General features: G+C 42.3%; 2 protein-coding genes and 1 pseudogene across 8 annotated transcripts; 2 read left to right on the forward strand and 1 right to left on the reverse strand.

The window, feature by feature from the left end:
* Positions 1-13689: 13689 nt before the first annotated feature.
* LOC118364055 (NADH dehydrogenase (ubiquinone) complex I, assembly factor 6-like) lies at positions 13690-25435 on the reverse strand (annotated as a pseudogene).
* Positions 25436-25548: 113 nt separating this feature from the next.
* On the forward strand, positions 25549-48774 carry LOC118364492 (N-acetylglucosamine-1-phosphodiester alpha-N-acetylglucosaminidase-like). Of its 6 annotated transcripts, none has more exons than XM_035746065.2 (12): positions 25559-25849; positions 27791-28002; positions 28210-28477; positions 29588-29727; positions 30195-30303; positions 30930-31058; positions 31247-31452; positions 31576-31623; positions 32048-32176; positions 32841-33019; positions 45230-45308; positions 46032-46205. In XM_035746065.2, the coding sequence occupies exons 1-12, from the start codon at positions 25767-25769 to the stop codon at positions 46061-46063; spliced, it is 1614 nt and encodes a 537-aa protein (XP_035601958.1). In that variant the 5' UTR covers positions 25559-25766; the 3' UTR covers positions 46064-46205. The 6 variants fall into 6 exon arrangements, with proteins under 6 accessions (XP_035601961.1, XP_035601960.1, XP_035601958.1 ...); XM_035746064.2 differs by having other exon boundaries at positions 25584-25849; positions 32888-33019; positions 46032-48774; XM_035746068.2 differs by lacking the exons at positions 45230-45308; positions 46032-46205 and adding an exon at positions 43176-43463 and having other exon boundaries at positions 25549-25849.
* A 7398-nt stretch (positions 48775-56172) lies between these two features.
* LOC118364497 (tumor protein p53-inducible nuclear protein 1-like) lies at positions 56173-68402 on the forward strand. Of its 2 annotated transcripts, XM_035746071.2 has the most exons (5): positions 56186-56430; positions 58582-58609; positions 58763-58899; positions 63901-64372; positions 65534-68402. In XM_035746071.2, exons 3-5 carry the CDS (start codon positions 58773-58775, stop codon positions 65793-65795), a joined length of 861 nt encoding a protein of 286 aa, XP_035601964.1. In that variant the 5' UTR covers positions 56186-56430; positions 58582-58609; positions 58763-58772; the 3' UTR covers positions 65796-68402. The 2 variants fall into 2 exon arrangements, with proteins under 2 accessions (XP_052345587.1, XP_035601964.1); XM_052489627.1 differs by having other exon boundaries at positions 56173-56430; positions 58582-58899.
* Positions 68403-72089: the final 3687 nt, after the last annotated feature.

A 72089-nucleotide genomic window follows, 5' to 3' on the forward strand; every position in this document is an offset into this window, starting at 1 on the left:
TTCCAAAGTTGTGTCAAAATGGCTTAAGGACAACAAAGTCAAGGTATTGGAGTGGCCATCACAAAGCCCTGACCTCAATCCTATAGAACATTTGTGGGCAGAACTGAAAAAGCGTGAGCAAGCAAGGAGGCCTACAAACCTGACTCAGTTACACCAGCTCTGTCAGAAGGAATGGGCCAAAATTCACCCAATTTGTTATTTGAAGCTTGTGGAAGGCTACCCAAAACGTTTGATCCAAGTTAAATAATGTAAAGGCAATGCTACCAAATAGTAATTGAGTGTGTGTAAACTTCTGGCCCACTGGGAATGTGATGAAAGAAATAAAAGCTGAAATAAATCATTTTCACTGCTATTATTCTGACATTTCATATTCTTAAAATAAAGTGGTGATCCAAACTGACCTAAAACAGGGAATTTTTACTAGGATTAAATGTCAGGAATTGTGAAAAACTGAGTTTAAATGTTATTGGCTAAGGTGTATGTAAAATTCCAACTTCAACTGTAAATTAGCAGGTTTGCCATCCCAAAAGTGTGCAAAGCAAACGTCATATGTCAAAAAGACAATTTAAACATAAATATTGTCATCAAGGACATCAGCTAATGGGGTTGAATTTGCCTGCGTAAAAATGTAATCTCTAGTTCTGCCTATAATATTCGATCATGCAGTGCAGTGCACATACAGTCATACTGACTTCAAGCCCTGTCCAGTCATATCGTCCCGGACTGACTGGGTCTGGTCCTCGTCTCCAAGAGTCATCTGAAAAAGTGGGTTTGAGAATAGTAATCTGCCATATTTAATTATTTTATGAGAGGGATTATATATGGAATATTTAAATTGGAGCAAAAGATGCAGCCACTGTGTAGGCCTATGTGCGCCCAATAAAGCATATTGGTGAATTGTATATCTAATCATTTGAAAATCTATTCAAAGTAAGTGAGTTGTTTCTATCATCTGCAATAACGAATCTTATAATAGCGATTGGCCTACTGTATAACAATAGCCTAGAATATTATGTTTTTAGTACATTTTATTGTCTTTTTTCATTTCAAATATTAGGGTTGCAAGACTTCCGTTATGAAATCCACTTTACTAATAATACAATTTGTATGTACTATTCCAGCTGCTGTCATGACTAAATAGACGTCATTGCCTTACTCGTAGTGACAGCTCGACGCGAGACAGCACAGCGCGTGCCCTGTCCTGGAGTCAAATCTGTTTACCACAGCTGTTCTTGCTGTAACATGCAGTTGAAGAGAGGAGGATAGTCATCCTTATTACAGTAACTTCAGTTAATGGTCTGTTTCTCATATAGACCAATCATGCTGCCGGAGGGAACCGAGCCGACAAACTGTACTCTGTGTTGCTGGACTGTGAACAACAAGATTTTGATGGTAGTTTTTATGGTCATCTTGATTTTTGCTATCTTGTTCGGCAACTCGGTGACATTAGCCGTACTGTGCGGGACTAAGCACTTTCATACGCCCCAGGGATATCTGAAAGCGTCGCTAGCGGTGGCTGACTTGGCGGTAGGGATATTTGTGGTGCCAGTCTCCGTTTACGCAGAGGTGTCGCTTATGTTGAACAACTCCGCGCCAGAATGGATCGTGAACAATTCACAAGCAACAACTTTTCACCCGTGCAATTTAATTGGCCCCATTTTCGCTGGCTGCACCTTTGTGTCCATTACGACTATATTTTTCCTTACTATCGAACGGAGCATCGCGGTTTTGAGGCCGTTGCACAAGGAATCAGTCATTACGCGCAAACGGACCACTATCCTCATACTCTTCTCATGGATAGGAAGTTTCTTTCTGGCTGTGTCTCCGATGATTTTCAGCAATGAAATTGCCCTAGAATATAACCTTTGTAGTAGAATGTGCAATTACGCACTGGGCACCATCGACACGTTTCCTTCCCAGGCATGGAACATTCTCCTGCTCTTTCCCGCGTTTGATTTCACACTCCTTGGTGGAACCGTGGTGATAAATATAATTTCATTGTCTAGCATACGCCAGAACTCAAAGCAGAGAAAACATCTGGCTGAAAGCGAAAGCGGCTCCAAACCCACTTTCTCCGATATCAAGGCTGCCAAAACGATAGGGACCTTAACGCTGGCTTTTACGTTATCCTTCACCCCAATTGCTGTCTTTGTCGTGGGAAATGTTATTGGAAACGAATGGTGCAACTTTTCGCTTTTTGCTTTTTGGATACTGACTACGAATAGCTGTTGGAATGTTATAATATACAGTGTGAGAGACCAGAAGTTTAGGCTGCGCGCGCACAAGCTTCTGATTCCTTCCCAAATCAAGAATGTCTCCAAGACCTCAAAAACGGTGGACATTTTGTCTTAATCCCATTTTGACATTTCTGTACATGTCGAAATGACGGACTTATGATAATGACACCAAAGACAATGTAATAACGAAATCAAAGCAGCCTACAGAGAAATGCTAGGCTATAGTATCTATGTGATCGATGCTTTACGCCCACACCTGTTAGGGCAGGGATCATCAACTAGGTTCAGCCCGCAGGCAGATTTTTTGGTCAAGGGGCAGGTACATAATTACAAATAATGTGTCGACTACAAATTTACCGCATGAAGCCCAAATAGATCATATTTGACGATAACAATAATTTCAAACATTGGTTACATGTGTTTACGATCGCATACACAGTATACCAAACATTAGGAAAACCAATGCTTCCCACAGTGTCAAATTGGCTGGATGTCTTTGGGTGGCGGACTATTATTGATTCACAAGGGAAACTGTTAAACGTGAATAACCCAGCAGCATTGCGGTTCTTGACACAAACCGGTGCGCCTGGCAACTACTACCATAACTCGTTCAAAGGCACTTACATTTTTTGTCTTGCCCATTCACCCTCTGAATGGCACACATACACAATCCATGTCTCAAGGTTTAAAAATCCTTATTTAACTAGTCTCCCCTTTATATACACTAATTGAAGTGGATTTAATACAGTGACATCAATAAGCGATCATAGCTTTCACTTAGATTTACCTGGTCTGTCTATGTCATGGAAAGAGATGTTCTTAATGTTTTGTCTACTCAGTGTATATTTCTCCGATTTTTGGAATACTTCAGAACAGACAACGAACATTCAAATCACTTGGAGCTGATTTGCCGTTGTAAAAATAAAAAATAAAATGACATCATAAAAGCATAACACGTTTTCAAATATGATGGTATAGCAGCTGTGTCTTAGGTTATGTCATGTTCAGTGCACACTTAGCCATTATGTGAAATTATTGTTTTTAGTCAGCAATACTTGTCAACGTGTAAACTGTGTGTACTACACTTGCTCAAATATTTGGTATTATTGACACAATGTGTTCGCTGACTATTAAAAATACATGTATTTTTTGTTACAAATACAATTTATGGAGCCTTTTCATATGGGTGGAAGTTGCACTTTCTATTAACACCATAATCACAGACGGGAGCTACACCTCACCTCACTCTGATAGGCTACTTTGGGGTAGAGCGGCGTGTGAGGGCGCAGAGGGTCAATCTCAACATTAACAAGAACATGGCAGCATATTAATTTGTTTTGTGCCGGTTTGTGTGGTTATTAAAATGGTAGCCTGAAAGGAATGAATACGATGATGATGAAGATGTGTAATGCGTCTGTTCTATTATAGGCAGGCCGAAGTGTCCATCATTGTCATTCTGATTACGCACACACCCACTCGTACGCGCACGCACAAACACACAGGGAGAAAATATTCAAACGTTGCCAGTGGTAATCTTGAGCAGAGTTGGAATTTTTCTAAAACGGTCTTAAATTTTGTTTTGGGGATTACGGCTCCGCGGAGCTGCAATCATGAGTTTCTTCTCTGATATCCTATCCTTGCGCTTGCCACTCTTTTTCGTGGCGACTGACCATTCACATGAGAACCATCGCGCAATTTAAAATGCTCTTAATATTAATTTCTCTACCATTTCTCTATGTCTGGGATCTTTTATTTCAGCTCATGAAACATGGGAACAACACTTTACATGTTGCCTTTATATTTTTGGCTACAATGTGGTTTTAGAGAATATGTGCACAACATTTGAGGTACATTTTTGTGTGTATGGAAAATGTCTGGGATCTTTTATTTCAGCTCATGAAACATGGGAACAACACTTTACATGTTGCCTTTATATTTTATGTTACGACGTCGTTTTATCAAATTTGGCAGTAAGTCCAGTCGGCCTCACCTGTGGGATCGTCTGAGACCAGCCATCCAGACAGCTGATGGAACTGAGGAGTATTTCTGTCTGTAATAAAGGCCATTTGTGGGGAAAAAGTCAATCTGATTGGCTGGGCCTGACTCCCAAATGGGTGGGCCTATCCCCTCCCAGGCGCCAGCCATGGCTGCACCCTGCCCAGTCATGTGAAATCTATAGATTAGGGCCTCATTTATTTATTTCCATTGACAGATTTCCTTATTTGAACTGTAACTAGGTCAAATCATTGAAATCGTTGCATGTTGTGTTTATATTTTTGTTCAGTATACTGTATATCCTCTTTCTTCTCAGAATTACATATGTTACTAAGGCATCTGGACCAATGGTGAAGGTGACAAAGAGAGACTGCAATACATGTACATACACATGGTGAGGTTGACATGTGTACGTCACCGCAGAGAGGGGGAGAGAGAGAGAGAGTGACTGCACTGCAATACATGTACATACACATGGTGAGGTTGACATGTGTACGTCACCGCAGAGAGGGGGAGAGAGAGAGAGTGACTGCACTGCAATACATGTACATACACATGGTGAGGTTGACATGTGTACATCACCGGAGAGAGAGAGAGTGACTGCACTGCAATACATGTACATACACATGGTGAGGTTGACATGTGTACGTCACCGCAGAGAGGGGGAGAGAGAGAGAGTGACTGCACTGCAATACATGTACATACACATGGTGAGGTTGACATGTGTACGTCACCGCAGAGAGAGGGAGAGAGAGAGAGAGTGACTGCAATACATGTACAGTGCCTTGCGAAAGTATTCGGCCCCCTTGAACTTTGCGACCTTTTGCCACATTTCAGGCTTCAAACATAAAGATATAAAACTGTATTTTTTTGTGAAGAATCAACAACAAGTGGGACACAATCATGAAGTGGAACAACATTTATTGGATATTTCAAACTTTTTTAACGAATCAAAAACTGAAAAATTGGGCGTGCAAAATTATTCAGCCCCTTTACTTTCAGTGCAGCAAACTCTCTCCAGAAGTTCAGTGAGGATCTCTGAATGATCCAATGTTGACCTAAATGACTAATGATGATAAATACAATCCACCTGTGTGTAATCAAGTCTCCGTATAAATGCACCTGCACTGTGATAGTCTCAGAGGTCCGTTAAAAGCGCAGAGAGCATCATGAAGAACAAGGAACACACCAGGCAGGTCCGAGATACTGTTGTGAAGAAGTTTAAAGCCGGATTTGGATACAGAAATCATTCCCAAGCTTTAAACATCCCAAGGAGCACTGTGCAAGCAATAATATTGAAATGGAAGGAGTATCAGACCACTGCAAATCTACCAAGACCTGGCCGTCCCTCTAAACTTTCATCTCATACAAGGAGAAGACTGATCAGAGATGCAGCCAAGAGGCCCATGATCACTCTGGATGAGCTGCAGAGATCTACAGCTGAGGTGGGAGACTCTGTCCATAGGACAACAATCAGTTGTATATTGCACAAATCTGGCCTTTATGGAAGAGTGGCAAGAAGAAAGCCATTTCTTAAAGATATCCATAAAAAGTGTCGTTTAAAGTTTGCCACAAGTCACCTGGGAGACACACCAAACATGTGGAAGAAGGTGCTCTGGTCAGATGAAACCAAAATTGAACTTTTTGGCAACAATGCAAAACGTTATGTTTGGCGTAAAAGCAACACAGCTCATCACCCTGAACACACCATCCCCACTGTCAAACATGGTGGTGGCAGCATCATGGTTTGGGCCTGCTTTTCTTCAGCAGGGACAGGGAAGATGGTTAAAATTGATGGGAAGATGGATGGAGCCAAATACAGGACCATTCTGGAAGAACCTGATGGAGTCTGCAAAAGACCTGAGACTGGGACGGAGATTTGTCTTCCAACAAGACAATTATCCAAAACATAAAGCAAAATCTACAATGGAATGGTTAAAAAATAAACATATCCAGGTGTTAGAATGGCCAAGTCAAAGTCCAGACCTGAATCCAATCGAGAATCTGTGGAAAGAACTGAAAACTGCTGTTCACAAATGCTCTCCATCCAACCTCACTGAGCTCGAGCTGTTTTGCAAGGAGAAATGGGAACAAAATTTCAGTCTCTCGATGTGCAAAACTGATAGAGACATATCCCAAGCGACTTACAGCTGTAATCGCAGCAAAAGGTGGCGCTACAATGTATCAACTTAAGGGGGCTGAATAATTTTGCACGCCCAATTTTTCAGTTTTTGATTTGTTAAAAAAGTTTGAAATATCCAATAAATGTCGTTCCACTTCATGATTGGTTCCTACTTGTTGTTGAATCTACACAAAAAAATACAGTTTTATATCTTTATGTTTGAAGCCTGAAATGTGGCAAAAGGTCGCAAAGTTCAAGGGGGCCGAATACTTTCACAAAGCACTGTACATACACATGGTGAGGTTGACATGTGTATGTCACCGCAGAGAGAGGGAGAGAGAGAGAGTGACTGCACTGCAATACATGCACACACTCTTTCTTTCTCTCACACACCACACACACACATACACACATTGAAGTTACCGACAGTCCTCTTTAGAAAGACACAATAGTTCTACTGAAATAACCTTTGATTATGGGTCTCTCAGTAGCTAACAGGCAACATGGCGCTGACATACCTCAGACTTCATTTGTGGCATTATTACCTTTGCTGTTTACATGAAAAGGCTCATGTTTACGTCACTTCAATAAATACCTTTTAAACTGTAAAGTGCAAAACGAATGATGGGAATAAGGATCCTTTCTTCAGCTGAGTGAATAAGATTGACCTTAATCTAAGAGAGTCCAAAGGCATTTGTCTTCCCTCTCTCATGTCATTATTTTGTTTTTCACTCTTCCTTCATTATCCATGGCTATAACTAGCTCAACTAACTAGCCTAACCATCATGCTTCATGCTGATACTGGAAAAATAAGAACAAATTGGTTATCAAGAAGTAGCCTTTAAAGTGATTATAGCAGGCCATAGCAAGCTTCTACATTATTCACACAACAGCTAAAAAGGGTAACAGTTCAAAAATAAATGTTGAGCTTTCTGTCAAGCACTTTCACAGCCTATCACATACAGTGTTACAATGGGGTGAAGTCCACAACAGTTATGTGAAAAGTAGGCATACTTGGTGACAAAAATAAATTAGCAGAACGCAGCGCCATTTTCATTACACGCATAACCGCGGAGCAGACGAAAGGAGCTCATCCAGTATTTCCATTTCTTAATTTTCTTAATTTGACACTCCTAAATGACAAAACACTATCAGCTTTAAGAGACTTAGTGTATGTGTCCAGTGCTTATAAAAAAACAATGTACTATATTTCCCCATGTTTCTCTCTGTTTACTAACGTAATTTCCTCTAGATATGAACATCTGAGAAGCAAGATGCCATGACTAAAGGGTGTAAATTGATGTTGCTGTCTTTCTCAGCAAGTAGTAATGAAATATTAATGATATTGATTCGGTTGCCCCCTTTTTGACGTGTTTGATTTAGTATGCGGTCTCCTTCAGCGTTACTTACAGTATATTCAGCAGACGGTTGTTGTGATTGTCATTTCTATCTTGTAGGCTACATCAAGTCCATAATGTTAACCAAGTGTTTCCAAGCAGTAAACCACGCAACAGTAGAACTTCATGAAATACCCGAGTTCTCTGAATAAACCCATACAACCTTGAGGTTCTTATGTAACATCACAGTAATGACATAGAATAATATCTACAAGTTGCTTTAAGAAGTACATCAAATCTATGGCTAAAAGGATTGTAGTGTTTGTTCGGTGCATGTGGGAGGGCCTTTCAGGTGGTTTAAGAGTTAGTCCTTTACAGCTCCTCAGTAAACATCTATTGTGGGGGAACCAGGGAGTATTAAGTACTTCCCAGAGATACATTTTGTAATCTCCATAAAAACCGAACGCCTAAATGAATCGAAACCCGGAACAGTGTGTCCAGCAGGATAAGTCAGAAATATAATTCTTATGCTACATAACACTCTAGGATTCATGTACTCATAAAAATGCTGTTTACAGAAGGAGACCAGATGTATTAAACTGCATTCATTTAAATATGTCTAGGGCCTGAGTATGCAGTTTATTTGGACCTGCTTGAAGCAACAGAAGTCCTGTGACTGGTATGGGTGACATATTCATTATCTCTACCTGTTAGTCATTTCAAAGGATAAAATGTGAATAGTGGATTTGACATGAGAGAAATGATAAACTCAGTTTATTCCATTATCTATTCCCAGTATACTCTTCTCTGATGATTTCTCTGATGATTTCCCCTCTTGTCTCATTATACAACCCCGCTGAGGGAATGTGGCTGTAAAAAAGGGCTTCAATCTGATGGCATGAACCTATCTGGCATGAATCTGGATCAGTCACAAAAATTCCAATTAGCTAACCAGTCTGCCCCCACGCACAGGGCAGGAACCATTGTGCATCTTTTCAAGTTGGTAAGCATCAGGAGCCTCCCTACTCACCCACCACTTCCTTTGAAGAAGTTGAACAGAACAGCAGGAGTTGTTTTCGAGTTACTCCTCCTAACTCCTTGTTCCTCACACTTTTCCTCACACTTTTCATTTCCTATCAGACACATTCTCAACTTCGGTTTCAACAGTCACAATAGATCCTCCAGAATTATTTAACTGTCTGTTGTTTCTGGGTGTGACTGGGCATACAGTGGGGCAAAAAAGTATTTAGTCAGCCACCAATTGTGCAAGTTCTCCCACTTAAAAAGATGAGAGAGGCCTGTAATTTTCATCATAGGTACACTTCAACTATGACAGACAAAATGAGAAAAGAAAATCCAGAAAATCACATTGTAGGATTTTTAATGAATTTATTTGCAAATTATGGTGGAAAATAAGTATTTGGTCACCTACAAACAAGCAAGATTTCTGGCTCTCACAGACCTGTAACTTCTTCTTTAAGAGGCTCCTCTGTCCTCCACTCGTTACCTGTATTAATGGCACCTGTTTGAACTTGTTATCAGTATAAAAGACACCTGTCCACAACCTCAAACAGTCACACTCCAAACTCCACTATGGCCAAGACCAAAGAGCTGTCAAAGGACACCAGAAACAAAATTGTAGACCTGCACCAGGCTGGGAAGACTGAATCTGCAATAGGTAAGCAGCTTGGTTTGAGGAAATCAACTGTGGAAGCAATTATTAGGAACTGGAAGACATACAAGACCACTGATAATCTCCCTCGATCTGGGGCTCCACGCAAGATCTCACCCCGTGTGGTCAAAATGATCACAAGAACCGTGAGCAAAAATCCCAGAAGCACACGGGGGGACCTAGTGAATGACCTGCAGAGAGCTGGAACCAAAGTAACAAAGCCTACCATCAGTAACACACTACGCCGCCAGGGACTCAAATCCTGCAGTGCCAGACGTGTCCCCCTGCTTAAGCCAGTACATGTCCAGGCCCGTCTGAAGTTTGCTAGAGTGCATTTGGATCATCCAGAAGAAGATTGGGAGAATGTCATATGGTCAGATGAAACCAAAATATAACTTTTTGGTAAAAACCCAACTCGTCGTGTTTGGAGGACAAAGAATGCTGAGTTGCATCCAAAGAACACCATACCTACTGTGGAGCATGGGGGTGGAAACATCATGCTTTGGGGCTGTTTTTCTGCAAAGGGACCAGGAAGACTGATCCGTGTAAAGGAAAGAATGAATGGGGCCATATATCGTGAGATTTTGAGTGAAAATCTCCTTCCATCAGCAAGGGCATTGAAGATGAAATGTGGCTGGGTCTTTCAGCATGACAATGATCCCAAACACACCGCCCGGGCAACGAAGAAGTGGCTTCTTAAGAAGCATTTCAAGGTCCTGGAGTGGCCTAGCCAGTCTCCAGATCTCAACCCCATAGAAAATCTTTGGAGGGAGTTGAAAGTCCGTGTTGCCCAGCAAAAGCCCCAAAACATCACTGCTCTAGAGGAGATCTGCATGGAGGAATGGGCCAAATTACCATCAACAGTGTGTGAAAACCTTGTGAAGACTTACAGAAAACATTTGACCTCTGTCATTGCCAACAAAGGGTATATAACAAAGTATTGAGATAAACTTTTGTTATTGACCAAATACTTATTTTCCACCATAATTTGCAAATAAATTCATTAAAAATCCTACAATTTGATTTTCTGGATTTTTTTCTTCTCATTTTGTCTGTCATAGTTGAAGTGTACCTATGAAAATTACAGGCCTCATCGTTTTAAGTGGGAGAACTTGCACAATTGGTGGCTGACTAAATACTTTTTTGCCCCACTGTATGTTCATATACAGAGGTGTCATGCCCATAGGGGGCACAGATTTGTCCTGTTTAAAAAAAATGTAAGTATTGTTTTTCTGTAATACTACTGGCATTTTATGAAGTTGGCTTAAGATAGCCCACTATCTGCCAACCTCATAACTAGCTACCAAAAAGCCATTTCATGCTATCAATCAAGTTACAGTAGCTAGCTTGTCCAACTACAGGTAACTGCCAAAAATAAAGGAAACACTAACATAAAATGTTTTAATAAGGTGTTGGGCCACCACAAGCCAGAACAGCTTAAATGCACCTTGGCATAGATTCTAAGTGTCTGGAACTCTATTGGAGGGACGCGACACCATTCTACCACGAGAAATTTCATCATTTGGTGTTTTGTTGATTGTGGTGGAAAACGCTGTCTCAGGCACCACTCCAGAATCTCCCATAAGTTTTCAATTGGGTTGAGATCTGGTGACTGAGACCGCCATGACATATGGTTTACATCGTTTTCATGCTCATCAAACCATTCAGTGACCACTTGTGCCCTGTGGATGGGGGCATTGTGATCCTATTGGGGCAGAGCCATGGTAGCCAAAATAATAGTGAAAATAATGGCCTGCCCAGCATTTTTATACATTTTTATAAATGTTAATTACTTAATTAACTTAGGAACCACACATGTGGAAGCACCGGCTTTCAATATATTTTGTATTTCTCATTTCCTCAAGTGTTTCCATTATTTTGGCAGTTACCTGTATTTTAGCTGGCAAGGTTGGTAGACTTTAGAAAAGCAAGCAACTACTAAATGTACTGGATAAGACTCATTCTTTTCAATCTTTTACCCAGATTTTAGCAGAGATGCAGGGAAGCATATTAAGTTTCTTTAAAAAAAAGAAACACCAGTCAGGAGGATAGACAGCTCAAGAGGTAAATAGCAAATGTTGGTCACACCAGATACTGACTGATTTTCTGATCCATGCCCCTACGTTTTTTAAAGGTATCTGTGACCAATCAATGCATATCTGTATTCCCAGTCATCTAATGACCTAATGAATTTATTTTCATTAGGTCGTAATCTAATTTAGATTAACTGTAACACAGTAAAATCTTTGAAATTGTTCCATGTTGCATTTATATTTTTGTTTGGTACAGAATGGATCAAGTGCTGGGATGGACCTATATTTCCTGCAATATGGAATTAGTAGGCTTTTGACTACAGGGAACCTTGTCAAGTCACAGGGTTCAGCACACAATTTAAATTTAATCTCAATATGTTGTGCATCACAGCAATTTATTTAGCTTGACAATCCCATTAAATGCAATTCTGCATTTAGACACTAAATGGTTATATAAAAGTAAAATTGGCATCATGTTGATGCAATTAAGTTGTACATCTAAACCACAGGTCAACATCTCTTGGATTAGTGTGCCTATAGTACTTAGAATAACAATCAACATCTTTACCATTGACACAATTTATCAGTCTTGGAAGGATGAGCAGTTTTCCACAGCAACAGATCATAATACGACCTATTAATGATGCTTGATCATTAGCATTCTAGTTGGGGGCTTGATGACTCATACCTGGTTCATGCTCTCCTCCTTTGAAGTATAACAGGACCAGATGCTTTGTACCAGCAGCAGTGCCACTACACCAATCGTTCTAGATTCACACAGTTCAGTTAGCCTTGAACCACCCCGCTGACATTCTAGCAATACTTAGTAAGACAAGAAAAGTGGCATCTACTGGAAGAAACATATTTCCTAAGCATATTATAGGTCACCCTTCAGACTGCAAGTCACTTTAAAACAAAGTCATCATTCCTACATTATTAAACAAACTGTTTTCAAGAGGCATCGGCACAATGCAGGAAGTCAAATGGCGAGGTGACAATCAAGTTGGTTTAATTCTGATCCACTGGGCACACACTGGTTGAATAAATGTGTGTATAAAACAAAATGACACTGAACCAATGTGGAATAGAACACTTTGGATGATACCAGTGTTCTCTCTCTGAAAGAGACAGTAGTAGTAGTAGTACTACAGAGAACTGACTGGCCATCACACACCATATTTGGCCATCACATGCTGGCATCTTGGTTCAAAAGAAAAGGTGCATTTGATTTGAGTTCTGCCTGTTTGCATGTTATTTTATTTTGGCCGTCACAGGCTTGGCGACGAAAAATCGATAAATTGCGACAATGCTCGCTCATCTTGGGTGAAGGTATAAACCAACATATCAAACATCCTTTGATCCTAGGTCTCTTCTAGCCTTTCTCCCTCTCACTGTCTCTCCCTTTGGAAGTACAAGGCCCTTCTCATCAAAACATGGCACTTGTCCAGGACTTCACTGGATTGCTTCCAGTGAATGATACCAACTTAATTTTATCAGTAGTCCATTGACTGCATCAAGATTTCCATGGTAGGATGAAACATCGATATAACGAATGGCCACAGGGATTTGCATACATGAGAAACAACCTTAAGGGGACAGAAGTAGCACAGAGGGTTGCTTGGGAACATAGAACCCAATGAATCCCTGGAATGCAACAGCACTCTGCATCCTTGAGACCAGCCAGAAAAATGTGATGGTAGGACTTTCCCTTCTGTTAAGGGCAGAAGAGCTAGGGTAGCCTAGTCTGAAGAGGTCATCATCAGGGTCTGGAACACACTGACTGTAATGATTCACAACAGGGAGGACAATACATAATTTATCATAAATAAAACTACCCTGGGTGAACGACCTGGCCCTCTCTGTGACGTTCTTTAAGGTGAAGCCTTAGAGTTTCCTGCTTTTGAAGAATAAAACCTAAACGTATATAAACTGTTCAAAATGGCCCTTTTCTTTTCAACTCCTTTACCTGGCATCTGGTCCAGATCAAAACAATCAACTGGAGGCAGAAATTCTCTGGTAAACTAAGCACTACGCTAATTACACACTTGCATCCTACTTTGGCTATAAACGGTTGTCAGGAGCAACAGTACCATATAATTTCGTGCTGGTAAAAAGCTATGTTGTGAATGTATATAGCCTGTTCCACAAATATGACAGTGATAATTACACTTAAGTCATGTAAAAAGCTCTAGATTTTATTTAAATGTCATCATAATTCACAATGACATACACTACTGTTATTATGGTTGTCACATCTTTATTTAAGCTTTAAAAAGGAGAGAAAACACAGACCAACATGGCTACACGATTTATTACTGAAAATACTCAATATATCAGGGCATCAGTTCAGTCTCCAGTACTGTAGTTATTGCTTTACAATAATCTCTGTCTGTGGTCCTCAGCTGTCTAGTCTACAACAGGGAATAACACAGGTGAACTGGTTTAGATGGCAGAGGCATGTTTTAGATCAGAATCCTTTTCTGGGGAGTGCTGACATCATAGATGGAGGAGTCTCTTGAAATCCACTGTTGTAGATAGGTCTACTTAGAAACCAACATACGAGAGCGGGACTTTGGGAAACCGGATGTTTAAACCTGGTATAAATTACAATAGGGCAAACGATAAGGTCCCACCATACAGGTCAATAGGTCTTCTTCCAGGAGCGAATATAAAGCTGGATGGGGATCAGTGGGTTTCTTTTCTGTAGGCTGGGATGGAACACATCAAAGTCTACCCGCCGCACCCTTTGAAGGTAGTCCTCCAGCACCACCTAGAACAGCAGCCAGAGAGAGGGAAACAGCATCCACAGCATCAACACACTGTGTCAGTCCTTATTCTCTACATGTGGTAGCTAGTGTGAGCATTATCTGAGCTCAGGAAAGTGCCCTAGACGCATTGTGACCATCCACCCTTCAAAACATAAAAACACACGATGCGGGGCATTTGTCTACCTCAAATTCTTCCCCGTGGCGTCATTCTCAAGGCTCTGGTTAATATGCTCTGCCCTTCCTTTATTGCCCTCTTTCATGCCCCTTCTCTGTGGGAATCAGACTGCTTTTGAGAGTGCCAGTGGTAAGAGCCCATAATGCAGTCCCTTGGTGGTCTGTCTGGTGCGATTAAATTGGTGCATTAAAAAGGTCTGTCTGGCCAACTGATGGGGAGCGTGCTGTGATGGGAGGGAGGGATAGGCTAGACATCCATGTCAGGATATTGGGAGATGGTTGAGGAGGAGAAAGGATCGTTCAACAGATGCTGCTCCTCCTTACCTAGGTTCAGATGAACCTGATTGGAGGATTAATGAAAAAAATAAATAATAATCCAATGATAAGAGAACGAAGTGAAACTAACACACAGACCTGGTCTCTTCCCTGGTGCCAAGACTAAAGAAGCCCCATAGATCAGTTCACGAGTCTTGTCTTTGGTCAACGCTTTACAAAATATGACCCTTTTCATGATGTTACGTCAGTCACAGTGACCACAACCTAACCCAATAAATGCTAATCATTCTTATAATAATAACAACAACCCACTGTCTGGAGGAAGGCAGGGAAAGCAGAAGCTGGTATGTTCTTGCTGAATGATCTGGCCTGTGGAGACAAAAAGGTTCAAACTGAGTAAAATGACCAACACAGGCTAATAAAGCTATAATCTGTTTTATAACAGATGAAGGTCTGTAGACATACAAAATCAATGACGCGCATATAAAACACCAGTAGCTACTTAATTTCGGACTGCTTCTCTTTTCAATCCCTTTTTTGTACAAATCCCTTTTTTTGTATTTTTTTTAAACTCAAAGCTCACAATAAAACAAAGTTACAAGTATCACCAACGTTAATTGATTAAGTACACTACCGTTCAAAAGTTTGGGGTCACTCAAATGTCCTTGTTTTCATGGAAAACAGACTTGAAATTAGTTGCAAAATGAATAGGAAATAGTCAAGACATTGAGGTTATAAAGGTTGAGGATATAAAAAGGTATAAATAATGATTTTTAATTTAAATAATAAATTGTGTCCTTCAAACTTTGCTTTCAACAAAGAATTCTCGATTGCAGCAATTACAGACTTGCAAACATTTGGCATTCACAGCGTTGTACGAGATCTTCAGGTTCTTGGCAATTTCTCCCATGGAATAGCCTTCATTTCTCAGAACAAGAATAGGCTGACTAGTTTCAGAAGAAAGTCCTTTGTTTCTGGCCATTTTGAGCCTGTAATTGAACCCACAAATGCTGATGATCCAGATACTCAACTAGTCTAAAGAAGGCCAGTTTTATTGCTTCTTTCATCAGAACAGTTTTCAGCTGTGCTAACAATTGCAAAAGGGTTTTCTAATGATCAATTAGCCTTTTAAAATGATAAACTTAGCTAATCTAACACAACGTGCCATTGGAACACAGGAGTGATGGTTGCTGATCATGGGCCTCTGTACGCATATGGAGATATTCCATTAAAAAAACCTGCCGTTTCCAGCTACAATAGTCATTTACAACATTAACAATGTATACACTGTATTTCTGATCAATTTCATGTTCTTTTAAAATGGACAAAAAAGTAGCTTTTCTTTCAAAAACAAGGACATTTCTAAGTGACCCCAAACTTTTGAACGGTAGTGTGTGTGTCGTACGGGTAACAAAGCGCATTGTAGTAACCATTAGAGAAAACGACTGATCCCACATGAGAACACAGTCAGAGCCCTCAATTTCTTTTTTTTTACCAGGACTGGATGAAAAATGTAATTGAATCAAATCTTATTGAAGACCGGAGTTTTTAAAGCAGTAAAACTGTTCAGCAAGAAAAGCCCATCAAATAACATTGGAGGAACACTGTCCTAATTTCATAAGGGTACGTACGTGTTGTATGTGGGCTTGGCTGGCAATGTCATATACCACGTCTCTCACATTCTGTTCCCGGCTTCCTCGGGTGAAGTCCTCCTGGGAGGCTCTGTGCTGCTGGTGACACACACCTTTGTTCACACCACTTATTCACACAGGAGAGATTTGTTCCTTCAAACCACTAATCTAGCCGAGCGAACCAATTGCTCATGCTGAGAGCATATGGCCTCCAAATGGGGCAAATAAAGTGAAGCTCCCGATAATGATCTTCATTATTCATAGCTATTGTCAGATCTGTTCTTTCTCCTTTAAACTGTTGGCCTCAGGTCAGCCCCCTGATAGACAGAAGTTGTTTAGAAACTGAGTAGAAGTCGGATGATTTGACTGAAAAAAAAATATATATATATATATATATATATATATAATAATAATATATATATATATATATAACGGGTAATCTGAATCTTATTACACAAATAAGGAGTTTAGTTTGATATAGTTTAACAATAATATGAGGACAAGGAGTTTTGTATTGCCCAAAAACACAAGGCAGTCGGTGTCTGTAGACATGCTGCTACAAGGCAGTCGGTGTCTGTAGACATGCTGCTACAAGGCAGTCGGTGTCTGTAGACATGCTGCTACAAGGCAGTCGGTGTCTGTAGACATGCTGCTACAAGGCAGTCGGTGTCTGTAGACATGCTGCTACAAGGCAGTCGGTGTCTGTAGACATGCTGCTACAAGGCAGTCGGTGTCTGTAGACATGCTGCTACAAGTGTTAGCTTGACAAACTAAACAATCAAGTCAAGAAACTTCAATACTATTTGAATGCAATGAAGCTTGGTATTGCAAGTTATTAGCTCGGCTAGAAGCTGTTGTCAAGCAATGGGAGCAACAACAAAGCACAAACATACAGAGGGTCCAATGCCAAAGCCTGTATAAAATGTAACATCACCACAGACAGAGGCTGCAGTAGTTAAACCCCTGGACACCAACAGTCCCTTCTGCTTCCGACCAGAGCAATTAACTTATGACCGGATGAAAATAATTGGGAAATTGCAAAGCACTCACTGTCCCTTAATGACACAGAAAGTGGAGAAAACCCACCAGGCTTTAGCGAGCTTTAATGTGGGGGGGTGAATCATAGATGGACTGTAGGGGGAAACTCTAGGGAGCTTCAATTGTGCTCAGAACTAGACCTTTATGATGTTACAATAGCGCCCCCAGGTGCCAAAACAATAGTGATAGGCAAATGACCTGGAGGCCTCCACAAACCTGACGAGGTCACTAATGTCACACACACTGGACTAGTAGGGGTAGAAACATCTCCCGATGTCACATCATAAACCAGCTGCACACAGTCCCCTGTCACTCCAGCTGTGGCTCAGAGGCCTTGTTGACAGATGGATCAGACAAAGCTGTGAATTTGACTTGTAACTACAGCCAGTGCATTTGTCATGGGGTTTCATTATAACTGTGCCTCTGGCATACTTCATTTGGAGTAGTGACACACTCCCTCACTGTGTTGATAATGCCAAACCGGTCTAGCAGGAATATCATGTGACATAAAGGGTTGAGATAGATCAGGAATGGCATCCATCTGTACCAAACGTCACTAGCAGGAAAGTCATCATTTTGATACCTCTGCTGCAGATATGGTCACTCACCAGCATGCAGATGTCCATAGGTAGGTAGACTTTGCATCTGCTGCTGTTGTAGGGTGTGGACATCTTTCACACCTGGACAAAAAACACCACACAAAGGGAATCAGAGAAGGCAGAAAATAACTAAAGTTAAAACATTGCACCCCTTTTTAAAACAAAAAAAATTAACTATTGTATTAAATAGACTTTGTCTAGGTACAAGAAGAATTTGTCTTCTAGTTTACCTCAAATATAGTTACTGTTTTTGATTGACTGGGCCATGCTAAAACCTTAAGCAGAGACTGTTCTCTTGTATACATCATTTATCACAACAATGAAGTGCACACACTTTGATATTAATAACTGGGAAATGCTTTCATGCTGAGTGCCCAGTACTTGAAACAGGTTGAGGCTTTGAGTCAGACATCTCTTCTAGTCAATTAGACTGGAACAAGTGTGACAGGTTCCTTTGCAGAGGGGGACAAAATAATGACATTCCACAAAAGAACATGCAAATGATTGACAGAAACGCAGGTACTTGCGATGCAGAAATGCCACTTAATTAATCGCGCAAGTGAATACAGCTGCACCTGCTTCGAAGTCTCCCTCTCAAGTCATAAAACAATCTGCATAAGTAATCATTATTTTGTATTCAAGGCATTCAGGAAAGCCACATTTCGTTACGTTACAGCCTTATTCTAAAATTGATTAAATTGTTGTTTTTTCCTCAATCTACACACAATACCCCATACTGATAAAGCAAATAAAGGTTCAGAAATGTTTGATGTAAATGTAATATTTCATAAGTATTCAGACCCTTTGTTGAAGAACCTTTGGCAGCGATTATAGCCTCGAGTCTTCTTGGGTATGACGCTACAAGCTTGGCACACCTGTATTTGGGAAGTTTCTCCCATTCTTCTCTGCAGATCCTCTCAAGCTCTGTCAGGTTGGATGGGGAGCATCGCTGCACAGCTCTTTTCAGGTCTCTCCAGAGATGTTAGATCAGGTTCAAGTCCAGGCTCTGGCCGAGCCACAAGGACATTCGGAGCCTTGTCCCGAAGCCACTCCTGCGTTGTCTTGGCTGTGTGCTTGGGGTCATTGTCCTGTTGGAAGGTGAACCGTCTCCCCAGTCTAAGGTGCTGAGTACTCTGGAGCAGGTCTTCATCAAGGATCTCTGCACTTTGCTCCATTCATCTTCCCTTCGATCCTGACTAGTCTCCCAGTCCTTGACACAGAAAACCTCCACGTAGGGATTTTGTCCAGGTTTCCTCCAGATGTGATGCTTGGCATTCATACAAAATAGTTCAATCTTAGTTTCATCAGAACAGAGAATCTTGTTTCTCATGGTCTGAGAGTCTTTAGGTGCCTTCTGGCAAATTCCAAGCGGGCTGTCATGTGCCTTCTGATGAGCGGCTTCCGTCTGGCCACTCTACCATAAAGGCCCGATTGGTGGAGTGCTGTTGAAATGGTTGTCCTTCTGAAAGGTTCTCCCATCTCCACAGATGAACTCTGGAGCTCTGTCAGAGTGACCATCGGGTTCTTGATCACCTCCCTGACCAAGGCCCTTTTCCCCGATTGCTCAGTTTGGCTGGGCAGCGAGCTCTAGGAAGAGCCTCGGTGGTTCCAAACTTCTTCCATTTAAGAATGATGGAGGCCACTGTGTTCTTAGGGACTTTCAATGCTGCAGAAATGTTTGGTACCGTTCCCCATATCTGTGCCATGTCACAATCACGTGTCGGGAGCTCTACGGACAATTTTGCTCTGACATGCATTGTCAACTGTGGGACCTTTTATATAGACAGGTGTCTGCCTTTCCAAATCATGTCCAATCAATTGAATTTACCACAGGTGGACTCTCATCAAGTTGGAGAAACATCTCAAGGATGATCAATGGAAACAGGATGACCCTGAGCTCATTTTCACCTCTCATAGCAAAGAGTCTGAATACTTATCTAAATAAGGTATTTCTGTTTATTTGTTTTTATAAATATGGACGTTTTCACTGTCATTATGTGTGTAGATTGAGGAGGAACATTTTTATTTAATGCATTTTAAAATAAGGCTGTAAAGTAACATGTGGAAAAAGTTATGGGGTCTGAAAACTTTCAGAATGCACTGTACATCCACAATATAATGTGACTGTTCCTGTCAGGATTCTTCCAAATAGGGAAGGAGCAGAGTCATAATGGGGCGGCAGGATAGCCTAGTGGTTAGAGCGTTGGACTAGTAACCGAAAGGTTGCAACTTCAAATCCTCGAGCTGACAAGGTACAAATCTGTCGTTCTGCCCCTGAACAGGCAGTTAACCCACTGTTCCTAGGCCGTCATTGAAAATAAGAATTTGTTCTTAACTGACTTGCCTAGTTAAATAAAGGTTTAAAACATTTTTTAAAATTAAAAATAATCAGTCATTCATTTCATGTAGAGGGGAAATTATGGGTCGTTTCTGTTGTCCAGCCTTTCAACAAAAATCTACTGGAGATCAGTGGCTATATTGATTCATTCTGATGGCATTTTCAAAGTGCAATTATGCATAGAGCGCTCTGTAACACCATGGCGGACATGGTATCATTAAACAAGGCACAATTAAAGTTCCCGGCAATGTTCCAGTCGGTGGCTGCAATTCTCATCTTTCTCATATTAGTCAGTGCTGCATTGGCAAGCACGATCCTCATCATTTCTAAAAGAGGTACTTCAACACTGGGAAGTTAATTGTGAATATAAATTCGATGTCTCTCTCTCTCCCCCGGGAACAGAACAATGCACATGCTGTACACTCTTCAGTCAGTGGAGTCAAGCACAAAACACACATACACCTGCTCACCTAAACTCTCCAGAAGAAGGTACAGTAGTGGGGACTGGGCATTGTCTGAATAGGCCTCCAAACTCCTGGAGGTTTCTATAAGCTCTGTCTTCCATGTCTTTCTCCTGTTGGCAACAATAGAGACATATATCAAATAAATTAAACGGAATTAGAATTGAATCCACACAAATCCATGACCTAAAATGCAACATTTGCTTACTCTCTCAGAGATTATCCTAAGCATCCACCTCTTTGTCAGGTAGTGTTTCTTCACCGCCTGCAAAAGGAGATATTTGAAGATGTTTAAAACAGTACACATCAAATGCATTGGAAAAGCTGTTTAATGCATCAAATACAATTGATTTATAAAGCCCTTCTTACATCAGCTGATATCTCAAAGTACTGTACAGAAACCCAGCCTAAAACCCCAAACAGCAAGCAATGCAGGTGTAGAAGCACGGTGGCTAGGAAAAACTCCCTAGAAAGGCCAGAACCTAGGAAGAAACCAGGCTATATGCAAAGTCCAAACGATATACAGTCGACTGTAATAGCCGCAGTTGAAAATCCAGCATTGAAAATGAAAACAGAAGACGTCTACTCCAGACAGACCCTCCATAGTTCTGCACTGACAGGCTGCACTGGTGGGGTCGTCCCTGTAGATCTCCTCCACTGTAGTCTTCCAGAACTGCATCCGCATCAGACCTATAGTCTTCTGGGAAACAGAGTCCTTCACCTTGGAGAGAAACAAAAAACGAGGGTTTTCTCAATCCCTTTCAGAAGACTTCATTGAATGAGTTTAAACTGTTAGGCATATAGAGTTGCACAAAAAATGTATTGCTTTACTAGACCCTTCCCTCACTGTTATCCATGTTCATATCTAAGTCTATAGGTTGATGTGTTATTCTAGACATAACAGCATTATCTTCAATAGCAGGATGCCTGAACATCAACACGTAGCTCTGGACAAGTATTGGACATACAGTGGGGCAAAAAAAGTATTTCGTCAGCCACCAATTGTGCAAGTTCTCCCACTTAAAAAGATGAGAGGCCTGTAATTTCCATCATAGGTACACTTCAACTATGACAGACAAAATCCATTAAAAATCCTACAATGTGATTTTCTGGATTTTCCCCCCCTCATTTTGTCTGTCATAGTTGAAGTGTACCTATGATGAAAATGTACAGGCCTCTCATCTTTTTAAGTGGGAGAACTTGCACAATTGGTGGCTGATTAAATACTTTTTTGCCCCACTGTATGACCACCCCATTGAGGATTATAGTTTCATCATTTCCAATATATGCATATACAGTGGGGAGAACAAGTATTTTATACACTGCTGATTTAGCAGGTTTTCCTACTTACAAATCATGTAGAGGTCTGTCATTTTTATCATCGGTACACTTCATCAATGAGAGACGGAATCTAAAACAAAAGTCCAGAAAATCACATTTGTAAAGTAATTAATTTGCATTTTATTGCATGACATAAGTATTTGATCACCTACCAACCAGTAAGAATTCCGGCTCTCGCAGACCTGTTAGTTTTTATTTAAGAAGCCCTCCTGTTCTCCACTCATTACCTGTATTAACTGCACCTGTTTGAACTCGTTACCTGTATAAAAGACACCTGTCCACACACTCAATCAAACAGACTCCAACTTCTCCACAATGGCCAAGACCAGAGAGCTATGTAAGGACATCAGGGATACAATTGTAGACCTGCACAAGGCTGGGATGGGCTACAGGACAATAGGCAAGCAGTTTGGTGAGAAGGCAACAACTGTTGGTGCAATTATTAGATAATGGAAGAAGTTCAGGATGACGGTCAATTATCCTCGGTCTGGGACTCCATGCAAGATCTCACCTCGTGGGGCATCAATGATCACGAGGAAGGTGAGGGATCAGCCCAGAACTACACGGCAGGACCTGGTCAATGACCTGAAGAGAGCTGGGACCACAGTCTCAAAGAAAACCATTAGTAACACACTACGCCGTCATGGATTAAAATCCTGCAGTTCACGCAAGGTCCCCCTGCTCAAGCCAGCGCATGTCCAGCCCCGTCTGAAGTTTGCCAATGACCATCTGGATGATCCAGAGGAGGAATGGGAGAAGGTCATGTGGTCTGATGAGACAAAAATAGAGCTTTTTGATCTAAACTCCACTTGCCGTGTTTGGAGGAAGAAGAAGGATGAGTACAACCCCAAGAACACCATCCAACCGTGAAGCATGGAGGTGGAAATATCATTCTTTGGGGATGCTTTTCTGCAAAGGGGAAAGGACGACTGCACCGTATTGAGGGGAGGATGGATGGGGCCATGTATCGCGATATCTTGGCCAACAACCTCCTTCCTTCAGTAAGAGCATTGAAGATGGGTCGTGGCTGGGTCTTCCAGCATGACAACAACCCGAAACACACAGCCAGGGCAACTAAGGAGTAGCTCCATAAGAAGCATTTCAAGGTCCTGGAGTGGCCTCGCCAGTCTCCAGACCTGAACCCAATAGAAAATCTTTGGAGGGAGCTGAAAGTCCGATAATGCCCAGCGACAGCCCCGAAACCTGAAGGATCTGGAGAAGGTCTGTATGGAGGAGTGGGCCAAAATCCCTGCTGCAGTGTGTGCAAACCTGGTCAAGAACTACAGGGAACGTATGATTTCTGTAATTGCAAACAAAGGTTTCTGTACCAAATATTAAGTTCTGCTTTTCTGATGTATCAAATACTTATGTCATGCAATAAAATGCAAATGAATTACTTAAAAATCATACAAATGTGATTTTCTGGATTTGTTTTAGATTCCGTCTCTCACAGTTAAGTGTACCTATGATAAATGCTTTGTAAGTAGGAAAACCTGCAAAATCAGCAGTGTATCAAATACTTGTTCTCCCCACTGTATATTCATACAACGCCTTCAGAAAGTATTCACACCCCTCAACTCTTTACATATTTTGTGTTACAGCTTGAATTTAAAATGGATTAAATTGAGATTCTTTGGTCACTGGCCTACACACAATACCCCATAATGTCAAAGTGGAATTATGTTTTTCTAAACATTTACAAAATAAAAACCTGAAATGTATTGAGTCAATAAGCATTCAACCCATTTGTTATGGCAAGCCAAAATAAGTTCAGGGTTAAAAATGTATTAAACAAGTCACATAAGTTGCATGGACTCACTGTGTGCAATAAGTTTTTAACATGATTTTTGAATGACTACCTCATCTCTGTACCCCACACATACAGATAATTGTAAGGTTCCTTAGTCAAGCAGTGAATTTCAACCACAAAGACCGGGGAGGTTTTCCAATGCCTTGCAAAGAAGGGCACCTATTGGTAGATGGCAAAACATTTTAAAAAGCAGACATTGAAAATCCTTTTGAGCATGGTGAAGTTATTAATTACACTTTGGATGGTGAATCAATACACCCAGTCACTAGAAAGATACAGGTGTCCTTCCTAATTCAGTTGCCGGAGAGGACGTAAACCGCTCAGGGATTTCACCATGAGGCCAATGGTGACTAAAACCATTACAGAGTTTAATGGCTGTGATAGGAGAAAATGGAGGATGGATCAACAACATTGTAGTTACTCCACAATACTAACCTAATTGACAAGAGTGAAACAAAGGAAGCCTGTACAGAATAAATATATTCCAAAACAGGCATCCTGTTTGCAATAAGGCACTAAAGTAAAACTGCAAAAAATGTGGCAAAGAAATTATCCTTATGTCCTGAATAAAAAGTGTTATATTTGGGGCATATTTAACAACACGTCACGGAGTTCCATTCTTCATATTTGCAAGCATGGTGGTGGCTGCGTCCAGGTGTTCAAAGCTCTTAGAGACTTACCCAGAAAGACTGGGTTGTAATCGCTGCCAAAGGTGCTTCTACAAACTATTGACTCAGGGGTGTGAATACTTATGTAAATGAGATATTTCTGTATTTAATTTTATATGCATTTGAAAAAATATTTTCCCTTTGTCATTATGAAGTATTGTGTTACGATGAGTGATATTTAAATATTTAAAAAATATTCTCTGTGGGCTGGAAGCCTGCTAATATTCCATTTTGAATTCAGGCTGTAACACAAAATGTGGAACAAGTCAAGGGTACTCAGTACTGAGCTTGCTGGAATACCTGCCTGAGCCAGCTCGACATTGAAGGCCCTCAGGGCCAGTGAGGAGCGTCGGGCATCCTCAGGGAGAAGCAGGGAGGACACAAAACCGTCATAGTCCCGAGACCTGGGGAAACAAGGCAGTGAACACAGGCAAGTTAATCAAAACAAGTCAAGTGTAATGCTTGTGGTGGACTAACTTCTTCACAATGAAAACATTGGATGCAGTAACACACGTAACAAAAACAAACAACTAGCCAGGGTTGGGGTCAATTCAGTATATACACTGAAAGTCCAATTCTCTTCAAAGCATTTAATTGAGGAACATTTGGACAATGAAGCCAGTCACAGAGGGCCCATGCAATTTGTGCATAGAAGGATGCTTGCAAGTCATACCATTTAGAGCCATATTTTACTAACTACCAAGTTGGCTTGCTTACCTCACAATATCGATACAGTATTTTTCGTTGTGCTGCGACTCTATAGTCGAGTTTGTTGAAGCTCGTAGACATTTCACTTATGTAGGTCGTTGAATGCAAATAGCGTGTGGCAATATCTTTCTTTGGAGTGAGTGAAACACCGAACATTTGGTGGTTAATAATCCATGCTTTGCACTAATGCCAGATGCCATGTTGACAACATACCCTTCAACTTTCACCCTTACCTTGTGTCGCAACAAAAGTCTTCCTCCCTATTTAATTTGTGTTCCGCTTTCTGTTGTATTTTTAAATACAGAACACTCGTTTTTGGTAAAGTATTTGTCTCAAGTTAGTTAATTATTGGTTAACTTTGCTAATTTAGCGAACAATATGTAGCAGCTACAACTGTGCATTTCAGTGTAATTTATAGTGGACGTTTTCAGCAGGCAAAGTAAACAGAACATCATGTGCTCTTCTTGTCTTGGACAAGTCATATGACTTCCCTCGCGTTGATTATGGTAGCTAAAAAGTAGAGTGAGGCAGGCGCACTTTCAATGTCTATGCTATCATATGGCAACACTTTCAGTGAATGGTCATTTTGCGTTGCTCCTGATATGGATTGGTATTTGGCTTTCGGAGTGCAACAATATTGGGTAAGGGCCGTCGTTTCTAGCTCGCTAGCAAAACTTTCACAATCAGACTCAGAAGTTAACAAGCGCTAGCCTGCTCGCTAGCTAGCTGGGTTGGTTGTGCTTGTGCTGCTGTCTAAAAGAGGCAGACAATCTTGTTAGCACAGCCTGTGAGGAGCACTTATCTGACTTCGTAGTCCCGTGTAGTTAAGTTAGTAGAGCATGGCTCATGCAGTTCCAGATTTGTGGGTTCTATTCCCAAGGAAAATGTATGGATTAAAATGTTAAATGTATGAGGATAAATTAGTATTCCCTACCTATGTTCTGGGATTATAAACTAACCAACTAATTCATTCATAATTTGGTCAGTTATAGCCAGCCAGTTGCTTGATTATAATGTTTATCTATTGCAGTGGCAGCAGTAAAGTGCAAAGTCATTCTTGTCTCTGACAGCAGAGATAACGGTATGCTGTCCATTTGTGAATATAGTCAAGTGACAGTCTTCGGCACGCACACTTTGCTTCACTGCAAGCTGAGGACCCATCTGAAATACACGGTGTGTGTTTATTATAACTGACCAAATTATGAATGCATTAATTGGTTAGTTTGCTAATGTTAAATATGAGCATTTTTTGAATGCATGAAATAACTCCTCCCCTATTCTTGACAAAATTATATTGTTATTTAAAGTACAAATCTGAAGTCCACGGTAAAGTACACGTCATTGCATTGAGGCAGAGATGTTTCTTTGGTCACCACCCATCTTGAAGTTTCCGGGTAGTTGGATATAATCAACACTAGAGAGCAGTATTGTATAGTGCTGTGCTTGTATCTCAAATTATATAAATCAATTCCTAGTAATCAATTCTCAAGTTTGTCTGTTTTTTACAGACCCTGTCTTTACTTTGTTACAACAACCTCCAGAATTTCTCTCATCCTATCAACTAGTGTAACGGATGTGAAACGGCTAGCTTAGTTAGCGGTGCGCGCTAAATAGCGGTTCAATCGGTGACGTCACTTGCTCTGAGACCTTGGAAGTAGTGGTTCCCCTTGCTCTGCAAGGGCCGCGGCTTTTGTGGAGCGATGGGTAACGATGCTTCGAGGGTGACTGTTGTTGATGTGTGCAGAAGGTCCCTGGTTCGCGCCCGGGTATGGGCGAGGGGACGGTTTAAAATTATACTGTTACACTAGCATAAGCTGTCATATGTTGTCTAATATCATAGAACCATTTGAACGTCTCAAGTTAAAACTGCAAAAATGCAACTTTTTGGGCGACCCCACAAAATTCACATAGAAATGTGAGTTATAGAGCTCATTGAAAGCATGAAGCGGGAGATCTGTTATGTGCCCTATTTCAATGCTTTCTGTTTTAAAGTTACATTTTTGCGTCTTTTACTATTGTTTTTGTACGACCAGCTTCAAACTGCTAAAAATACTATATTTTTGGTTATGGAATATATATTTCACAGTGGTTTAGATGGTACAATGATTCTCTACACTATACTTGCCTGTTTTGTTACTTTACCCGAAATCAGGTGTGATTTCTGCATATTGTATCTTGCATAGTGCATCTTTATTAACCCTTACCGTAGCCATTTCAACTTCAATTTGGTGACATAAGCATTGAGACATACCAAGGATCCCGGATAGCAAAGAACTTGGTCCGAAGTGGGCCAAGGCTTTTTCTTCTGGAAAACATTTAGTCACATGACCAACACTCTTTTGACACATTGACGCACTGATAATAAGTCAATTGTTTGAGAGTGTTTTTGGACTCAACTCAATAAATGTGTCACAAGTACTTTTACTTTAAAGAAAACATTTATAAACATTTTCACTGCAGATCTTGATTTCTTTGAATGCAGTTTGTCTATTTTGCATCAGGTTTAATGCAATATGGACTCAGGAGAAGTGTATCATCATGAGTAAATAAAGTTGAAACAACTGGATATTTGTTCTCCACAGTCCCTCATTGGACGATGACCTCCTATCGCCGTACCCCTACGGCCATAGCCATGGACCCTCGCACTCCCACCGTCATGTCCGAGACTGCCAGTTCGTTGTCCATGGCAACGTCACCCACCAGACCTGGCCTGCCAGCAACCACACTGGGGTGCCCGTGGCTGAGTCGAAAGTCTTCATCTCTGACGTCCCTGGCACAACCCGATGGGTCACAGGTCAGTGGAGGAAATACTTCTTTTGAAAATACCCCTAAAAATCATTATGGCAAAAATGTTATTTTCTTTGTTTCCATAGCTATTCAGCAGTTTAAACACCATACCCTTACAATATTAGGCTTTTGTCAAGTGAGATTCTTCTCCAATTTTTTGTTGTTGTGTGTATATAAACTCTAAAATTAAGAAATTATTTCCTCCCTGCCACAGGTCACATTACAGTGGTCCACGACCCCCTGAGGACGGTGTCTGTGCTGGAGCCTGGAGGGCCGGGGGGGTGCGGGATGAACCAGAGGGAGGCAGTGGAGGAAACTGCTAGAGCCGGCAGGTGTCTCTATGCCCAGAATGGAGGTTTCTTTGATACTCAGACCGGGGAGTGTTTGGGGAATCTAGTGAGTGACGGGGTACAAGTGAGGGACAGCAAAGGGTTGCAGAATGCCCAGTTTGGCATCCGGAGGGACGGGACGCTGGTGTTTGGGTAAGAGCTGCCGGTCTCTTTGAATTTCCTTCTCAATATCTTTCTGTACCTCAACTTGAGCTTTATTTGTGGTTGTAATGTGTATAATTTCTAACAGAAATTTGGACTTCATAACTTTTTCTAGACATGCTGTCAAGGCTTGTAGTTGAGATTGTGGAACACTGATCCTGTTATCATAAAATACAAATATTTTATGTTTATTTGCTCAAACACAAAGGCCTTTATTACATGCTACGATTATTACTCATTCTAAATTATCGCAAGTCTTATCTCATCTCCCTAACAGCAATTATTATTATTGTTTCTCCATATGAAACTTTAATGGACTTCCGCTAGCCAAACCTCCATGCTCAAATTAAGCCACCCAACGAAAACACACGCACATGTCACAATAACCCTATCGCGTAAATGACGTCTACTTTGGAACATAACCAGTTAGATTAGGACGGTACTCCCTGTTCCCTGGAGAAGTGTGTTGTGTTGACCTGTCAGTCATTCCGTGTAGAGTATTGGCTCTACCTTGGAATTTTCCTGTTTCCCAGATAATGGTGTTTACGTTCAGGTACGTTTGATTGGGAAAAATAAGAGCAGTGAAAAAAGCAGTAGTCCCTAAACCGATAAAACCAGCCGCTTGGTTCTTGTGTAGTGGCTGATGTAATATTGTAATGGCAGAATCACCAAACCATTCACTGTGTCCAATGTGCCCCCCACATCTCATTCCCCCCATAGATTTTTCGTAGGTTAGAGTCCGAGGGCTTTGAACACTAAGCTATTTAACTGTCACAAATTGAATTACAAACATTTATTGTGGGGCCAACAAAGCTAGCCAGGTGAAAACACTGTGTACAGAGATTCAGGATGCACTTGAGCTTTTTGGCTGACTAAGCCAACATGTTTTATCTCACTAGATTGCTGAATGTACCCTTTTTAACATGAGTATCAAAGCATGTGATCTCATGAGTACCTTGTTCCACAGTTGGTTATTCCTTTCTTGAGATATGACTGACTGGTGTTATTTGATGCTGTTTGGGGGTAACTTGACTTTTTCCTCATCTTTGTCCCTGATTTACCCTCTCTACATCCTGTTTCTCTACTTCTTTTTGTCTCAAGTTATCTCTCTGAGGAGGACGTTCAGGATGAAGCCAACCCCTTTGTGCAGTTGGTCAGTGGGGTGGTGTGGCTGCTCCGAAACAGCCAGGTCTACATTAACCAGAGCATAGAGGCTGAGTGTGACACGACACAGGAGACTGGTAGCTACTGCAGGATACTGAGGATGTCTTCAACTTAGGCATACTTACTTAAAATGCTAGAGATATATGTAGTTAGTATTGACATATTTCAATATTACTTTAGGTAAAAGTCTCCATTAAATGCAAGTCTAGCATCGGCTTACTTAACCATTAGATTAGGAAGTAAAAAGCAGGACTGGCCTTACGTCAGCACTTGGTGGTAACTTTGTCCTAGACTTGATGTAGAAATCTGTTTTTGGCTTCACGTCACTCGTATAACATGGCCATTTAAAACATCAGGGAGTTGTCAAAATACATCGTAAAAAATACATTTAGAAATATGAAGAGAAATTGCATTTGGCACAATTGACAAATGCATATGGTGAAACCCTGTTTGCCCATTCTGGTTATGTAGAATACATCATTGTTGTTTTTATCAAATTCGGCCAGTATGCTTCAATTCAATTTTCATGCATTTGATTCCGCAGGGAATTTCCGCCATTTTGTGGACGTAGTGTCAGCCAGGACAGCGGTTGGTCACGATCAGGAGGGGAAACTAATCCTGTTCCACATAGACGGACAGACTGACCGCAGAGGGTAAGAATGGACAAGAGATGAGGAGTTGAGAAAAGGGAGGGAGAAGAGGGTAAGAAGATAGAAAGGGTGGAAAATAATACAGGGGTAATTGGATGAGGGTGAAAAAGTGGAGAGTATTGTGGGAGTCAGGAGAGGGAATACAGTTGGGGGAGGGGGGGGTGGTTGGTCAAAGTAATGGAGAGTGAAAGGAATGTGAGACAATGCAGGTTTGATTGGAGGCAGAAGTGGGGCCATTTAGGCATATGAAGGGAGATGGGGCTAAAGTAAAAAGGCTCTAATCAACTCTATTGATCTGGCTTTCTCTGCACCAGTGCAATGAACAAATTACCTCGTTAACCTAGAGTTTCATGAGTTTAAGGGGACATGTCTGTTCATGTCCATGGCCTCCACTCTATCAGGCCATATAAAGTCAATAAATCTTATCTAGTAAGCGCAGTCTCTCGGTGCAAATCAGACCAACCATTGATTTTCTCCAATGAATTGACCTTATTTGTCACACAATTAACATTGCTTCAGAAGTCCTTATGGATTTGTTTTGCTTTAAATGCAAGCACCATCCTCCTATATGGCCTTATGGTACAGTACTGTACTAGTGGTTTGTACCAATTGTTCTCTCCTCTCTCTAGTATGAATCTTTGGGAGGTGGCAGATTTTCTGAAAGGTCAGGGGGTCATCAATGCCATCAACCTGGATGGGGGTGGTTCCTCCACTTATGTGGCGAACGGCTCATTGGCCAGCTACCCCTCGGACCACTGGTAAGCCAATCAGAAAGCTCACGTCACATATTCATTGCAATGACATTACAAGGTTTATGGAGCTGCTTTTTGTGGCTTTTATTTTAGTCATATGTTGTTGCTGTTTGACACACTGTAAATGATCATATTCATGATATTCATTCTCTCACCTGATCTTTGTCTCCATGCTCCTCTATTCCCTCCTTCAGTGTCTCAAACCCCATGTGGCGCTGCCCTCGGCTGGTCTCCACCATCCTGTGCGTCCACCAGCCCCAGTGTCAGCCTGAGGACTGCAGCGGGCACGGGACGTGCATCAATGGGCACTGCCAATGCCAGGAGGGCTGGAGTGGGACTGGCTGTGACACTCTGGTGTGCCAACCTCCTGCCTGTGGTGCCCACGGTGTCTGTACACAGAGTGAGTGAGGAGTGGGTACAGTTTCTCTCTCCTCTCGAGTTCTGAACCAGCTCTCTGAGGTTACAATGAAATGCCTCTCCTATTTCTCTATTCTCTTTCTCTCATCCCTCTCTCCTGGTACAGATGGCTGTGCGTGTGACGCTGGATGGAGAGGGAAGAACTGCAGCCAAGGTAATCAGCCTCTCTCCGTCTCTCTCTCTCTCTCTCTCTCTGGCTTGGTTTGTTTACACAACAAGTCTGTCATTTCTCCTGGTGTGAAACATGTTGCTTGTCCCCAGGACCCTATGATTTGTGAAGAATGTGCTCTGTCGAGCTTTGGCAATTATGGTTGGTAGTTATAACTTTCACATTCCAGGGCAGTACTTTAACACCTCCTAGACCTCACATTTTCTTTCACTCACTGCACCTTCTCCCAACCCAATGGCCCTATAATACACTCTTTACCTTCCTGACCAAACCTGTGTCCTACATAACTGTATACAATGACATATTGTCCTCATATCTTGTAATACTCCCTCCAAAATCTACAGTATCTGACCGTCTACCCATCACAGCTTATTAGTGTATTTTAACTTATTTTCTCTGTCTCGCTCAGTGTGTGATTTGGGTTTCTATGGAGACGGCTGCAACCAGACATGCACCTGCACTAACGGGGGCTTATGTGACACTGTTCACGGTGACTGCAGCTGCCCCATTGGTTTCCGTGGCAACTCCTGTGAACAAGGTGTGTTGCTAGTAGTGCAGCAGGATAAGTGTGTAACCCTGATTGATTGGTGTACACCTAAAACAACCTTTACGACCCTCCAAAGCAAATTCGTAATCCCCTATCAATCCCTAATTTCTCTTTCATATTCCCAGACTTTCCCTCACCTGTTTTAGCAATAGCACCATGGAGCACTTCCAATGTTATGCCTTATTCCCAGTCTCACAGGGATAACGGTGAGCAACAAAAGCTTTCCCAGTGGTCTGGCTAGAACATTCTCCCCCTCTGTACGACTTCTGCCAATAGTCTTGCTCCAAATCTCTGAATGAGAACTGCTGGAACACATAAGCCCTAATATGCTAAGCGTTCGTTATATCACTTCCTTGGCACTCTGATGCCCAAATCCTGGACTGAATACCTGTGGCGTTGGAGATTAAATTAAGCTATTTCTGATGTCTTATTGTCTTGTCAGAGCTGTTAAACTCTTCATGCTCATCAATGCTGTAGTTCCCATGTATTATGGACTAGCTTATGTGTGACAATTACATATTGTGAACATTATCTTAAAATCCCTAAGAAGGTCTAGGAAACTAAAACATTGGTATGAACCCCGGATGTTGCAAGCAAAAGCAGTAGTTTTCAGCAGGGAAGTTTCTTTACATTAAAGCTTTATTGTATTTTCCAGTGACATCTCTCCCTGGTGTCTCGCATCACTTCCTGTGTTCCCCTCAGAGTGTCCTCTGGGTTTGTACGGACTGGACTGTGGGCAGGAGTGCCAGTGCCAGGACATGTGCCCATGTGACCCGGTCACAGGAAGCTGTAATGCCCTGTTCCAGGGAGAGAAGAACCAGAGCATACACAGAGGTATGGAACCACCTGTTACTCCCACACCTACTCAGAGCACTAGTAGTTGCAGTAACTAAATGGATCACAACATACTTGCATAAAGAGGTTACAAGCCTCTATTCATGATTTCTGCACCTCGGTCTCTAAAAAGTACTAATAGTTTCATAGTTGTCGTCCTCTAAAGTGTCTTGTACAGTATGTGGACCACTTCATTCTAAGCCTGCTAGCATAGGTTTTCTCCCAAACATGACTTGTCTGTTTTTATTGGTTACCCATCATTACATGGTACAGACATTCAGGATATGTTTCAGTTGGCTGTATGTAGTCTAGGGCTGTCCCCAACTAAAAAGATCTTGGTCGAAAGATTTTGGTCTGTTCTTTCGCCAAATCGATTGGTTGACATTTTTAAATGTGTATTTCTCCATATAGACACATCCTATGTAGTTTGTTAAAATCAACTATATGCATTGAGCTTGTCTGATGCTTTTAGCTCACTGTTTGAAATAAGACACATGACTCAAGAGGGAGCCAGAGATCTAGATAACCAGAAGAAAAATCTTAACCTGACCCAACCATCCTCTTCCCTCTCCTGATGGCTTTTGCAGATTCTGCCATTACTCTCCCGAAGTTGCTGGTAATTGGCTACACGAGGAGTCGGCAACCTTTTTTCATGTGGCAACCTTTTTTCATGTGGCATGCCAATTTATCTTACCATTTCTACCGATCTGTGTGCCAGTTATGGTTTTTATATGCACATTTATAAAAAAAAGTCTTCATATCTCAATCATTGTCATGTGGTTACTCAAAATTATATCTAAATTAAAATGATACAAACCTAAAAACTAACTTCTATTGCTGTTGGCCAACTAAAAATAGCCTACATAAAGCCAACAAATAAAAACATTGCAGCCTGCTGATATAAAATATCCTATAAATCACACTGGTTATGCATGGCCTGTCTGCAATGAACTTGAAACATTTCTATCAACTATTAACTTAAGTCTGGTCTAAAGCTTGCTCTAGCAAACTTGCAGCATTGTATAAAGTATTCTGGGCCCTCAGGTTCCTGCTCCAGTGAGCATGGGACAGACACCGCTGTAGGCTATTTGCGCAAGTGATAAGAAGCAGTGCTTGACTTGGGCAGGAGCTCACCGGTGCGGAGTACCGACCTCTCAAATGTCCTACTGCTTGAGCTCCTGTATTATTATTATTTATAGAATATTAGCTAAAAGCTATTGTGGAGCTCATGCACCTAAATATAAACCGTACCAGCACCCAAAATGGGGCCGGGACCTATTTCAGTCTGAGTCAACCACTGATGAGAAGTGATCAGGCCTATTTACATTACATTACATTTAAGTCATTTAGCAGACGCTGACATTTCCACTGGATCAGAGCATGACATTTTTCCATTCACACTGAGTGGTCTTTGAAAGGGAGAGCGCTAGAAAGATTTTTCAAATATATTGAGGAACTACTGTCCTTCTCAATAGATGTTAAAACAGACTTTTTTTGCTTGCTGTTTGAGGTGAAGAAAACACAACTTTGAGAAGCTCCACAGCTCATTAGTCGTGGTGCGTTAAGACAATCAGAAATACTATCAGATCCCCAAATGGGCACATTTTATATGCTTACATTTGTGAGCAGGCCAGGTAGCCTATAGGCCTACTTCTAAGTGTAATCAGGTGCGTGTCCTTACTCAACATTGTCTTTTGTCTGGAGCACTCCTGTCAATGACTAAATTGAATTGTCAAAATTCCTAATGAAATGTTCCTCACAAGTGTTGCATAGGTTGTGTGCTCTGCAAACAATGTGTCCACTCCGACAATGAGAACGGTAAAAGGAATAATATATTGAATGCATTAACAGAAATGACCATAGCTGAACAAACATTGTAGATTAAGAATTAACGGTAAATGTACTCCTGGTGATATTTTTAATGTGGAACTGATAGACGCTAACAATCAAACTCAAAAAGATCACACATGAAGTTCTGAAGCCCTTGGTTCACTCCAGACCTGACTGCCCTCGACCAGCACAAAAACATCCTGTGGCGGACTGCAATAGCATCGAATAGCCCCCGTGATATGCAACTGTTCAGGGAAGTCAGGAACCAATACACGCAGTCAGTCAGGAAAGCTAAGGCCAGCTTCTTCAGGCAGAAGTTTGCATCCTGTAGCTCCAACTCCAAAAAGTTCTGGGACACTGTGAAGTCCATGGAGAACAAGAGCACCTCCTCCCAGCTGCCCACTGCACTGAGGCTAGGAAACACGGTCTCCACCGATAAATCCATGATTATCGAAAACTTCAATAAGCACTTCTCAACGGCTGGCCATGCCTTCCGCCTGGCTACTCCAACCTCGGCCAACAGCTCCGCCCCCCGTAGTTCCTCACCCAAGCCTCTCCAGGTTCTCCTTTACCCAAATCCAGATAGCAGATGTTCTGAAAGAGCTGCAAAACCTGGACCCGTACAAATCAGCTGGGCTTGACAATCTGGACCCGCTATTTCTGAAACTATCTGCCGCCATTGTCGCAACCCCTATTACCAGCCTGTTCAACCTCTCTTTCATATCGTCTGAGATCCCCAAGGATTGGAAAGCTGCCGTAGTCATCCCCCTCTTCAAAGGGGGAGACACCCTGGACCCAAACTGCTATAGACCTATATCCATCCTGCCCTGCCTATCTAAGGTCTTCGAAAGCCAAGTCAACAAACAGGTCACTGACCATCTCGAATCACACCGTACCTTCTCCGCTGTGCAATCTGGTTTCCGAGCCGGTCACGGGTGCACCTCAGCCACACTCAAGGTACTAAATGATATCATAACCGCCATCGATAAAAGACAGTACTGTGCAGCCGTCTTCATCGACCTCGCCAAAGCTTTCGACTCTGTCAATCACCAAATTCTTATCGGCAGACTCAACAGCCTCGGTTTTTCGGATGACTGCCTTGCCTGGTTCACCAATTACTTTGCAGACAGAGTTCAGTGTGTCAAATCAGAGGGCATGCTGTCCGGTCCTCTGGCAGTCTCTATGGGGGTGCCACAGGGTTCAATTCTCAGGCCGACTCTTTTCTCTGTATATATCAATGATGTTGCTCTTGCTGCGGGCGATTCCCTGATCCACCTCTACGCAGACGACACCATTCTATATACTTTCGGCCCGTCATTGGACACTGTGCTATCCAACCTCCAAACGAGCTTCAATGCCATACAGCACTCCTTCCGTGGCCTCCAACTGCTCTTAAACGCGAGTAAAACCAAATGCATGCTTTTCAACCGATCGCTGCCTGCACCCGCATGCCCGACTAGCATCACCACCCTGGATGGTTCCAACCTTGAATATGTGGACATCTATAAGTACCTAGGTGTCTGGCTAGACTGCAAACTCTCCTTCCAGACTCACATCAAACATCTCCAATCAAAAATCAAATCCAGAGTCGGCTTTCTATTCTGCAACAAAGCCTCCTTCACTCACGCTGCCAAGCTTACCCTAGTAAAACTGACTATCCTACCGATCCTCGACTTCGGCGATGTCATCTACAAAATGGCTTCCAACACTCTACTCAGCAAACTGGATGCAGTCTATCACAGTGCCATCCGTTTTGTCACTAAAGCACCTTATACCACCCACCACTGCGACTTGTATGCTCTAGTCGGCTGGCCCTCACTACATATTCGTCGCCAGACCCACTGGCTCCAGGTCATCTACAAGTCCATGCTAGGTAAAGCTCCGCCTTATCTCAGTTCACTGGTCACGATGGCAACACCCATCCGTAGCACGCGCTCCAGCAGGTGTATCTCACTGATCATCCCTAAAGCCAACACCTCATTTGGCCGCCTTTCGTTCCAGTACTCTGCTGCCTGTGACTGGAACGAATTGCAAAAATCGCTGAAGTTGGAGACTTTTATCTCCCTCCCAACTTCAAACATCAGCTATCCGAGCAGCTAACCGATCGCTGCAGCTGTACATAGTCTATAGGTAAATAGCTCACCCTTTTTCACCTACCTCATTCCCATACTGTTTTTATACTGTTTTTATTTATTTACTTTTCTGCTCTTTTGCACACCAATATCTCTACCTGTACATGCCCATCTGATCATTTATCACTCCAGTGTTAATCTGCAAAATTGTATTATTCGCCTACCTCCTCATGCCTTTTGCACACATTGTATATAGACTGCCCATTTTTTTCTACTGTGTTATTGACTTGCTAATTGTTTACTCCATGTGTAACTCTGTGTTGTCTGTTCACACTGCTATGCTTTATCTTGGCCAGGTCGCAGTTGCAAATGAGAACTTGTTCTCAACTAGCCTACCTGGTTAAATAAAGGTGAAATAAAAAAAAATAAAAAAAAACAATGAATGTGCACAAATTGGTGGGAGAAAGTGCGTTCTGGAGAGAAGTGCATTGTGCATCTGGGCGAGTCATGGTCAATCCGACGTCTGCATTGGCCATACAGCATTTATGGTGAATCGGCCTCTGCAGAAGTCATGGCATTCACGCTTCGCAGCGCAGTGCAGAGCTGTTGTAAAGGAAGTAGTACAGCTCCCATCTACCGTCAACCAATAATGTCAATGCGGAGCTATACAGGGCCCTCCGCATTGGTTCATTTGGGAGGTGCATGGCTGCTGTATGCCTCTGGAGGCACCGTAATTGCATTACACCCTCCATACGGCGCCTCCGACCACATCTCGGATCTAGCATAAATTGGCTTTTAGTCTAGGCCTTCGAAATAGATTAGTTCACTGAGATGGCCGTGTGTGTGATACACGCATGCTACTGGTCGACAAAAAACCCCATCTTGGTTGACCAACAGCCTGTCAACTAATTGGGGGGCACCCTAATGTAGTCGCCCTGTGTGTCTAGTGTTCTCATTGTAGTACAAATCAGGAAGGTTTATCTCTGAGATGATCTCAGCTGTCCCAGCACACCCAGACTCATTTCCCTTCCATGTATTACCTCATTTTCTCTTCCCCTCTCTTGTTCCTGTCTGTCATTTTACCTCCCTCCTTGTTCGTTACTTGTTGGCTATATGCAGTGCTGTAACGATGTACAAAAGGGGAAATAATCATTTACAATGGTGTTTGTTCTTCACTGGTTGCCCTTTTCTTGTGGCAACCGGTCATAAATCTTGCTGCTGTGATGGCACACGGTGGTATTTCACCCAATATATTTGAGTTTATCAATTTGAGTTTTCTAGTTCTTTGCTGGTCTGTAATCTGAGGGAAATATGTGTCTCTATTGTCATACATTTGGCAGGAGGTTAGGAAGTGCAGCTCAGTTTCCACTTAATTTTGTGGGCAGTGTGCACATAGTGTGTGTTCTCTTGAGAGCCTGGTCTGCCAAGGCGGCCTTTCTCAGTAGCAAGGCTATGTTCACATAGTCAAAGCTTTCCTTCATTTTGGGTCAGTCAGCGGTCCGGTATTCTGCCGCTCTGTACTCTGTTTAGACACATTGGAAATAATTATTTTAGTTCTCATGATTTGGTTGGGTCTAATTGTGTTGGACCAGCTGGCTTAGGGTACTCTTCTCCGTGTTAATGTCTGTGTAGGGAATTACTTTGTTATGGAAGGTTTGGTAATCACTCGCTCTCTGTCTGCATCTCCCCCTCCCTCTGCTGGTTGTGTCCATATGTAGGGCATAGTAGGGATGTGTTCATGAGCTCTCCTAAACTATGACAGGCCCGTGCAGACTCTAATCTCACCACTTTGTTTTACTTTAGTTATCTCTGTGGGATCCACCATCTCTATTTACTCTAGTTCTATGTTGGTGGCGTTTTTATGTGTGGGGGTTGTAACATCAACGCCACACTACACTGACTCATTCCCTCTCATTCTAGTGTGTTCTGAGCATAGCCCAGGACAGTGCTCTTTATCAGGATGATGGGCTGACTGGCCCACACCACAGCCTACTGACTGCCTGGCTGCCACTTACAACACACGTGTAGAAGTTTAACATATTTAGACCCTTATAAAAGAGAGGAGGGTTAAGGGGGGCTTAATCAAGCTGTGTTGGGATGTATGTCACAAACTAGAGTAACCCTAATAAATCCCCAGCCCTCTACATATGTACAGTTGAAGTTGGAAGTTTACATACACTTAGGTTGGAGTCATTAACTTGTTTTTCAACCACAAATTTCTTGTTAACAAACTATAGTTTTGGCTAGTCGGTTTGGACATCTACTTTGGACACGACACAAGTCATTTTTCCAACAATTGTTTACAGACATTTTATTTCACTTAAAGTTCACAATCACAATTCCTGTGGGTCAGACGTTTACCTACACTAAGTTGACTGCCTTTTAAACAGCTTGGAAAATTCCAGAAAATTATGTCATGGCTTTAGAAGCTTCTTATAGGCTAATTGACATCATTTGAGTCAATTGGAGGTGTACCTGTGGATGTATTTCAAGGCCTACCTTCAAACTCAGTGCCTCGTTGCTTGACATTATGGGGAAAACAAAAGAAATCAGCCAAGACCTCAGAAAAAAGATTGGAGACCTCCACAAATCTGGTTCATCCTTGGGCACAATTTCCAAAAGCCTGAAGGTACCAGGTTCATCTGTAAAAACAATAGTACGCAAGTATAAACACCATGGGACCATACAGCCGTCGTTCCGCTCAGGAAGGAGACGCGTTCTGTCCCCTAGAGATTAATGCATTTTGGTGCGACAAATGCAAATCAATCCCAGAACAACAGCAAAGGACCCTGTGACGGTGCTGAAGGAAACGGGTACAAAAGTATCTATATCCACAGTAAAACGAGTTCTATATCGACATAACCTGAAAGGCCGCTCAGCAAGGAAGAAGCCACTGCTCCAAAAGTCATTAAAAAAGCCAGACTACAGTTTGCAACTGCACATGGAAGCAAAGATTGTACTTTTTGGAGAAATGTCCTCCAGTGTGATGAAACAAAAATGGAACTGCTTGGCCATAATGACCATCGTTGTGTTTGGAGGAAAAAGGGGGATGCTTGCAAGCTGACGAACACCATCGCAGCCGTGAAGCACAGGGGTGGCAGCATCATGTTGTGGGGGTGCTTTGCTGCAGGAGGATCTGGTGCACTTCACAAAATAGATGTGGATATATTGAAGCAGTCAGGAAGTTAAAGCTTGGTCGCAAATGGGTCTTCCAAATGGACAATGATTCCAAACATACTTCCAAATTTGTGGCAAAATGGCTTAAGGACAAAGTCGAGGTATTGGAGTGGCCATCACAAAGCCCTGACCTCAATCCCATTGTAAATGTGTGGGCAAAACTGAAAAGGTGTGTGTGAGCAAGGAGGCCTACAAACCTGGCTCAGTTACACCAGCTCTGTCAGGAGGAATGGGCAAAAATTCACCCAAGTTTATTGTGGGAAGCTTGTGGAAGGCTACCCACAATGTTTGACCCAAGTTACACAATTTAAAGGCAATGGCACCAAATACAAATTGAGTGTATGTAGACTTCTGACCCACTGGGAATGTAATGAAAGAAATAAAAGCTGAAATAAATAATTCTCAATTATTATTCTGACATTTCACATTCTTAAAATAGTGGTGATCCTAACTGACCTAAGACAGGGAATTATTACTTGGATTAAACGTCAGAAACTGAAACTGAGTTTCAATGTATTTGGCTAAGGTGTATGTATACTTCCGACTTCAACTGCACATATCAAGTTTCATTTCTTAATGGCTTGTTTGCAATGTTCCTTGTGTTTACGCTAGTATGTAAATGTAGAGTGCCTTCAGGAGGTTTTCATACCCCTTGACTTATTCCACATTTTGTTACCGCCTGAATTTAAACCGGCTTGAATACATTTTTTTGTCAAACATCTACGCACAATATCCCATAATGGCAAAGTGAAAACATACAGTGCCTTGCGAAGTATTCGGCCCCCTTGAACTTTGCGACCTTTTGCCACATTTCAGGCTTCAAACATAAAGATATAACTGTATTTTTTTGTGAAGAATCAACAACAAGTGGGACACAATCATGAAGTGGAACGACATTTATTGGATATTTGAAACTTTTTTAACAAATCAAAAACTGAAAAATTGGGTGTGCAAAATTATTCAGCCCCTTTACTTTCAGTGCAGCAAACTCTCTCCAGAAGTTCAGTGAGGATCTCTGAATGATCGAATGTTGACCTAAATGACTAATGATGATAAATACAATCCACCTGTGTGTAATCAAGTCTCCGTATAAATGCACCTGCACTGTGATAGTCTCAGAGGTCCGTTAAAAGCGCAGAGAGCATCATGAAGAACAAGGAACACACCAGGCAGGTCCGAGATACTGTTGTGAAGAAGTTTAAAGCCGGATTTGGATACAAAAAGATTTCCCAAGCTTTAAACATCCCAAGGAGCACTGTGCAAGCAATAATATTGAAATGGAAGGAGTATCAGACCACTGCAAATCTACTAAGACCTGGCCGTCCCTCTAAACTTTCAGCTCATACAAGGAGAAGACTGATCAGAGATGCAGCCAAGAGGCCCATGATCACTCTGGATGAACTGCAGAGAATCTACAGCTGAGGTGGGAGACTCAGGCCAACAATCAGTCGTATATTGCACAAATCTGGCCTTTATGGAAGAGTGGCAAGAAGAAAGCCATTTCTTAAAGATATCCATAAAAAGTGTTGTTTAAAGTTTGCCACAAGCCACCTGGGAGACACACCAAACACGTGGAAGAAGGTGCTCTGGTCAGATGAAACCAAAATGGAAATTTTTGGCAACAATGCAAAACGTTATGTTTTGCGTAAAAGCAACACAGCTCATCACCCTGAACACACCATCCCCACTGTCAAACATGGTGGTGGCAGCATCATGGTTTGGGCCTGCTTTTCTTCAGCAGTGACAGGGAAGATGGTTAAAATTGATGGGAATATGGATGGAGCCAAATACAGGACCATTCTGGAAGAACCTGATGGAGTCTGCAAAAGACCTGAGACTGGGACGGAGATTTGTCTTCCAACAAGACAATGATCCAAAACATAAAGCAAAATCTACAATGGAATGGTTCAAAAATAAACATATCTAGGTGTTAGAATGGCCAAGTCAAAGTCCAGACCTGAATCCAATCGAGAATCTGTGGAAAGAACTGAAAACTGCTGTTCACAAATGCTCTCCATCCAACCTCACTGAGCTCGAGATGTTTTGCAAGGAGGAATGGGAAAAAATGTCAGTCTCTCGATGTGCAAAACTGATAGAGACATATTCCAAGCGACTTACAGCTGTAATCGCAGCAAAAGGTGGCGCTACAAAGTATTAACTTAAGTGGGCTGAATAATTTTGCACGCCCAATTTTTCAGTTTTTGATTTGTTAAAAAAGTTTGAAATATCCAATAAATGTCGTTCCACTTCATGATTGTGTCCCACTTGTTGTTGATTCTTCACAAAAAAATACAGTTTTATATCTTTATGTTTGAAGCCTGAAATGTGGCAAAAGGTCGCAAAGTTCAAGGGGGCCGAATACTTCGCAAGGCACTGTATTTTTAGACATTTCTGGAAATGTACTGACAATTAAATATAGAATCTAATTTACATAAGTATTCACACCCCTGAGTCAATACTTTGAAGAAGCATATTTGGCAGTGATTACAGCTGTGAGACTAACCCAGACTATGGGCTTTCCACACCTGGGTTGTGCAGTATTTGCCCATTTATTATTTCCAGAAGTCTTCAAGCGCTGCCAAATTGGTTGTAGGTCATTGCTAGATGACAATTTTCAGGTGTTGCCTTTATATTTAATTTAACAGGGTAACTCGGCCACTTAGGAACATTCACTGTCTTCTTGGTAAGAAACTCCAGTGCCTTATGCTTTAGGTCCTGCTGAAAGGAAAATTAATCTACCAGTGTCTGGTGGAAAGCAGACTGTACCAGGGTTTCCTCTAGGATTTTGCCTGTGCTAAGCTCATTCCGTTAATTTTTTTATCCTGAAAAGTTCCCCCAGTCCTTAACTATTACAAGTATACCCATAAGCTGATGCATCCATGACTATGCTTGAAAATGGAGAGTGGTACTCAGTAATGTATTGGATTTGCCCCAAACATAACACTTTGTGTTCAATACAAAAAGTGAATTGCTTTGCCACATTCTTTGCAGTATTACTTTAGTGCCTTGTTGCTAAAAGGATGCATGTTTTGGAATATATTTTTCTTTACAGGCTTCCTTTTCACTCTGTCCATTAGGTTAATATTGTGGAGAATCTACTATGGTGAACACTGAGGATGGATCAACAACAATCACAGCCATTAAACTCCAACTGTTTTGTTGGCCTCATGGTGAAATCCCTGAGCCGTTTCCGTCCTCTCTGGTAACTTAGTTAGGATGGATACCTGTGTATTTGTAGTGACTGTGTGTATTGATACACCATCCAAAGTGTAATTAATAACTTCACCATGCTCAAAGGGATATTCAATCTGTACCTTATATAAACGTAGCAAAAAAAATTAAAGTCCCTTTTTCAGGACCCTGTCTTAAAAATATAATTTGTAAAAATGCAAATAACTTCACAGATCTTCATTGTAAAGGGTTTAAACTCTGTTTCCCATGTTCAATGATCCATAAACAAACAATTAATAAACATGCACTTGTGGAATGGTCGTTAAGACACGAACACCTTACAGACGGTAGGCATGCTGCAAGGAGGCATGAGGACTGCAGATGTGGCCAGGGCAATAAATTGCCAATCTGTATTGTGAGACGCCTAAGACAGCGCTACAGGGAGACAGGACAGACAGCTGATCGTCCTCGCAGTGGCAGACCACGTGTAACAACACCTGCACAGGATCAATACATCTGAACATCACACCTACGTGACAGGTACAGGATGGCAACTACAACAGCCGAGTTACACCAGGAACGCACAATCCTTCCATCAGTGCTCAGACTGTCCGCAATAGGCTGAGAGAGGCTGGACTGAGGGCTTGTAAGCCTGTTGTAAGGCAGGTCCTCACCAGACATCACCGGCAACAACGCCGCCTATGGGCACAAACACACCGTCGCTGGACCAGACAGGACTGGCAAAAAGTGCCCTTCACTGACGAGTCGCTGTTTTGTCTCACCAGGGGTGATGTTCGGATTCATGTTTATCGTCGCAGGAATAAGCGTCACACCGAGGCCTGTACTCTGGAGCGGGATCGATTTTGGAGGTGGAGGGTCCGTCATGGTCTGGGGCGGTGTGTCACAGCATCATCGAACTGAGCTTGTTTTCATTGCAGGCAATCTCAACACTGTGTTACAGGGAAGACATCCTCCTCCCTCATGTGGTACCCTTCCTGCAGGCTCATCCTGATATGACCCTCCAGCATGACAATGCCACCAGCCATACTGCTCATTCTGTGCGTGATTTCCTGCAAGACAGGAATGTCAGTTCTGTTGCCCATGAGGAGATGCGCTGCAGTACTTAATGCAGCTGGTGGCCACACCAGATACTGACTGTTACTTTTGTATTTGACCCTCCCCCCCTTTGTTCAGACACATTATTCCATTTCTGTTAGTCACGTCTGTGGAACTTGTTAAGTTTATGTCTGTTGTTGAATCTTGTTATGTTCATACAAATATTTACACATGTTAAGTTTGCTGAAAATAAACACAGTTGACAGTGCGAGGATTAATTTTTTTGCTGATTTTGTGTTTTGCCATCTCCCAATAAGTGCCCTTTGTGAGGCATTGGATAACCTCCCTAGTCTTTGTGGGGGAATCTGTTTTTAATATTCACTGCTCAACTGAGAGACCTTACAATTATCTGTATTTGTGGTGTACAGAGATGAGGTAGTCATTCAAAAATCTTGTGAAACACTATTTCACACATTGAGTCCATGTATCTTATGTGAGTTACGATAATTAGTTGTTACTCCTGAACTAATTTAAGCTTGCCATAAAAAAAAGGGGGTTGAATATTTGTTGACTCAAGACATTTCAGCATTTTCCATTTTAAATGTGTGTAGGCCAGTGACAATCTATAGGTAATCCATTTTAAATTCAAGCTGTATCAAAATGTGTAAGTCACGTGTTGCTTGAATACTTTCTGAAGGCACTATTTGCATGAGGCAATGTTGAGGAATAACAAATTGTTGTGTTTGTACTTTGATTCCTGTTTTTATGGAGAGCGAAATTGTCACAGCTAGTGCAGTCAAACAAGGATGCTGAAGCGACCATCTATAGTTGGTGTGTGTGTGTGTGTGTGTGAGACTTTAGACATGAGTGGTTTCTGTAATTGCTGTTTCCACTGTTTCCACAGCTGGCCATTGTCTGGCCAATCAGATGTTTGCAACATGGAGCGAGGAGGAGGCACACAAATCCAAGCCTTATCTCTCCGAGTAAGTGCCAAAGGTCATTTCAGCTGAAACCCCTCCCTGCTGTTAACCACCTACAAATCAATCTAACCGCCCTCCTCGCATGCACAGCCACTCTCCCTCCTTTGAATCCCTCCGTCGCTCTCCTACTGTAAATTTATGTAGATGAACATTGTGCAAAACACAGCCTTTCTATTTTTTTCACAGCTTGGCTCAGACAGAGAAATTCATCACTTAATCACCTCGTGTGACTGGAACAGCATGTCCACTGCTATGTTTGGTGATGTGCTAATATTTGCATGGACCAACAGTGGTCTAGACCTTTATTTAGCGAGCTTGACCCCTCCATACTTGTAAACACGTCACAGACTGCAGGAGCCATACGCATTTATTAACCCCCTTACCCTTTACATGCTAGTGAGGGATTGTTTTGAGTTGCTATGCTATTCATCCACAGATGGAGTGAGAGGTTGAAATGTATTTATTCATTGATCATCTTTCTCTCCCGTTCTCAAATCCTCCTCACATTTTCACATCTCATTGTCCAACAAATGTTCCTTTTTGGGGCCCATGCTAATATCAATGAATCCTCTTATGATAAAAATGGGTTTGATTTGGATTAGATATATACATTTTCCAAGCGCTCTACACACCGCAAATATACCTATTTCACTTCCGATGCCTAGTACCTGATGTCTTCCATTTATCTCCCCTGATCTCTCTTCTCATCCCTCCATCTCTACTCAGGCAGTGCTGGCTCATCGTCACTGGCCTGTTGACCTCTCTGCTGTTGTCCAGCCTGGTGGGTCACCTGATCATGTGTTGGCGGTCCCCGGCTCACCACCCCGGCCGTGTGGACTACTCCTACGTGCCACTGACAGAGATTGGTGGTGCGTGCAGTTCAGGGGACCGAGGGAAAGGGTCGCAACCCAGCAGAGGCGTATTCGAGATGGACTCAGACTCCCAGGATGAACTGTGGTCGGGTCCGCGCTGAGGGAGGGTGATGGGGGACGGGTGGGAGTGATCCTACCCTGTTAGGACCTCTAACATATTGTAAAGAGGGGAGGAAGGTTTATATAGAGAATGGGTTGCAATCAATGAAGGAGAGGAAGAGATGGAGCCAGGGATAGAGAAGAGCATAAAGAGGTCAGAGCTGGAGGGAGTGCAGTGCAGAGAGGGATCCAAGAGAAGGAGGGGGGTGATGACGAGGCCACCGGATGTTTCAAACTCTATCCCCTATTTGAAGAGGGCTCTTTGTATTTTCCCTCCGGCTCATCAGCCACCATCTCGTTATCCAGAGTGGATGTAAAGAGGAAAAACAGACTGAAAAGAAATAGGCATAGAAGTAAGAGGAAGAAAATAACTTCTCACCCTTTGTACTGATTTTTAAACTAAATGACTATTTTATTGTCCACTCTAGATTTTTCTAAGTGACAAAGAAGAAACAATATGCCAAAATATTTAATTGTGACTAATATCAATAGTAGACTGTATGTTTCCATATAAGAATAGCTATTTTAAGGGGACATAAACAGAGAAGACCTTTGTTTGCCATCCTGTTCTACAAGCATGGGATGGATTTCTCCACTTGCTGCCATGAGAACAGACAAGGTAAGAACTTTGAACCCTAGCCAGGAAATCCCCAACGCTCCAACCCACTGAACCTTGTATTTATTATGGAGTCCACTTTATCAAATGATTCAATGTGAATGCACCCAGGTTCACTGGGATTGTTTTTAATATTTCCAAACTATTTTATTTCTGTGAAGTTATGTTTCCACCAGCCCTGTGAAGCACCCATTTTTGTAACTGTTCAGACGAACTGTTGAAATCATGTTTAAAGGTTGTCTGGGTGCCAAGTGTGCTTCTGGTTCAGCCAAAAATTTCTAAGGCAGCAGTAGGGATTTGAATGCAGAAGTAAGCATGTACTCAAACTAGTTTGACAGGACCTGAGTGAGTATATATTTTTTTTGTCTGACAGATTGTTGACCTCTCCTTGACCCCAATCTCAATTATTTAACAGAAAGTTAATTCTAGTTATTTTTCAGTTGATGCTTCTCAGAGACGAGATAATCTTTTCTCTTTTCCATATTATGAGAATTGTGTGGCGGCTTGGTGAGGTGGAGATGTGGGGGGGTTGTAAAGAAGGATGTTCAATTTTAATCAAACTGTGCTGTGTGTGGAGTTATCTATATCTCTCAGACTAAGGTTAGGATTCACTTTGAGAAATACCAGGGGTTGTTATATTACAAGGCTGTGGGAGAACACTTGATAGGAAATGTGTTTTGTTGATGTTCTTACATGTGTATTTAACATGCAGGTTACCAGATTGTGGTCTATATGGAGGCTGTTAGGGAGTTGAATTGTCCCACTGAGACTACTAATGACCTGTGCTCAAAAACAGTGAAAGGACTTTATACAGTGACAATGACTCACTGTGTGCTAGCGATGCTGTTGTGTTTGTATAGTTAACTATCTTAACTCGCACTTCCTTGAACTGGTGAAGAAAATGAAGGAATTTCATTTGTGCTCTCACTTCAGGCAAGGCAAAATGCAAATCAGGGTGATTGCTTGAGTATATGTTTGTTTCAATACATTTGCCTGTTGTAGTGTTGCGAGACTGGTTTTGTTTGGTAAATTGTAGCTGTTTTATTATGCAGCTTCTATGAGCTTGCTGGACAACTAGAGGTGCCTGGCCTCACTACCCTGGAACATATATGTGGCAGGTTAGCCTTACGGTTAGAGCATTGGGCCAGTAACCGAAAGGTTGCTAGTTCCTTGCTAGCCATCAAGGTGAAAAATCTCTGTGCCCTTGAGTTAGGCACTTAACCCGAATTGCTCCAGGGTCACACTGGCTGCGACCCCACTCTCTGAAGGGTGTCTTGGGAAGAGTTGGGATATGCAAAAAATGAATTTCCAAATCACACACGCGTATTAATAGGACAAATATAAGCACTCACCAAATTATTTTTATTACATACTGTACGCTTGCAATTAAGGGGCCTTTTGCTTGAATGTCTTTTTTTTGTGTTTTTCTTTGCATAATAGCATAATGCCAAATGATTGGGGGTTGATTTAATATATATTTGTTAAAAATTGGACTTCCTCTGTGTTTTTACTCAGGCAAGGACATAATTATGTTTAGTCCCCATCCAATAAGGGTCAGGAATTGATACTTCAATATTTATAAGTTTGATAATGTGTTAATTTTTGCCAAGGAATGTATTTGATGCACTATAGTCATGTATAGTGTTTAATCAAGAAACTAACGTCAATGAACTGAAACTGGTGTAAAAGTTTCCCATGATTGTGCTTCCTTTACTGTCATTGTGGTGAATGACAACTCGCATACCTTGTCTACTTGAAACTTCCTGCTGTTAATATGCAAATGTCAAGAATTGAGGAACTGCATTTTGTTGAAGGTGGTTGGCATTTCACTGCTGAGTTTTAGTAAAGATTATTTTTCACCAATAAAACCTTTTTTTCAGTATCAATGTATTCTCTGGGCTAGGTTGGAACTATTTAGGACTTAATTCATACACCTCATTCACAAGTGACTTATTTTGGTGGACAAAGGAAGTAGCCTAGTCCGTAGGCTGCCTCCCCAACCGCAATTAACTCATTTGATTGATTTTTATAATCTCATGCGTCCATTACATGTTGGTGTTCAACAGTCAACAAGGTTATTTTCCATGGGAGTGACTGACTGGATGGCCCACCCGATCACTTGCTGACTCAACCATGTCAGCCCCGCCTTCTCTGTCCTGTTCAGCTGATGCAATTCTTAAGAGGGATGTCACTCTCCCTCCCTGCATCTTTGCTCCTTATTCTGCTTGTTCCCTGTCCACCTCTTTTCTGCTCCCTCAATGTCCTCTCTCTGTTGTCCTATCATGGTCTTACTCCCGCTTATCTCCATTCATGACATACCTTACCCACATTACCTAGAGTGTTCGTGACTACTTCAAAACAATAACTTAAGCATTCATTGTAAATATTGCATTTCTGTGTGTGCCTTCGCTTGAGTGTTTGTGTTTTTCTTTTTGAAGTAGACTGGCAGGAAAGGTTGCCCTCCCACGGTTTCTTTGTGTTTGTTAGAATTCACTTGTTTGCCTGTGAACTGTCACACCCTGGGTCAATGTTAATCAATCAGAACCAGACCCAAATTCTGTGTTTCACCTAATCATCGATCCTTATCGCAGGTTATTTTGAGTGTCAAACATACTGCAGGCTATGTGCGTCTTTGTCTTATGATGTATATTTTTGTCCATTCCTAAGGGACTGGAGGAAAGAAAACGATGACCCTATTTCACATTGATTTCATTTTTTTTTTTTACCCATAGTTCCATATTAATCTTTCCTAGTGCTTTGACTTGACATAAGTTGTTGAGGGATGGAATGGACAGTGTCAATGGACAGTGTCAATCCAACCACAGAATGTGGCTGAATGAAATAGCCTGTAGCCTACCACACTTAAATGAGACCTCCCTTAACTTTGCATGCCCCTATGTTTTCACAGCCTTGTCTCTTTACCCCACAGCTTGAATACACAGCTCTGTTTTCTGTCCCAAATTCCCAACACACCAAAACTCTTTCACATGGCCTTCGACATAGGTTTCCTTTTCTTTACCCCCCCCCCCCTCCTCTATTTACAAACTGTCCTCTCCCTCAAGGAATAGCTGTCCCTAAGGATGCATTTTAAATTGACTACTCTGAGGAGATTCTGTAATGTTCTTTTCTGTCAAATGCATGGTTTAAATTCACCATGTTAAATATCAGAGAAAATGCAAATTAGTATTTTGTTCTGTAATAAAATGTACGTTATTGATTTATTAAACTGCTGAAATTATGACGACAAGTAATCAATGAACTGTGTCCCCTTGTAGCTATTGCAAAAAGGATTGCCCACTTTGAAACAAACATTAGCAACATTATGTAAGGATGTGGTTTCTTCACGTGAAAGGGAACATGTATTATATTTTTTATATGACGATGGCCCATTAAAATGACACAATTAATGTTAAAAAATAAAAAAAATTGTGCACTAAATATATTGACAAAGAGAGGCTGTGGTATCTGAGAAAGTCTACTTGATGTTAGGTGGATTGACATTATTTACACCTGATGGTAATTTAACATTTTATCAATATAATCCATATTTGTTTCTGAAAAACATGTTCTTAATAGAATAGAAACCAATAGTATGTTTTCATTTGTTTATCCAAGTATAATTTGACCTCAAGTTCTGTTGGTCAAGAACACTCTGGTTGATTTTGAGTGATGTAACACTGTTGTGTAAAAAAGGAAACGGAGTTGAGCTGAAAGCTGCATCTTATCAGTTATGCAATAGTAGGCCAACTAAAACAGCACAGGTGTGGCTGTTTTTGGGCCTGGAAAATTCCCGAAAGAGCTGGTTAGATTTTGCAAAAACATTTACATGGATACGTACAGTTGAATTCGGAAGTTTACATACACCTAAGCCAAATACATTTAAACTCAGTTTCACAATTCCTGACATTTAATCCTAGTAAATATTCCCTGTCTTAGGTCAGTTAGGATCACCACTTCACTATTATTGACATTTCACATTCTTAAAATAGTTAATTCAGCTTTTATTTCATCACATTCCCAGTGGGTCAGACGTTGACATGCACTCAATTAGTATTTGGTAGCATTTCCTTTAAATTGTGTAACTTGGGGCAAACGTTTCAGGTAGCCTTCCACAAGCTTCCTACAATAAGTTGGGTGAATTTTGGCCCATTTCTCCTGACAGATCTGGTGTAACTGAGTCAGGTTTGTAGGTCTCCTTGCTCTCACACACTTTTGAAATTCTGCCTACAAATGTTCCAGAGGATTGAGGTCAGGGCTTTGTGATGGCCACTCCAATACCTTGACTTTGTTTTCCTTAGGCCATTTTGCCACAAATTTGGAAGCATGCATTGTCCATTTGGAATACCCATTTGCGACCAAGCTTAACCTTCTTGACTGATGTCTTGAGATGTTGCTTCAATATATCCACATAATTTTCCTACCTCATGATGCCATCTATTTTGTGAAGTGCAGCGAAGCTGCAGCAAAGCACCCCCACAACATGATGCTGCCACGCCCGGGCTTCACGGCTAAGATGGTGTTCTTCAGCTTGCAAGCCTCCCCTTTTTCCCTCCAAACATAACAATGGTCATTATGGCCAAACAGTTCTATTTTTGTTTCATCAGACCAGAGGGCATTTATCCAAAAAGTACCATCTTTATCCCCATGTGCAGTTAAATACCGTAGTCTGGTGTTTTTATGGCGTTTTTGGAGCAATGGCTTCCTTGCTGAGCAGCCATATATTGATATTGATATATATGTTGATATAGGACTCGTTTTACTGTGGATATAGATACTTTTGTACCCGTTTCCTCCAGCATCTTCACAAGGTCTTTGCTGTTCTGGGATTGATTTGCACTTTTCACACCAAAGTATGTTCATCTCTAGGAGGCGGAATGCGTCTCTTTCCTGAGCGGTATGACGGCTGCATGGTCCCATGGTGTTTATACTTGCGTACTATTGTTTGTACAGATAAACATGGTACCTTCAGGCATTTGGAAATTGCGCCCAAAGATGAACTAGACTTGTGGAGGTCTACAATTTTTTTTCTGGGGTCTTGGTTAATTTCTTTTGATTTTTTTCCCATGATGTCAAGCAAAGAGGCACTGCGTTTGAAGGAAGGCCTTGAAATACATCCACAGGTACACCTCCAATTGACTCAAATTATGTCAATTAACCTATCAGAAGCTTCTAAAGCCATTACATTATTTTCTGGAATTTTCCAAGTTGTTTAAAGGCACAGTCAACTTAGTGTATTTAAACGTCTGACCCACAAGAATTGTGATACAGTGAAATAATATGTATGTAAACAATTGTTGGAAAAATTACTTGTGTCATGCACAAAGTAGATGTCCTAACCGACTTGCCCAAAACTATAGTTTGTTTACAAGACATTTGTGGAGTGGTTGAAACACTTAGGTTGGAGTCATTAAAACTTGTTTATGTAAACTTCCGACTTCAATTGTATGACTGATTCACACTTAGATAACCTCACCTCTGAAAGATGGGGTGATGGGAAAATATTTGCCTTCCAGGAAGAGTTTCTTGGTGCTTACATAAACACCAACTGTGCCCTATGGTCCAGTGTAGACAAACCAGACTGCCCTAAAGGGAGAGGGCAGGATGGCTGTGCCCTATGGTCCAGTGTAGACAAACCAGACTGCCCTAAAGGGAGAGGGCAGGGTGGCTGTGGCATAAGACAACACATACTCAGTTTATGGTCTCTACATTTTTTATGATGGCCTCATCCTACTCAGCCCTTTGACAAGAGACTTCCTCATTTCAACATTGCTCTTTGTTTTGGGGGTTAGGGTATATTTAGAAACACTATTCCAATCTACATACTTTTCATGTAGATATTCTTCTAGCCGCCTCAAACTATTTGTTATGTATTACATATTAGTTGTGTTTGGCTTACTTAGACAAGTGTCTTTTTACTTCCTATGTCAGTCTATATGCCCACTGAAATGCAGTTCCATTTTCACCACAATGGAATACTTGGACAGCAGTCCAGGGGCAGATTGCACCAGTTGGGTGTTAAAAAAATAATTGGTGTTAAATGCTAGGTTGCACCTGTTGCACCAACCAAAAAGTAGATTAGTCGTAGCTATATCCGGCTTAAGCAATGCGACTTCATGAGATTTTGTTGTTTCATAATTATGGTTGGTAGGCCATGGCAATTCTGAACAATGATTTATGTAAAGCCTGGATTGCTGATGCTATATATTGGCCATTGAGAGGCTTCGAAGCCCCTGGTCTGCCATATTGGCGCTCTGGATTAGGAGCAGTCCTCCATAGGAATGAGTGGAATTCTACAGTATTTCAATTAAGTTTTTCAAGGACAAAATTACATGTGTTTAACAAACAAAAATTTGTAGTGGGTAAAGTAACATTAGTACCCTCAACAACAAAAATACTTTTAAGGAAAATGTTTTAGCTCACATAATTTAAAAGTATGCATTAAGGTGTCTATTATAAAAAAACGAATGTAGACATTAATAAATGCATTTCTATAGCTTCCAAAATGTTTTACAATTGAGGAGTGCCATGATGGTTGCAGGGTTCAATACAACGGCCCCTGTTAGTCATTCAGGGTTTAAACACCTAATTGGTTCTAAACTTTGCAGGGCATGTCCATCCCATCAATTCACAAAGCTCATCACTATGCATGCACATTTTCTTAACCACAATGGGATGGATTAATCAATAATTACTCTGGGAATGAATATCACTGAATGACGGGAATATTGGAGTAAAATAGGCTAATGCCATTGAAGACATTTATCATATTGTTACAGAAACTCCCAGTCGTCCAACTGTTTTAAATGGCGTGTGTTGTGTGTGTGTGTGGGGTCAGCAATAATTTCAGCGTTATTGTGCTGCTTTAATACAAACGTGGGGACTCGTCTTGATAAATCAGTCATTTTTGGGGGTTTTCACGGAATGTCTGTTTGAATAGTCTATAAGGCTTGGAAAATGTTAGCCAAATTGAGGTGTGTTTTCTAGCCTCAATAACGATTTGCTATTGGTATTTATTTTATATTAGTTGTGTTTGGCTTACTTATTAGGCAATAAAGACACTTATATGTCTGTCTATATACCCACTGAATTTCAGTCTTACTTTCACCCTAATGGAATACTGGGCCAGCAATCCAGATCATTTTACATCGGACGAAGAGTTACGACCAACTGGTGCAACCAGCCCCAGGAGGTCCTTTGTACAAACTGTCCTTAATCCGGTTTATGTATGGGGGTTGGTGTGTCATGTCTTGGGTCAGGTCCCTTTTCCCAATTTGCACCTCTTGAGGGAAAGGGGTGCGTTATTGTACCCCTCACCAGTGCACTGTCATATTTGTATCCCCTATTCCTTTGTCTGGATCCTTTTTGTTTGTGAAGCCAATGGCCCATTCTGTCCCAACAGAGGAGACATCCGTCCATCTAATTTTAGTGATTGCAACAACAAAAAACTTTGGTATAAGGTTCAAATCTATATATTTTCATTATTGAGGGTATCCTTTTAGGGAGGGTGCAGAGCTGTCATTGCTTTGTAACATGGTCCCACACTATTAAATGTGCTTTTATTCTTATGCATGTAAAGAAGGATTTTAGTCAACTCAGGACGAGTTGGGCATCTCCGGCGCGGCCCACGCTTGGATTGCGTCCTACCTGACAGGTCGCTCCTACCAGGTGGCGTGGCGAGAATCTGTCTCCTCACCACGCGCTCTCACCACTGGTGTCCCCCAGGGCTCTGTTCTAGGCCCTCTCCTATTCTCGCTATACACCAAGTCACTTGGCTCTGTCATAACCTCACATGGTCTCTCCTATCATTGCTATGCAGACGACACACAATTAATCTTCTCCTTTCCCCCTTCTGATGACCAGGTGGCGAATCGCATCTCTGCATGTCTGGCAGACATATCAGTGTGGATGACGGATCACCACCTCAAGCTGAACCTCGGCAAGACGGAGCTGCTCTTCCTCCCGGGGAAGGACTGCCCGTTCCATGATCTCGCCATCACGGTTGACAACTCCATTGTGTCCTCCTCCCAGAGCGCTAAGAACCTTGGCGTGATCCTGGACAACACCCTGTCGTTCTCAACTAACATCAAGGCGGTGGCCCGTTCCTGTAGGTTCATGCTCTACAACATCCGCAGAGTACGACCCTGCCTCACACAGGAAGCGGCGCAGGTCCTAATCCAGGCACTTGTCATCTCCCGTCTGGATTACTGCAACTCGCTGTTGGCTGGGCTCCCTGCCTGTGCCATTAAACCCCTACAACTCATCCAGAACGCCGCAGCCCGTCTGGTGTTCAACCTTCCCAAGTTCTCTCACGTCACCCCGCTCCTCCGCTCTCTCCACTGGCTTCCAGTTGAAGCTCGCATCCGCTACAAGACCATGGTGCTTGCCTACGGAGCTGTGAGGGGAACGGCACCTCAGTACCTCCAGGCTCTGATCAGGCCCTACACCCAAACAAGGGCACTGCGTTCATCCACCTCTGGCCTGCTCGCCTCCCTACCACTGAGGAAGTACAGTTCCCGCTCAGCCCAGTCAAAACTGTTCGCTGCTCTGGCCCCCCAATGGTGGAACAAACTCCCTCACGACGCCAGGACAGCGGAGTCAATCACCACCTTCCGGAGACACCTGAAACCCCACCTCTTTAAGGAATACCTAGGATAGGATAAGTAATCCTTCTCACCCCCCCCCCTAAAAGATTTAGATGCACTATTGTAAAGTGGCTGTTCCACTGGATGTCATAAGGTGAATGCACCAATTTGTAAGTCGCTCTGGATAAGAGCGTCTGCTAAATGACTTAAATGTAAAATGTCAATGAAATTGTGTGTTTTGGTAATGTTGATAATGTCACCTTCACATTAATAGAGCATTTGACTGTCACTGGACTACCGGGAGATTTTTATTGAGCGAAGGAAATGTTACAGGATGGCTTCATTGACCCTTTACAGACAGTTATATAACATAGGGTTATAAGCATTGTATTAACATGGTATAAGCATATTACAATATTGTTAATTTATAGCCTGCTGTCCATAAAGCTTGATTTGATTAAGCCGGGAAAAGGTAAAAGGAAACACATGGGCGATATTTTACACATCACAGGAAGTAAGGGTGCCTAGTCAAATATTTTGACAAGTTTGAAGGCACTTTTTGAAAAGCACTCCCCAAAACGTGTGGGCTGGGCCTAGCCCAGTCTTGTCTTTCTCTGGGGTGGGTCACGTGCGTTGGTGACAGTCTGTCAGAGTAAACGGCGGCGTATGATTGGCTTACAGATTTAATACAGGGCCCTCCCATAGGCTGCCCGAAAACACGTCACTCCGATCAGCTGTTAGTTCGCCTCAACAATAACAAAGGGAACAGTGGGACCTCGGAAAGGCTCGGAAAAGAAACGAACTGTGTTGTTCCGAAAACAAAGGTCCATGTATTACATTTCTTCCGCGAAGAAAACGTTTTTTATATTCTCGAAAAGATACAATCTACCTCAAAGTCTTAAGGATTTTATCACTATATATCCGTCCTTTGCTGTTCACATTTTGTCTTGCCGCAGGTGAGTTTTTTGGGGCGTCTCTTTGTTGTCTGTTGTTGAAAGAACACACAGTTCTCTTTTGCGTTTTAATTGTAGGCCATTGTTGACATTACTTTATTTACACAAGTACGGTTTAGCACAAATACATAGCCTATTTCCACTGTTTTTATGCACCAACAGTGTTTTGTGTAGCAAAAATAAGATTATCGGCCCATTTTTGCCAAATAAGAGTCAGACCGCAGTCTAATGAAAAGGTATTAAAATGGCAAGGTCTAGATGTCTACCTATCTACTAAGGGAGGAGCTAATTATATGCATAAAACAGAATTGTACTTTTTAAGTTAAACTTTGCTGGCAGTTGAACATTGTAGGAGCTGCGACCCGCCTAAGAGGTGTAGGGTTACGCTATACACCCTCCGCTTGTATGCTAGTCAACAAATCATCCCGCAAGCAGACAGTCTACCACAGACACTAACTGAACATTTAATTCATATTTTCAGGGATTTATGTGTTTTATTACAGAGACAATTTCAGGCATTTTGCTCTGGGTGTAACACTCATGGAGAATATTCATATGACGTAATCGTTACGGCTCCTAACGTTCTCTATTCCAAGGATTCGACGACAGGCCTCTAACCAACCATCCAAATACATACGACAAGAAAATATTATCCAGTGAGCTCTCACATTAACCTACCGTTTCATTCCGTAAATAATAATATTCTGCCTTTTTAATGTTGCCAATATCACGACGCTTTCATCCCCCCTCCGTGTTTGCTATCTGAATAGAGCCACCGTTCTGTGAAGAAAATGCTTGCAAGCGATATTTTGTTGAGGACGAACAGGTGCAGGAGATTATAACCCAGTTGCGTATTGGACATACTGTAGATAATGTCCCATAGAAAAGCCCTCAGTCCCTCAACCTCATAGCACAGCTGCTCACTTTATTTGTCGTTGAATCTAACAAATAAGAGGACATTGACTCAAAGAACGACTTGTTTTTTGCAATCGCTTGCATCCTACACATCTTCTGACGAATATGTCTGATGTTAGGTAATATCTAACAAACCTGTAATTCTGGCATAACGTGTGTTTACCTGTAGCCTATCTGGCAGACCAGGTTTCAGTTTTTGTGTCAGGTCTACCAAACAACTATCTTGTCCTTTTTGAACATTATCATAAAGAAGCTACTGTAGTTCTCTCAGCTTTTCAGATCTTACAAACCCACAGATCTCTAATTATTGGCTGCGCAGCTCTGTATTTGTTTACCATACATGTGTACATGCATACAACTCATAGTTTACAATTCCACTGACAAATGTGGCTTCACAAGCAGGAATTCAATGTTGTCTGGCAGAATATTGGTTGTTGTGTATCACTGATCTTGCTTCAGGTCAGGGGTCATAATGTATGACCTGAAAACAGTGTCACTGCTTTGCTGTATCCCTGGTGTGTCAGTGTGGGGGCAGTAGTTAACTTTATCAGCAGACAAATGATGTCTGGCTTTTTACACTCTAGTCAGTGGGACTGGAGGTGTAATTGCAAAGAAACGTCAGGCCTATACCACCAATACTGGACTGTAAAGGCCACAGAGAGTTGATCCCTAGGTGAAGATACAGCATAATCAGCACTATAGTGTGTGTTCTATAAAGGACCACCCTATCAGTGAACAAGCTGCTAGGTTACAGACTTATTAGGCCCACACATATTTGGCCAGTATGTCTATGACAGTTAGCAGCTAGTTGATGATGGGTCTATTTCCATAATTGCCTGTATGAGGGATGTCTGGTAGATAATAATACCCACACCTGTAAACATTTATGACCACATACGGTGCCTCTTTGAAGTTTGTGACAGTTGTGAATGATCTGGCTACCCTTTTATATGTTTTATTATCGAGTATTAGAGATATAGAAAACCTATTTATTGGCAGAGAGTGTTTATATTGGAGTGTACTCTAAAACTAGTAAGCCAGAACGAAACATGGATGTCCTTCCAGTTCAGTCTGAACCACGTTTTCCTCCTGCCAATTGCCCAAAAGCTAAAGGGTATTTGTATGCATCTCCCCCTCCCTTTTCACACAGGTCTTTATAAGCTCATGTATATGGTCTCAAATGTGTCACTCAAGATCACAATGACGTATTATCTCTCTTTCTCCCCCTTTGTCTCTCAGGTCCTTTGTAATTTTGCACACGTCGAAGGTGAGCTATGACCAGACTTTACACAGCTCCCCTCAGATGATAGACATCCGTACCTTATTGAAGCACTTTAGCACCTGCAGCTGATGACCAAAACGCCTGTTCCCCGTCCTCGCATCGCTCACCCCCCCCCTGGTCCCTCTGTGCCCCCCCAAGGAGTTCCAGTATGTTCCAGAGGCTCACCAGTGTCCTGTTCGGGGACAATGTGGAGGAGGTGAGTGGGGGAGGCCCTGGAGAACAGGGCTTTGGCCAGAAGGAGGAGGATGAAGAGTGGATCCTGGTGGACTATCTGGGTGAGCTTCAGAACATACACAGACACACACAGACATAAACACTGAAATACACAAACAAAAATGCAAATTCATACTCTAAACACAATCAACCCCTCACACACCATAACGTCCTGGTATCCATGTACAAAACAGGTCAGATGGGTTCAACAGTGAGCATCATTTCCATACAGTCACATGGTGGGAACTTCACTAACTTTTAAAAGGCAACTGATCAAATCAAATAGTTTTTGTCACATGCGTCAAATACAACAAGTATAGATAGATCTTACAGTGAAATGCTTACTTACAAGCCCTTAACCAACAATGCTGTTTTAAGAAAATACCTTTAAAAAAGTAAGAGATAAGAATAACAAATAATTAGAGGAGCAGTAAATAACAATAGCGTGGCTATATACAGGGGCTACCGGTACAGAGTCAATGTGCGGGGGCACCGGTGTCGAGGTAATTGAGGTAATATGTACATGTAGGTAGAGTTAGATAATACATGTAGTACATGTAGGTAGAGTTAGATAATAACAGAGTAGCAGCAGTGTAGAAGGGGGGCAGGCAATGCAAATTGTCTGGATAACCATTTGAAGCTGTTCAGAAGCCTCTTGGACCTGGCGCTCAGGTACCACTTGCTGTGCAGTAGCAGAGAGAACAGTCTATGACTAGGGTGGCTGGAGTCTTAGACAATTTTTAGGGCCTTCCTTTGACACCGCCTGGTATAGAGGTCTTGGATGGCAGGAAGCTCGGCACTGGTGATGTATTGGGCCGTACGCACTACCCTCTGTAGTGCCTTGCGTCGGAGGCTGAGCAGTTGCCATACCAGGAAGTGATGCAACACGTCAGGATGGTCTCAATGGTGCATCTGTAAAACATTTTGAGGATCTGTGGATCCATGCCAAATCTTTTCAGTCTCCTGAGGGGGAATAGGTTATGTCGTACCCTCTTCACGACTGTCTTGGTGTGCTTGGACCATGTTCGTTTGTTGGTGATGTGGACGCCTAGGAAGCTCTCAACCTGCTCCACCACAGCCCTGTCGATGAGAATAGGGGCGTGCTCGGTCCTCCTTTTCCTGTAGTCCACAATCCTCTCCTTTGTCTTGATCACGTTGAGGGAGAGATTGTTGTCCTTGCACCACACGGTCAGGTCTCTGACCTCCTCCCTATAGGCTGTCTCATCATTGTCTGTGATCAGGCCTACCACTGTTGTGTCATCAGCAAACTTAAGGATGGTGTTGGAGTCGTGCCTGGCCGTGCCGTCATAAGTGAACAGGGAGTACAGGAAGAGACTGAGCACGCACCCCTGAGGGGCCCTCGTGTTGAGGATCAGCGTGGTGGATGTGTTGTTACCTACCCTTACCAACTGGGGCCGACCCGTCAGGAAGTCCAGGATCCAGTTACATAGGGAGGTGTTTAGTCCCAGGGCACAATGGTGTTGAATACTGAGCTGTAGTTATTGAATAGCATTCTCACATACAGTGCCTTGCGAAAGTATTCGGCCCCCAATACGCCCAATTTTTCAGTTTTTGATTTGTTCAAAAAGTTTGAAATATCCAATAAATGTCATTCCACTTCATGATTGTGTCCCACTTGTTGTTGATTCTTCACAAAAAAATACAGTTTTATATCTTTATGTTTGAAGCCTGAAATGTGGCAAAAGGTTGCAAAGTTCAAGGGGGGCGAATACTTTCGCAAGGCACTGTAGGTGTGAAAGTGCAGTGTGGAGTGCAATAGAGATGACATAATCTGTGGATCTGTTGGTGCTGTATGAAAATTGGAGTGGGTCTTGGGTTTCTGGGATAATGGTGTTGATGTGAGCCATGACCAGCCTTTCAAAGCGTTTCATGGCTACAGACTTGAGTGCTACGGGTTGGAAGTCATTTAGGTAGGTTACCTTAGTGTTCTTGGGCACAGGGACTATGGTGATCTGCTTGAAACATGTTGATATTACAGACTCTGACAGGGAGAGGTTGAAAATGTTAGTGAAGACACTTGCCAGTTGGTCAGCGCATGCTCGGAGTACACGTCCTGGTAATCCATCTGGCCCTCCGGCCTTGTGAATGTTGACCTGTTTAAAGGTCTTACTCACATCGGCTGCGGAGAGTGTGATCAAACAGTCATCCGGAACAACTGATGCTCTCGTGCATGTTTCAGTGTTACTTGCCTAAAAGCGAGCATAGAAGTTATTTAGCTCGTGTCACTGGGCAGCTCTCGGCTGTGCTTCCCTTTGTTGTCTGTAATAGTTTGCAAGCCCTGCCACATCCGACGAGTGTCGGAGCCGGTATAGTATGATTATATGCCACTGCAGCGTTTGTTTTTCCATGTGAGCATATTATCAGATATTACATCTCATAAACATCTATGAAATGACCTTATCCAACTGCTTGGCTATGCAGTCCTTAGGTGCCTTATAGTCTCTATAAACCGACGCAACCTAGGTTCACCTGTATTCACAAATGCAGACACAAGGATGCTACTCTAAGCCCTGGCAAGGTTCCCAATATCCATACACACAAAAACAAATACACGTGCGCCCATACATGCATGGTTCTATACATATACAGTATATAAATGCTGCTCAATAACACACACACACCTGGCACACACTTGTTCTTTGGGGGAAGGGAGTGCATCCAGCCCGTCTGTCTCTGATAGAACTCATATTCCACAAGTGTGTGAATATTCAAGGTGTGAGAGACTGAATCCTGCTGGCCCACTTCTGTATGGGGGAGGGGATGGTGGTGGAAGGGATATGGGGGAGTATATGGGCAATATGTCTGTAATCGGGTCAAACAACAGCATGTGGGGCTAAGGGGAGGAAGATAAAAATAGGCCCAGTAGAGTTGCCCTTCTGGGCTCTGAGGAGTGAGAAGTGTGGGCAGACAGCCCAGCAGAATTCCCCTCCAGAATTGTCCCCAGTCGGTAACACAGTCTATGACCCAAACCACCTGGGATCAATGCATTCATAGCGTCGTCTACCACGCCATAATTTGTTATTGGACTTGTCTTGCATATGTAGCTCATGGCCTCTTACGACAACCTTTGGGAAATGCATTATGGCTGACAATGTGTTCATAAACCATGTGACACATCATTCATTACAGGTGTTCCATGTAAATGCTTGAATACCTATAAAAGCATTCATAATGCTTTACAAACAGGTGGTTGATATATTACCCTACAGTCCAAGCACTCTGTAGCCTTACCCAAACTGTTATGTGATCATAGAACAGTATGATATAATAATGATTCATCTGATCACAGTGAATCTCTAATATCTGATGATGCATGGTATCATAAGCCCTTTATTACGTGTCTGTTTCATAGAACTGTTAGAGTGAATGCAGTAAGCAGACACTTGAGGTCAGATGTTTTGTCTCTGAAAGCATTGAAACATTCTTTCTTGCACAGACTGCAGTACCGTGACCTATATTACAGTAGGGATTGATTCCACAGACTTAAAGTGTGTACTACTTAGTGTGTACGAGCTGTATTCCTGGCACACTTCAACACCTCAAGTTGCACTAGTCTCCTACTTCTTCTAAACTGCTAATCTATTATATCAATAGCGTGGACTGCTTTCCTTCCCCCTTCCTGCGTGCGCACACACATACAGTACACACACACACACAAACACAAGGTGGATGGTGAGAGGATTACAGGTCCCAATTAGCCTTACAGAGGCAGTGATGATGAATGTAAGCCGTTTTAGGGTTCTGCTGTGTTGCTTAGCAGCTAAACTAAGGGTGTGTGTCGGCACAGATGAGATTTACTATTTTTATTTTTTGGAGTAAACAAGGTGGCTGCACTGCTGCTGACATGCGTGACAGAGAAAGATGAGGATGGGAACTGGTGTCCTTGGGAGTGGGTGTATTTATATCACACATATATACACCATAACACACTCAGAAATGAACACACTCTGAGGAACACAACACATCTATACACACATCATCTGAAAAGGAAAGAGAGGAAAACTTTCATGATCATGCACACAAGGGAACACAACCAATACACACACAGAACACTGTTATGTGCAGAGAACACTGTTATACACAGAGAACACTGTTAATACACAAAGAACACAGAGGAAAACACCTACACACACATTTACATGCACACACTCAGCTGTTTATCAGAGATTCTGTCCAAAAAAAGACAGACAGTCCGGTTTAAACTTTGGCTAGGAATTAAGTTTTGGCCAGATGTCCGTGCAGGCTATTTTTAGTATAATGGGAAACCAAACAGCAATCTGCTGGCTTTGATTCCCATCTGGTATCAAGTTACTTTTTCCATCATAATTCCCTTATGGCAGTGTATTATTCTGACTTATTAGAGCACTATTGACAGTAATACCACCGAGTATCAAAGCAAGACATGCTATATAGCCCAGGGATGCAGTGAATGCAACTTCTCGCTCCAGCCAAACCACCTCATTTAACTTGATTAGATGTATTCTATTGAAACTTAGTTTCTCTCCTATCCTTTTGAGATAGTTAGCTAGTGGGGGAAAAAAGTGTTTTGGTGCATTCTAGAGTTGGGAAAGCCTGGAAAGCATTTGGTAGCAGTTTGGTAGAGGGAGTTGCTGAAGCTGCTTGATCCTATGAGTGACAGCTCTTGCGCACACACACTAGTATCTTGGGTCAGGCATGTTATTCTGACAGACAGAACACTGCGCTGTGCCTGTAGGGCTTTGACACCTATACATCAGGGGAAAAGATGGTTTTTGTTTTGATTGCTAAAGCCATTTTTTCTGAGCCACATTGCCCCCTAAAGTCATGTTAGGGTATTGCATGTGAGTTGTTATCCCACCCAGGTTGAGCTCAAGACCATCATATTGCATTTTTACATTTTGCTACAGGGAGTTTTTTTTAATCTCCAATTATAAAACTCAATGGTTGTATAACACATTTTCACACATTTACCCTACATGCTTTGGCAAACAGAAACTTTCCATTTCTTATTTAAATGTTAATTGTGCTGATGTATCCTAACCAATCCCTGCCTTTCTCCCCAGCCGAGGCCTGCTCTAGCCCCTGTGGTGATGGCCTGTCTGAGGTGGACCTGACTTCAGAGGAGGAGGAGGACCTTGTGGTCGTCCCCTCTCCCATCGCCAGCTCCCCCATCCGCTATGCCTCCTGCTCCTCCCTGGACTCCACCGCCGATATCGAGGATGGGGGTCCCGAGGAGGAAGAGGGGGGTTTCCAGTGCCTGGAGGCCTGTTCTCTAGAGGAGAGCTGGTTCGTCACTCCCCCACCCTGCTTCAGCGGGGGGAGGAGGGGCAAGCCTATGGTACTAGAGACCAGTCCCCTGGAGAACCTGCTGATAGAACACCCCAGCATGTCTGTGTACACCACCCACTGTCCCCCACGAATCTCCCTCAACCTCCCCCTCTCCCTCAACCTCAATCTCTGCCTCCCCCTTGTTGACGTACCTGCCGCCGTAGTCAAGGAGCCGGGTCGACGTTCGCTTGACATCCCCTGCCACAGGTAGGACTTGTTGCTGCAAAAATTCTGGCAGTAGTGTTTCATCACCTACATTTAGTGAATTTATGCTTAATTAACCTCTACGGGATCGGTGTCCCTATTCTAGGACGGTTGAGCTAACGTCCACTAATGTGATCAGCATGACATTGTAAGTAACAAGAACATTTCCCAGGACATAGACATGTCTTATATGGGCAGAAAACTTACATTCTTGTTAATCTAACTGCACTGTCCAATTTACAGTAGCTATTACAGTGAACAAATACCATGCTATTGTTTGAGGAGTGCACAACAACAAACTTTTCACGGCAATTGGTTTGATACATTCACCTCTGAAGGTAAATAATGTACTTAAATTCAGTAATCTTGCTCTGATTTGTCATCCTGAGGGTCCCAGATGTGTGTAAGCTAATGATCCATCATGATTGACATTCCTGGGAGTGTGTAAACAAAAAAGTGTATGTTCTCTATAGTTATGTACTTCAAAATGTATCAATTAACCAATTTGGCACATTTGGGCAGACTTGATGCAAAATATTGTCCAGTATTGCAATGCTTCACTGGGTCAATCTGAAAATCTGAAACGTTGCACACACACTGCTAATTGCACACACACAACCCTAATTGCGCCTAAACTGCAATATTATATGATGGCCTTTCTCTTGCATTTCAATGATGGAGAAAGAAAATTATTATCTTTATCTGTATTATCTTATACCTGATCTAAGGTTTTATATTTTTTTGATGTTAGATCTAATGTGTTATATAATATATTTTTTGGGGCGGCAGGGTAGCCTAGTGGTTAGAGCATTGGACTAGTAACTTGCAAGTTCATATCCCCGAGCTGACAAGGTACAAATCTGTCGTTCTGCCCCTAAACAGGCAGTTAACCCACTGTTCCTAGGCCGTCATTGAAAATAAGAATCTGTTCTTAACTGACTTGCCAAGTTAAAAAAAGGTTAAAGGAAAAAATGTGAATGTAAAAAATATTCTCCTACATTAATTTCACATTTAAAAGTGTTTCCTTTTAAAATTGTATCAAGAATATGCATATCCTTGCTTCAGGTCCTGTCAGGTAGTTAGATTTGTCATTTTAGGTGGAAATTGAAGAAGAAAAAAAACATGGATTAACCAGTCCAGCCCCCTTCCTGTCTCCCCCTATAGGCCAGAGATGGTAGTGCAGCGCAGAGCCGGGCTCCATGCTGGCTGCTATGCAGCAGCCATCTCAGCCCGGGCCTCAGGCCTCCTAGACCAGGTCCAGCAGCACGGACGCCTGGCCCAAAGGGTACGCGGCGCCGCCCAGCACCAGCTCCTCTCCCGCAACGCCCTACGCCGCCTCAACCTGCTGCGTACTAGAGGGGCCAAGCAGGCCAAGACCACCACCACCTATCTACACCAGCCTGGCCAGAGGCACCTCAACTACTGAGGTCCTGGCCCTATCCCTTACCCTCCATCCATCAATTCATCCATCTGTCTCAACCTGGATCCACGAAAAGAGTTCATCCTGCAACATGCTCTCCATCTTCCCTCCATCCACCGATCCTCCACTCTGGATTGAAGAGACGTGATGAGGACTCCTTTAGAATCAATGCCATAGGTCACTTTACTCCGCTGCAGGTTCCCACCACCACATGGTAACTGGGAGAGACTGGTTCAATCAGATATTACACCTGTAGCGACACTCTCCGCTTTCACCCACACTGCAATGTTTGTGTGATGTCATAGTGTGGCTGTATGCTGCCATAGAATGGTTGTGTGATGTCATTGATTGATATCATGGAGTTGCTTGTATGCTGTCGTAGTGACATTGTAAGTGATGTAATTTAGTTGTTGTATGCTGTCATCGAGTGGTTGTGTGCTATCAGAAGAGGGTTTGTGTCTTAATAGAATGACTGTGATGTCTTTAGAGTAGGAGTAGGCATTTAGAAAAGGAGCATGTCTTTCACTTGTAATTAGGACAGTTTATAAACAAAGTTGTTTCTAATGTCCCTCCAATGAAATTGCTTCCTCTATCACTTCATGACAAACTAATATAATTTGTCATTCTGATGGCCACAACTTACTTTTCAAAATCATCACCCCCCTCTCCTGATTAAGGGTGAACCTGCCTTGAATTTAGTAATTCAGTACTTTCACAATATTGATTGATGAAATGTTGGTCAAATACTGGGTTAAATATCACTTAACGCCTTGTTATAAAAGTAGAATTTAAGATGAAAAATAAATGTAAAATATATTATAAAAAAAACTTCCAAAATATTTTTAAAAAGAAAAAAATGTATATTACATATCAGTATGAAGTTAGTATGAGCGTTTATTTACATAGGTATGTTTGTAAGCAGAGGTGTGACTATGTTAGTGTGTGATTTGTTGCATGGTTGTAATAGCGCTAGAAAACAGAAAAGATACGAAAACACTTTTTTTTCCTGTTATCTCTCATTGTTTGTTCTAAATCTGCAGTCCACTTCTCAGGGTCATAGCCAATCACCTTTACACTTTACTACAATGCAGATTACTTGACCGATGTTAATTGTCTTTGTACATACTGGAGACCTTCCAAATTTGTCATAGTGTGCTTTGCCTTGTGGTAATGTTTGTGATCAATGATTGACCTTTTAAAAGAATCATCTGCGTCTCGAAAAAATTGAATTTGAACATTTGCTTGTCCAAGGACTGTGAAAATGAACTCCTACTCTCTCTATCGACTGTTATAACCCCAAGATGCAGTGAAACTGTCTTTTTTCATTTTTGTTTATATATTTTTTCTGTGTACTTTCCATTGTTTTGAGTTAGATATTTATCCTGTTCTTTATTTGCTTAGTTACATAATATTACTAAGTTATGTTAAAATGTCAACCAAAAAAGTAGCAGCAAACTCTAACCTTGTAATAGTTTATATTACTATTGTTTTTGCTTTTACAGTATATTCTTCTTTACTTTAACAATGTTTGCAAATTGAAGACTTTGTTCTGAAATGGTCAAGTTTGTGACAACATGAATCTGTGCGCTCTTGTGGTAAGAAACCACAGAGAGACACAATTCAAACACCTAAGTAGCCTATTTTAAGTTTCACAGAACCTCAAGTCAAGTATCCAGGGCAAACTCAATCATTTACATGACCTAATATTATTATGACCTTATATTATGACATATCACCTGTTTCTTTGTACTTATTGGGGGAAATACACAGTACATACATACTCAGATGTATTTAGCATGGTAGCATTAAGAAGCACTAAGGTGGTTTTGTTTGGTTTTGTCTATATAGTTGTAAACTGATTATAGTGAAGTGATTTAAGCCTAGTCATTGTATTTGTGTATCTTTTTTATTTTCAGATGTGTCAGATTGCAAAACTTGCATCATTTGACGCGTACATTTTTGTACTGCATTGTTGTGACACGGGCAACAGGACGAAGGGAATGGAGGAGATGGCTAAGTCCTCATTTTTGATGTGTGAAGCTGGAAGGAGACATTTTGTTTTGTCCTCAGCTGTCTGTATGAGCTCTTGATGATAATAACAGGGATTTGTATTTTGTTTTATGCCTTGAATTTGTTGTGGATCACGTGCCTTCCAGGTTAAACAGTATAATGACAATGCATTAATGAAGAACTTGAACTGTTGTCCAAAAGGACAACACATACAAAAGCAAATCAACTATGCACACAGGAGGTAGCTTCTCTTCGTGAACCACCCAGCCCATGTACAGCTTTTATACACAAATGTAGCAAACCTGTTTTCTCCTGTGTGAAGAATATTTGGTGGCATTTTTTTTTAGACTTTTGCTTTGATTTACTTTACTGGAATAATACAGCACTTTGCCAAAAAGGTGTAGGAATTTGAGCGTTAACTGTTATTTATCTTCTTAACTGATCGCATTATTTTATTTTGGATGTATGAGAGATCAATTCACTCTGTTTTTATGGTCAGCAAAATTTGCAAATGAGAATGTGGTAGTCTGTTCTAAAACTGTAATACATGATCTGTTGTCATGATGTAAACCACAGTCTACAATAAATGTTTTCATACACATACTCTTCCGTTTCTGTCCATTTGATCCATTTAACCTTTTCTACCGGGTTTATTAAACTATGATGAAATTTTGCAAGAAAGACCCACCAGCCAGTCGAGACTTTAATTCCAAAACAAGCCCTTTATAGCACTGAGCTGAGACAGCTATGATGTTACTTTCAGTATGACATTCTCATGAGTTCTGAATAAAGAGCACACAACAGCTTTGCATAGCAAGTTATCACAAATGTTTGACCAATCGCGACAGAGCAAATTAGTTGGCAGGAAGATCTTTAACTAAACTCAGCAAAAAAAGAAACGGCCCTTTTTCAGGACCCTGTCTTTCAAAGATAATTATTAAAAATTCAAATAACTTCACAGATCTTCATTGTAAATGGTTTATAAACACTGTTTCCCATGCTTGTTCAATGAACTATAAGCAATTAATGAACATGCACCTGTGGAACGGTCGTTAAGACACTAACAGCTTACCGACAGTAGGCAATTAAGATCACAGTTATGAAAACTTAGGACACTAAAGAGGCCTTTCTACTCACTGAAAAACACAAAAAGAATTATGCCCAGGGTCCTTGCTCATCTGCTTGAACTTGCCTTAGCCATGCTGCAAGGAGGCATGAGGACTGCAGATGTGGCCAGGGCAATAAATTGCAATGTCCGTACTGTGAGACGCCTAATCCAGTGCTACACGGAGACAGGACAGACAGCTGATGATCCTCTTAGTGGCATACCACGTGTAACAACACCTGCACAGGATCAGTAGATCTGAACCTCACACCTGCGGGGCAGGCACAGGATGGCAACAACAACTGCCCGAGTTACACCAGGAACGCACAATCCCTCCATCAGTGCTCAGACTGTCCATAAATAGGCTGAGAGAGGCTGGACTGAGGGCTTGTAAGCCTGCTGTAAGGCAGGTCCTCACCAGACATCACCGGCAACAACGCCGCATATGGGCACAAACCCACTGTCGTTGGACCAGACAGGACTGGCAAAAAGTGCTCTTCACTGACGAGTTGCGGTTTTGTCTCACCAATCTCACCAATTTGCGTATATCCTCGAAGGAATGAGCATCACACCAAGGCCTCTTACTCTGGAGCGGGATCGATTTGGAGGTGCAGGGCCCATCATGGTCTGGGGCGGTGTGTCACAGCATCATCGGACTGAGCTCGATGACATTGCAGGCAATCTCAACGCTGTGCATTACAGGAAAGACACCCTCCTCCCTCATGTGGTACCCTTCCTCCAAGCTTGTCCTGACATGACCCTCCAGCATGACAATGCCACCAGCCATACTGCTCGTTCTGTGCATGATTTCCTGCAAGACAGGAATGTCAGTGTTCTGCCATGGCCAGCGAAGAGCCCGGTTCTCAATCCCATTGAGCACGTCTGGGACCTGTTGGATCGGAGGGCTAGGGCCGTTCTCCCAAGAAATGTCCGGGAACTTGCTGTTGACTTGGTGGAAGAGTGGGGTAACATCTCACAGCAAGAACTGACAAATATGGTGTTGTCCATGAGGAGATGCACTGCAGTACTTAATGCAGCTGGGGACCACACTAGATACTGACTGTTACCCCCTCCTTTGTTCAAGGACACATTGTTCCACTATTTATTAGTCACATGTCTGTATAACTTGTTCAGTTTATGTCTCAGTTGTTGAATCTTGCTTTGTTCATACAAATATTTACACATGTTAGGTTTGCTGAAAATAAACACAGTTGACAGTGAGAGGACATTTTTTTTTTTGCTGAGTTCATTACAAACAAACAACCGATTCAACACTTTAGGAAATAAACAGTGACCCAGAAAAGAATAACTCTGATAAAATAATCCTATACACTTGTTTTAAAGGCTATAAAATGGAATAATTACATTTACATTTACATTTAAGTAATTTAGCAGACGCTCTTATCCAGAGCGACTTACAAATTGGTGCATTCACCTTATGACATCCAGTGGAACAGCCACTTTACAATAGTGCATCTAAATCTTTTAAGGGGGTGAGAAGGATTACTTTATCCTATCCTAGGTATTCCTTAAAGAGGTGGGGTTTCAGGTGTCTCCGGAAGGTGGTGATTGACTCCGCTGTCCTGGCGTCGTGGGGAGTTTGTTCCACCATTGGGGACCAGAGCAGCGAACAGTTTTGACTGGGCTGAGCGGGAACTGTACTTCCTCAGTGGTAGGGAGGCGAGCAGGCCAGAGGTGGATGAACGCAGTGCCCTTGTTTGGGTGTAGGGCCTGATCAGAGCCTGGAGGTACTGAGGTGCCGTTCCCCTCACAGCTCCGTAGGCAAGCACCATGGTCTTGTAGCGGATGCGAGCTTCAACTGGAAGCCAGTGGAGAGAGCGGAGGAGCGGGGTGACGTGAGAGAAACTTGGGAAGGTTGAACACCAGACGGGCTGCGGCGTTCTGGATGAGTTGTAGGGGTTTAATGGCACAGGCAGGGAGCCCAGCCAACAGCGAGTTGCAGTAATCCAGACGGGAGATGACAAGTGCCTGGATTAGGACCTGCGCCGCTTCCTGTGTGAGGCAGGGTCGTACTCTGCGGATGTTGTAGAGCATGAACCTACAGGAACGGGCCACCGCCTTGATGTTAGTTGAGAACGACAGGGTGTTGTCCAGGATCACGCCAAGGTTCTTAGCGCTCTGGGAGGAGGACACAATGGAGTTGTCAACCGTGATGGCGAGATCATGGAACGGGCAGTCCTTCCCCGGGAAGAAGAGCAGCTCCGTCTTGCCAAGGTTCAGCTTGAGGTGGTGATCCGTCATCCACACTGATATGTCTGCCAGACATGCAGAGATGCGATTCGCCACCTGGTCATCAGAAGGGGGAAAGGAGAAGATTAATTGTGTGTCGTCTGCATAGCAATGATAGGAGAGACCATGTGAGGTTATGACAGAGCCAAGTGACTTGGTGTATAGCGAGAATAGGAGAGGGCCTAGAACCGAGCCCTGGGGGACACCAGTGGTGAGAGAGCGTGGTGAGGAGACAGATTCTCGCCACACCACCTGGTAGGAGCGACCTGTCAGGTAGGACGCAATCCAAGCGTGGGCCGCGCCGGAGATGCCCAACTCGGAGAGGGTGGAGAGGAGGATCTGATGGTTCACAGTATCGAAGGCAGCCGATAGGTCTAGAAGGATGAGAGCAGAGGAGAGAGAGTTAGCTTTAGCAGTGCGGAGCGCCTCCGTGATACAGAGAAGAGCAGTCTCAGTTGAATGACTAGTCTTGAAACCTGACTGATTTGGATCAAGAAGGTCATTCTGAGAGAGATAGCGGGAGAGCTGGCCAAGGACGGCACGTTCAAGAGTTTTGGAGAGAAAAGAAAGAAGGGATACTGGTCTGTAATTGATATCATCGGAGGGATCGAGTGTAGGTTTTTTCAAAAGGGGTGCAACTCTCGCTCTCTTGAAGACGGAAGGGACGTAGCCAGCGGTCAGGGATGAGTTGATGAGCGAGGTGAGGTAAGGGAGAAGGTCTCCGGAAATGGTCTGGAGAAGAGAGGAGGGGATAGGGTCAAGCGGGCAGGTTGTTGGGCGGCCAGCCGTCACAAGACGCGAGATTTCATCTGGAGAGAGAGGGGAGAAAGAGGTCAGAGCACAGGGTAGGGCAGTGTGAGCAGAACCAGCGGTGTCGTTTGACTTAGCAAACGAGGATCGGATGTCGTCGACCTTCTTTTCAAAATGGTTGACGA

Source organism: Oncorhynchus keta, chromosome 31, assembly GCF_023373465.1.
Source record: "Oncorhynchus keta strain PuntledgeMale-10-30-2019 chromosome 31, Oket_V2, whole genome shotgun sequence".
Lineage (NCBI taxonomy): Eukaryota > Metazoa > Chordata > Actinopteri > Salmoniformes > Salmonidae > Oncorhynchus > Oncorhynchus keta.

Excerpts from the sequence above, each read along its gene's own strand:
- LOC118364492 (XM_035746064.2), top strand. The coding sequence starts at position 25,767 with ATGGCAACACTTTCAGTGAATGGTCATTTTGCGTTGCTCCTGATATGG. Across the intron at positions 28,478-29,587 it reads GACGGGACGCTGGTGTTTGG|TTATCTCTCTGAGGAGGACG; the intron begins GTAAGAGCTGCC and ends TTTTGTCTCAAG. Across the intron at positions 30,304-30,929 it reads GGACAGACTGACCGCAGAGG|TATGAATCTTTGGGAGGTGG; the intron begins GTAAGAATGGAC and ends TCCTCTCTCTAG.
- LOC118364497 (XM_052489627.1), top strand. The coding sequence starts at position 58,773 with ATGTTCCAGAGGCTCACCAGTGTCCTGTTCGGGGACAATGTGGAGGAG. Across the intron at positions 58,900-63,900 it reads GATCCTGGTGGACTATCTGG|CCGAGGCCTGCTCTAGCCCC; the intron begins GTGAGCTTCAGA and ends CTTTCTCCCCAG. Across the intron at positions 64,373-65,533 it reads CTTGACATCCCCTGCCACAG|GCCAGAGATGGTAGTGCAGC; the intron begins GTAGGACTTGTT and ends CTCCCCCTATAG.